Source organism: Balaenoptera musculus, chromosome 15, assembly GCF_009873245.2.
Source record: "Balaenoptera musculus isolate JJ_BM4_2016_0621 chromosome 15, mBalMus1.pri.v3, whole genome shotgun sequence".
NCBI lineage: Eukaryota > Metazoa > Chordata > Mammalia > Artiodactyla > Balaenopteridae > Balaenoptera > Balaenoptera musculus.
The window spans coordinates 37,584,649-37,656,115 of NC_045799.1; the positions used below are offsets into that span (position 1 = coordinate 37,584,649).

A 71,467-nucleotide genomic window follows, 5' to 3' on the forward strand; every position below is an offset into this window, starting at 1 on the left:
CCGGCTCTGGCACCTCACGAAGGCCAGGCACCCGGCACCCCCAAGGGCGCACGGGAGGCCGGCCATGCGCGCACTCCCTAGGAGCAAGGTGGTGAGGAGCAGAAGGACCCTCACCCCAGAAGCTTGTAACCGCCACCTCCTGCGGAGACCAGCCCAGAGGCACAAGGTGCACAAAAAGCCACAAGGGTGTGGTCTGCAGTGAAGGCAGGACATCCACATTCATCCAACCAGCCAGGGGAAAAAAAAAAAGAGAAAGCCTCCAGGCTCCCTCCTTATCCCCCAGCACCAATTCCAAGCTATTTAAAACCCTTTTACTGCGGTGGGCGTTCCCGCAAGTGCTCAAAACAATTCAGTCCACACTGCAGGCCATTAATCCAGTGGTGTTTATTCAAGCAGTATTCACACTTGCTGTCGAATAACAAGGGCATCTAGGCCCCCAAGACGGGGCTCACAGCTCCAGCTTCACAGCAGCCCCTCGGGGTTTCAAGAATGTTATGGCTGAAAAGGCTTTCCGTTCTTGATGGGGGCCCCTGTCAAGCACAGCCTACTTCTCACACCCCAGTCACCAGGACAGACCCAGGGCGGTGGCAAAGGCACAAGGCAGAGCCAGGCAGAACTACGTAAGCTCAGAAGAGGCCACACTGGTCCGTGTTTTCGTACAAAAAAATTTAATAAATATGACTTTTCAAAATTTATTGCCAGGAACAACACATCAAAGATGTATGTTTATGTTCATATAACACTAACAGGACAATACAAAGGATCTTCACGGTCTTAACGGTGAACCAACGAAATCAGTTTTTAGTAAGTCTTTTTGATCTTAAATTTCGTCATAGCATTTTGATTTCCTCACTTAAGGCAGGCAGTGGACTCTGGCAAATCTAAACAGTGACCTTTCTGGACATTTTACGGTTCAAGTATTCAACTAGCTTATGAGAATACTCCCTAAATGCAGTAGATAACAACAAAAAATCAAATCTACAAGTGGTTCAGTCTTACATTACGAATGGTGAAAAGAAATCAGAATTTACAAGATAAGATTGGTGTGCTTCCAACTTCACACAATTAATTTGATATCTTTAATGATCTTCAACCACTCACGTTTTGGCTACGTTTAGTCATAGCTCAGCTTGTTCCCTTAAACTGCTCGGTAGCAGATCACCTGCCTGTCTCTTTCAAGTCTAAAGCAAAAAAAAAAAAAACCAAAAAAACAAAAAACTTGTTCTAGACTAACTCTCAAACTGCCTCAGTCGGGGTTTTAAACATCTGACGTCGTACGAAAAAAAAAAAAAAAAAAAAAAAAACTCCACCAGTATTCCAGGCACAGAAGGCCATCCTATTGTCTTAAAATAAACTATTTTCAAACACCTTAATTTTGGCTTATAGGCAACACGTAATAAGAAAATAAGGTCAAAAAAATAAAGCCATACGCTTACAACGCTATCAAAAACCTTCAATTCTAAACACGTACATATAAATAAAAAGGAATGATGTCTTAAGGCTCTTGATTATTAAGTTAATAAATCAAATATACACAGTGATTAATAAAAAAGAATTATTTACAGAACTATACAAAATTCTACTTTTGACACATTTTTCCTCTTTAAATTCTTCATTTTACCAGCAACTGCTGACATCAAAGTCCCCCTCCCCCAACAACAACAACAAAATACAATAAAAAAAAATAAATAATAAACTCATTTGTGATAGTTGCTGTGGTTCTGAGCTGCAAAGGCACTTTTCAAATACAGAACTACTTGGACGTCATCATAAAACCAATATACAAAAACAACTCAAGAGTCAATAAATATAAATAAAAACTATGATCCTAAGACTGCATCACCATCGGGACATCTGGCAGAAGTGGAGGCTGGAGGCCTCGGGGGGCCGGGTGTTCTCCTGGGAGCCTGATCCGACAGGTGCGGGGCCCCAGGGCCCCGGGGCCTGGTGTTTGCATAGCTGTGCGATGCAGTGCTGCCCAGCCAACCACAGAAACTACCATTGCCAGTGTAAGCCAGCTTGTCAGAACTTAAATTAACACAGGGATTCTACGTCAAGGACAGCCTGGGGCCGGAACACGACAGGACAGCTGGAGAAGCTTCAGGAACCCCGGGCGCCCTCAGACTCCGCCCGCCGTCTGCTATACGATGTACTCCATGCGGTTCAGGCTCTGCGCGCTCTCCAGGTCTCTGTTGTCCTGTTTGTTTGTCCAGTTCGGGTGCTTGGCCGGCGTGCCGTGGGGGGACTTCTCCTCTCTGTCGACCAGCGTGTACGTGGCCTGCCTGGCGAAGCGGGCTTTCTGCTGGTGCTTGTCCATGTCGTCCTCTTCCACCTCCGAGTTGTGTGTCCTTATTTTGGACATTTTGGAGTTCTTGTTCTCGTAGTCCTTGATGGGGACCGTGTTGGCCCCGTGCTTCTCAATGGGGTTCTTGATCTGGTTCAGCTGCTCCCGCACGTTGTTGGTGGTGCTCTCCTCAGAGGCCGAGCGCGCGTGGCTGGCGGGCTTCCGCCGCTTGCGCACGCACCAGTAGAAGGCGGTCACCAGGCAGCAGACCCAGGCCACGGTCAGGACCGAGCTCAGCAGGGGCACCAGGAAATCTGCAAGGCAGGGGCACCCCCGTGAGCCCCGCGCCCACGGCTCCCCTGTCCTTGGTCCCTGAGAAGGGCGTGTGGGGACGAGTCCCTTTCCCAACCACACATCATCACCTCCCAGCATCCTCAGAGATCCAGCATCCCTGGAGAGACCAGGCCGAGCAGCAGCCCGTAGAGGCTCCCGCCTCGGTGCGGAACAGCATCTGGGCCGGTCACGGGGAGTCTGGCTACTTAGGCAGCTCATTAGAGGAGCCGGTTTTCAGAACCATCAGAAAGAGGGTCCCGGCACGGACGGCTCAAATGCCCCCAGTGGTCCTGCGCCCGGCAAGTCGCTTCACTAGAACGGTGATGCTCGGGGCATCCACGGGGGACCCTGGACATCCTGCAGGGCCATCGAGCCATCTATCAAACCCGTGTCTCAGTGCTTAGGACGGGCTGTCCCCCGATACTGGAGCACAGGACAGGCTCCGCACAGACACGCGCTCAAGGCACAGCCATGCTCTTCCCGGGGCCCAGAGACAATGCGTGCCTGGAAGGGCGCCCGCCTGCCGGAGCACAGCTTGCAGGCAGGGGAACAAGTCAGGGCCGCCTCTGCCCTTTGCCATGTGACCTTGGTCACGTCAGCCGGCCTCTGTTTTCTCAGTTAAACATGGGGGATCCTTGAGTAGGGAACCGTCAAGTAACTCCCCACCCTGGCGGTTTTACTGGACGCCGGTTGTATTGGTCTTATTGATGAGATGGACGGACGGTCCTCACAGAAAGGGACCACCGCCCCCGCCACCTACCTGTTCTGTTCTTCAGAGGACGCCTCTGAACTCTCACTTCTGCAACGGCGGCGATCAGTGAGCTGTTCCCTTCTCGTTTACTAACAAGATCTATAATTTTGTCGGTGATTTCCTTGATTGGGTTTCCATCATCCCGGATGTCTTCAGCAGACTGGAAAAGGAAGACTCATCAGACCAGAGGGTCAGGGACACTCTACAGTCACCTTTATTCAAAATTATTTGACCACACGTGTATGTCAAGCTCGCCTTCAATGTATCTGCTCACCTGGACACTGGCTAAGTGAAGTTTCTGAGCTACTTCGCAATCAAACAACTAAGCGTGCATGGGTCTCATACTCACAATGGCCACGTGTATTTCATTGTTTGCAGAAGGGGAAGGCTCGCAAGCTATGTAGATTGAATATTCAGCAGAAACATTCTTCAAAATATTCAAATTCCGCAATTCGCTGCAAATGTGCTCTGTGGTGAGACCCTAGAACGAGATTTTTAAATCCACACACATGTAAAAGAGCAGAAGGAAAAAAGGCTGCTGTTTGCTTGAAAGTGAAGCTATATTCAGAAGCTGAGCTCTGGTATAAGACAAGAATCTAGGCTAAGGGGGAGGAGATCCGAGCTCGACTTGCCCCTGCTTTAGGGCAGGCAGACACACCCCACCTCTCCAAAGCCAGCAAGGTGTTCCGTACCGGCGACATCATCTCCTTGTTGAAGGTGAACGTGATGTTGGCACAGTTGTCCTGGTAGTAGGGGTCGGAGGCACACTTGGTCTTCACGGGCTGGAGGCTGGAGGACCGGCACTCACCCACACCAGTGCAGGGGCGCACGAAGCACTGGGCATCCAGGATGGGGATGCAGCTCTGCCCGCTGGGGCACTCGCTGTGCCCTTTGTGCAGCGAGCAAGGGCGGGGACCACACCACACCTGCAGAGACAGACAGAGAAGAGCTCAGGAGACGCTCGTTGGCAGTTCCAGAACCAGAACGCCGGCGGCAGGGGCCACGCCTACCTTCGAGCAGGCGATCCTCCCGTCCAGGCACTGGCAGGTGTTGCAGTCATCGTCCCACTTGGCCCCATCAGGTATCACGCTCCCCACGGTGATGCAAGATCTCCCTGAAACTGAGGTGGAGACTCGTGAGTGGGAGGAGTTGCCTTTTCTGGAGACGGTTCTCCCGATTCTTCACTCCCTGCCCGTCGGGAAGTGATGACACCTGTTGCCCCTTGCCCTGTGACAACACAGTTGCTCCCACGATGGGCAAGCGTCCCTCCTTCCCCAGTGGCCTTTGCACCTGCCACGTGACCGGCTTTGGTCAGTGCAGTGCGTTAGGATGCGATGTGAGCAGAGTCTCTCCCGGGTGAGCGTGGCCCCTTGAGAGTCTGCCGTTTGCCAGGAAAAGGACATGCCCTGGATACAGTGCTGGTCCAAGGAGGATGGGGTGGCACACAGACCTGGGCACCCAAGCCGAGGCATCCATCGCTCTGCTTCTGCCCTTTGTGCCCACGAGCAACACCAATACTTGTTGTACGCACGGAGATCGGGGATGGTTGTCACACAGCATAGCTGTGGCAACAGCTGGCTAAAACCAACAGCTACCCTGTTTTCATGGGACCCCCCCCACCTCAGGTTTCCCCGTCCCCGTGGTCCCAAGTGGATGTCCCCTCCGTGTTCTCTCCCTGAGCATACTGTCCCCTCACGAACAGTCAAAACAGTGACTGCGGTGCCTGCTCAGCCCGCAGGACACACGGGCAGCTGGGCCCGGCCCACGTACCTTCCTGGCATTTAGCACCACTGTGCCCTGGGGGGCAGACACACCGGTACCCATTGATCTCATCCACACAGGTTGCCCCGAAGGCACAAGGTGAAGACTGGCATTCGTTGATGTCTAGGAAAAATGGAGTTCGAGCTTAGGCCCCAGTGGGAGGCAGCAATGTTTTTCTAAGTTTTTACTGAAAAAACGTACACAGATAAGCTTTCTAAGTATAAGCTTAATGCATTTTCATCACATGACCAGCACCCAAATAAACAGATCATCAGTACTCCCAAAGTCTCCAGTCACTGCCCCACAAGGACCACCGCTAGCCTGATTTCTAACAGCTGAGAATCATATGGGGAAGCAGCAATTTTTAACTGAGGTTCCTTTTTCTTTGATAGTACAATTTAGAACAAGGGCCGGCAAAGATCTTGAAAAGGGTCAGCTAGTAAGTAGTTTCCGCTTTGCAGGCCATGTAGTCTCTGTCACGACTGCCCAACTCTGTTGCAGCATGAAAGCAGCCCTAGACGGTACATCAACAAGGGTGTGGCTATGTGTCAATCAAACTTTATTTTGGCCCCCAGGCCATAATTTGCTGACTCCCGATTCAGAAACATGAAACAGATACACAGTTCCCCCATCTAGTAGTTCTTGAAGTCCCAGACTTGGGGACCTCAAGGACCAGTAAAACTTTAAATGCTTTAGGGACAAGAACACAAAGAAGTACAACTAATCTATCACCTTTTTTGGCAAAAGAAAGGGCATATAAAAAAAGTAGGGAAAAGGCTCAAAATAAAGAATAAACTGTGAACTTCCTGAAAAACTGCATTGCCTGCCTCCATTTTGTTTAGTCATTTCACCGGGGGGCCTGATCAAGCCCTGGAAACCGCAGCCCCAGTCCCTTCTGTGGCCTTAGCTCTGTCCCCCACCGGCACGGCTGTGGCAACGTCCGCTTGCCCATAATTTCATGTTAGTCACGGGGACAGGCACACTCTTTCCTTAGGACCTCAGAGTAGATTAATCACCAAATTCTGTGTCTGACGCTCTCTCCCCTAGAGCAAGGAGGGCTGTGTCCCCCAGAGAGGGGCCGGCAGGTACCTGGGAGGGAGAGTCCAGCCAGGGCCATCTTAATCCCAGCTGGAGGCAGGAGGTTACTTGTCAAGGCTACTTAGAACCATGGCCATAATTATTTTAAAGATGAAAACTCTCAGGCTGAGGGTTTGGAGTGGGGAGACCCAGTCGGAGGTGGTCCTTACTTATCCTGCAGTCGGGCCCAGCGAAGCCAGGGGCGCACTCACAGCGGTACCAGTTCTCTCCATCCACGCACGTGCCACTGTTGTAGCTATGAAAGCAAAGACCCCTCGGTCACCACCAGTCCACCACTCCCCCTGCCAGTTCAAAGGTAGCCGTGCCAGTTACGATCGGCGGCTCTCACCCCTGCTCACACGCACCACTGCCTGGGAGCTTTAAAAACACTGATGCCTGGGTCCCACCCCCAGAGTGCCTAATATCACAGGTCTCGGTTGCAGCCCAGGCACTGGAACTTATAAATGCTCCCCGGGTGATTCTCGCGTGCAGCCAAGGTTGAGAATCACTGCTCTAAATGAGGACACAACCTGACTAATTCAAGTGTGGTCCACGGACCAGCAAGATCGGCGTTGCCTGGGAGCTTGTCGGAGAGGAGGAATGTGCCGCAGCCCCCAGACCTCCCGCATCTGAACCTGCACTTCAAACAAGATCCCCAGGAGATGCCCACACGTGTCACAGCCAACAAGTGCCGGCTTAAAAGGTGGCCATGCTTACCAGGGATGAGGACTGCAGTCATTGGTATCTGCAAAGTAAAAAAAAAGACAACTTAACAGTGAGGCCTTCTTAGCCCTAAGTAAAAACACCAGTGATTTCCCACGATACCCAGATGATAAAGCTGTCGTTAACACCGGCAGAAGGAGCTTAAGACCTCTGCTCAATTGGAACCAGGCCCACACCACACTTGGTCCCATTCGCCGTGGGACGCATGTACACAGGAAGAGGCCCTGGGTGGGGTGGGCAGGGGGTGTGAGAATGGATGAAGAGAGGCTGCTGGTCAGACCGGAGCTGGGAACCACGACGCCATCTGTCTCCACTTATCTCCTCGGCGACTTTCTCATGCCCAGGTCAGGGCTGCATCCCATCAAGTCATTAGAACAGACCCAGGTGATGCAGAAGCAGACATCAAACAGCTCTGCTTCTGGTTTCCATTGCCAGTCCCTGGGGGCGTCAGGATGGACTCCTGCAGCCCTCAGAGAGTTCAAGGTGGCAAGCGGGGGGGAAACACTCACTCTGCGTACAGATGGGCCCCTCCCAGCCTTCTTTGCAGACACACGTGAAGGACTCGCCGTTGACCACACAGGTGCCCCCATTGTGGCAGGGGTTAGGCAGGCAGCTACTGTTTCGGGCTACGAGATAAGAGCAGACAGGACCACCCTCCCTGAGGATCCAGCAACAGTCTGGAGGGGCAGAAACCAGGTCCCAGGAAACAGGCATAGGCTCACAGGCCCACGGCCCCTGCGAAGCCCAGGGAGGGCAGAAAGGTACCTATGTTACAGGTCGTTCCTTCCCAGCCTCCGGGACACATGCACTTGAAAGCGTCCCCCTCGTCATAGCAGGTGCCACCATTGTTGCACGTAGCCTCGTCACACTGGCTGTCACCTGGAGGAGAAGATCCCGGCGTGAGCCCCTGGCCGGCCCTGCTCACGGAAGACAGGGCAGGATCCCGGCCGGCCACCACTTACGTGAGTGGCAGGTCTTGCCTTTCCACCCGTTTTTACAGTCGCAGTAAAAGTCGTTGACCAGGTCACGACACGAGCCCCCGTTGTGGCAGGGGTTCTGGCTGCAGTCGTTAATATCTGCAATCAGAGGAGACGCCCGGCTGAAGACGCTCCCAGGCCCATCCACGCCCCGCGACGCCTGAGAACTGCATCTCTCCACCCTTATCCCCTGCTTTCCACGCCCAGTTCAAAACCAGCAGAGCCACCTGGGGACTTAAACACGGTCACCCTTTCCCAGGAATAAAGGAGCCCCCGACAGGCCACGGAAGTTAAAGTCAAGATGGGCAGAAACGACAACCCAAACAGAAAGATGATCGCTTTTCCTGCAAGCGGGGATATCTATCATCCTAATTACAGGGTCTAATTCTATAAGCTCCTCCGCAGAAGTTCCTTCCTGCTGGCTGGCGTCAGCATCAACACATGCAAATAGGCCCAAAAAAAAAAAAAAAAACAGGCCATGCCGTCCCAGGGCAGGAATTGTCGGGGTCTTACTCCCAGATATTCCCACGAAGAAGAATGGCTTCCCATGTGGATTCTGTCCTGCCCACACCCCCCAGAGCTGTCTGTCCCCAAAGGACCCCTGACTCACTGGTCTCACAGTAGGCGCCCTCCCAGCCACCACTGCAGATACACTTGTAGGAGTTGACACCATCGATGCAAGTGCCACCATTTTTACAGGGGTTGCTCTCACAGTCGTTAATATCTGTGAAAGGAAAAACAAACAGAAACACAGGTAAGTGAAGGAAAAGTAATGCCACCGCCAAGCACTGTTCTATGGGTTTCCCTGCCCCTCCTGAGAAAATACACCGGGCACCTCAACATTTAACTCCGTCAGGACTGTGTCTGAATCCGGCAGGCAGTTTTATCAAGCAGGGGTCTCCAGAGAGCACCCCGTCCCTTTTATTTAATGTCCTCGCACTAAGCTACTTGGTGAGAGTGGGGAGGAAACTCCTAGGGAAAGAGGACCACCCCATCTAGTAAGGTTCCAGAACATTCTAAAATAAACGTGCTGAAGACTTGAGAGGCGTCAGTGATCTCCTAAGTTAAACATGACCTCAGTCTTAGATTGTAGATGGTAAACCTGGACTGGTCTCTCCTGAAATGATTCCAGATGCCCCCCAGCTGGGCCAGGGCAGGGTTGGGGGGACCTCGGCCCATTCCCCGAGGATGCGGGGTCTTACTTTCATGGCAGTACGTTCCAGTGAAGCCTTTGTTACAGTCACAGGTGAATTTGCCTCCCGACTGACTCTTGCACTTCCCGTGGGGACCGCAGACATTGGAGGAAATATAGCGCACCCCTTCAGGCGTGTCATTGGAGGCCATGGCCACCGTGCAGCTGTCAATCACTGCGAGACAGACTTGGGGTCAGATCCCCGCCAGGGACCCGAAGACCCGGTGTTCCTGAGCCCAGGACCCGTGCCACGCCTGCTCTCCTGGAGCCAGGCACCCGTCGGCTAATGAGGGTAAGAAGCCAGCACCTCGGGGGCCAAGACTGGCAACGTGCCGTGTCACGCTGGGACAGGCAAAGCCGAGACCCCAGGCAGAGAGATTTTTTTTTTTTTTAGGCGTTTTCTCCCCATGGAGCCAAGGAGCCCACGTGTCTGCGGGCCCTGTTCATCCTCCGTCTACTGATACATCTACCGAATTTGCTGGAAGCTGGCTAAGGAGGAGGAACAGCCTTTCCCTCGACGTAAGGGCACTTACGGCTGCAGGACAAACTTACAGAACCTGGAAGCCTGAGCCACCTCACACAGCAGCCACAGGCGGCCGTTTAAATTTAAGTGAATGAAAAGTAAGTAAATCAGGGCTTCTAGTTGCCCTGGTCACACACTAAACGCTCCGGGCCACACGTGTCCCGAGGCTGCTGTACCTGACGGTGCAGATATCACCGAGGCAGAAAGTTGTACTGGCAGAGGTGCCCTGAGGAATCCATCTCGGCCTTGCACATGAGCGTCCCCCAGAACGGGGATGCTAAATGAATTCCCTTCTCTGCCCTGGGCTACTTGCAGGTATGGTCCCCCCGACTGGTGGGCCTGAATAGGTTGTTTCCACGTGTTCTGGCTTCCCTCCGAGTGTCACGGGGCAGTGACGAACGGGCAGAGGAGAGCAGCCTTGAAGACAAGCCAGAACCCTGGCGGGGAGGGAGGTACCTTCACAGGGGGTGGTGCGGCAGTGGTCTTTAAGGTGGGAGCAGTTCTTGCCTTCATAGTCCTCGGGACACTTGCAGAAATAGTCGCTGGCACGGTTGTAGCACTGGGCACCGTTCTGGCAGGGGTTGGGCTCGCAATAATCGATGTCCAGCTGCGAGGACCAGGGGCAGGGGAGGGGGGACACAAAGTGAAACAAAGGCGTGATTATGACTCCTCTGGGGCAGCGGCCACTGGAATTTGACCCTTCCGTCTGCTTCTGTTAGGAGAACACCCAGCATGATTTACACTTGTGTCCTAGCGACTGTCCAGGTACGCATTTGAGACAACAGGGCAGAAGGAGAGAGAGTGCTGGGCCTGGGATGAAACGGACAAAGAGAAATCGACAGGCTACCGGACACCGGGAAGAAAATCACTCATCACCCTCCTTCCACGGCGTGTGTCTAGCAGAGATCCCTAGTCAATAGGAGGGTCCAGACAGTGTCGGGGAATGGGAAGGGAGGGGGAGGAGACTGCCTGTGAAAACTTGGCCATCGGACGCTCTAGCCCGGCTCACCTGACAGAGGTTTCCAGAGAAACCAGTGGGACACAGACACTGGAATCTGTTGATTTCGTTCTGACAGTGACCCCCGTTGAGACAGGGGTTGCTGGCACACTCATCGATGTCTGTCTCACAGTGATCGCCTGCATAGCCAGGTGGACAGATACAGCGATAACCATTAACCAAATCCTGGAGGGAGGAGAAGGGGGGGAGAAACACATGCTTTTTTTCTAGGTGCTCCACAAACACAGGGCTTCAGTGGTTCAGCGTGACTGCTGCGGTTCAGCTGATTCACTGCAAGAGATGCCAAACCTCTCCAAATGTGAGAGAGGAATTTCTATGTGCATGCCTTCAAGATGACTCCCGGGAGGCTGGGGTAACAAGAGCCTGAGTGAAACTTCCAGAGACGCACTTTTCACCTGCATTTTTAAATCTCCCAGGGACAGAGCTTTCCCAGGGTCACATAAATCTTAAGGCTTGTTGTCTATCACTAAGGTTTTGATATAAGCGAAGATTTACATACCCGACAGGAGGCGTCATTCTGACATTGGCCGAGGCAGTCATTAATATCTAAAAAATAAACAAGTCACTGTATTGGAGGGGCAATTTACATTGAAATTGGGATTAACTGAAAAGCCTTCTCTGCTCAGGACAGATAAAAACCTCCAATCAGATTTCTTGTGTGCTTCCCGTGAAATAAGGTTATTGGTGGGAACACTCCCTAGTTCTTCCAGACTGAGGTACTGAAACTTCACATCATTGTTTTAGCCACCCTTATCAGAGTACGGCCGTTTTACCAGCTAATGAGCCTGATAACGTGTATGTTTTCATTTCTGTGCCCATCACTCCCTCTCCAAAAACATTCCCTCTCTAAGGATTTCCTTCCACTACTCAAGTCTTAGACCTGGAGCCTGAGTACGGCTGGCAAACGCCTTCAACACCCCAGTTTCATGACAATCAAAATTGAAACAGTCTCACTCACTTATGTCACAATTCTGACCCATCCAGCCCGGGAGGCAATCACAGTAGTAGCTGGCAATCAGATTCTTACAGGATTTGGCATTTACACAAGGTTTGGCCTCGCATTCATTTGCATCTGAAAAACAGAGAGGATGAACAGTGAGAAATGGGGTCCTACCCCACCTCCCCCCTCAAAAAAACACACCATACCAATAGTTTGTCTGAAACGAGACATTTTAATAAGCTAGCTAAATAAGAGATACTGCTTTGAACATCTGAACCCTTTCCCCTAGCCATGCTCCAATAAGGAATGCCGATTGATAACGTTCCAGCTGCTGTTAACAACTAGCCCCCGACAGGACAGCAGAAAGCCACTAGGCACTTCTGTGCAAAACCCAGCGCAGCCTAGTTGCTGGGATTTAATAGCGGCAAAAAAGAATGCAGACAGCTCATTCCTCATGAGATCATCCCCGTTTGGAACCCAGCTGAACACTCCTCGGACAGACGATTGACATGGTTCAAGGAATCCCACGACTTTCCCACAGGGCCTCAAAGAGCCAGGCCATTTGCATGCGAGTTATTTCTCCCAGGCCCGCTGGCTGGACCCTAGATAATAAATGACTTCTTGGTACGATGGCACGCAAACTCGCACCGCTGGCCACGTGCACATCTCCCTTAATCGCTCGGATCAAGCCAGCCCCGGTGCAGGAATTCTCTTACCTAACTGGCACGTTTTGCCTGTCCACTGGGGCGGGCACACGCACTTAAATCCGTTAACCAAGTCCTGGCAGGTGCCCCCGTGGGAACAGTTATTTGGAGAACAGTCATCAATGTCTGTTCGACAAAAAGAGGAGAGGGTTGGCAATTTAATCTCAATCCATTTGACAATTAGATAATTTAATACCACCCCTCACATGAGGGGCCTTCACTTAAGAGCCAGACACCTGCTGCAAGTGACTGCTACGATGACGATAAGGCCTGATTTTAGCTTTAAATCCCCCACTGGCCCAGTTCATTTAATCCGCAACCTGAGCGGGCGGGAGAGCCAGCTGGATCCCTGGAGCATCAGCCCTTGGCAACTCAGGACATCTCTCTCTGTCTACCCTTTATTTTTAAAGAACAGTTTCATCACGGAGCAGAGGTAACTAAGGAGAGGTAAGGAAAAATAACTTCTTCGCTGGTGAAAAAAAAAAAAATCATATTCTTATTTACTCACAGACTTTTCCCAAAATCACATGCCTGGGGTACCCAACCTCCCCCTTCTGCACTAGACTCCAGAGGCCTCTTAGCGATTCATCTCCTGCCCGTGTAGGAGGTGCCAGGCTCTCCTCCTGAATCTGCTCACCGAGCCTTCACACCCCTAGGAGATGGGAATTGCTACTCTCCCGTTTAAACAGGGCACAGGTTGGCAGTGACCACAGTCCCACAAGTGGTGACGGGTGACGGGGCCATGGTGCCAGCCCAGGTGATCCAACCCTGGAACCCAGCTCCTTAACCGTGTCGCATGCTGTTCTCAGGGGGTTGATGACCGTGGACCTCGGGCCTGGCTGCACCTCTGAAATCCAGGAGCTTGTGTGTGTTTTGTTTTTTGTTTTTGCTGCACTGCATGGCACGTGGGATCCTAGTTCCCTGACCAGGGATCGAACCTGCGTCCCCTGCACTGGAAGCTCGGAGTCCTAACTGTTGCACCACCAGGGAAGTCCCCAGGAGCCTGTGGAAGGTACAAACTCCCCCATTCCAAAGGGAAACCATAGGACCCAGAGACCTGTACTGGGAAGCACTGGGGTAGTCCCGGTGTGCGGCCAAGTCCCGCAGCCACTGTCACTCTGTAGCCCTGGTCCCTCTTTCAAAATTTGTCCCCACCATGAAATTCAGTAGTGACGACCTCCCCCGCAGGCATCCTCTGTACAACTTCGAGGAGAATAACCATGATTCAGTTCAGAGGAGGCACAAGTCCAGGGAAAAGGACGCAGCTACCCCACAAGCGAGTTTCTTCCAGTCGGAGATGCATGTGCTTAGTGGGGTGCCTTAGGATGGGGGTGCCAGGAGACTTCCAAGGGCAGAGGCCGGAAGCTCAGGCCAGACTCCCCACCAGACCCCCTCCCACCGAAACAGACCCATCACTGAGACCGACGTGGGACCCACAACCCTGTATCTTGACACAATACCCCCCTCCCCCCGCCAAGAAAGGACACAGGCCAAAACGCAGACTTACTTGTGGAGCACGTGGGGCCGGTCCAGCCCGGAGAACACTCACACTCAAACCCCAGGGAGGTCTCCTTGCAGCTGCCTCTGTTGTGGCAGGGATCAGAGAGGCAGGCGTGTTCCGCTGCGGACACCAGCACGGCAGTCAGCAAGGGGTGCCCACCGAGAGGCTACCTAACACTCTCCTGGGCAACCAAATCCTACTCCTGGGCCACTAGCTCGAGCTCGTTTCAAGAAATCAAAGCAGGTGTGGGACGTAACCCCGCTGTGCCTGGGGCGGAAAGGAAGTCATCTTTCTTGCTAAGCTCTCCCGCCCCATTTCTCGGAGCTTCTGACCTGGGAGCTGGGTCACTGCCCTGCACACGCCGCCCCCGATGCAATCAGCAGCTCCCAAACCACCTGAGCAACTGGCCAGAGGTTTCAAAGACCCACGGAACTGCTGGGAGGACAGGTCTTAACGTTCAGGATATTTTCACCTTTTTACGAGTCCCTAAGTGTATTTAAGCTGAGTATACAGAAAAATTAGACAAAGGGATCTCACTGCGCCTGGACCACTTACCAATTTCACAGTTGGGTCCTGAGTACCCCTCGGGGCATGAACACTGATATTTGTCAGGCCCCGTGTTGCTACAAGTTCCCCCATTGAGACACGGCTGGTGGGTCCCGCAGTAGTTGAGATCTGCAAAAAGACCCCAAAGAAGTCACTCAAAGACCAGAAAGACTGTGTTCCTAGACCCATTCCTCTTAAAAAACTAAAACCGAGGGAAACAGACCCAGATTCACAGGGTTAAAGGCAAATTCAAACAGATTTAGAATAAAAGCCCCTGCAAATAAAAATAAATGAAAGTACAAACCAAATCACCGACACCCCACCCCCGACCTCCAGGTCCGCCCAGGCCCTCCCCAGACATACCTTTGTCGCAGAGCTGACCACCCCAGTTAGTCTCACAGAGGCACTGCCAGGGCTCGTTACAGGTGCCGTGGACGCACCCTGGGTGTGGGATGCACTTGTCACAGTACAGGCCCTGCCAGCCATACTGGCACCTGGGGACACATAGCAAACCCTGCTTTACCCTTTAGAACTTGCAGGAGATCGGAGCCAGAAAAACACAAGGATGCAAAGCCCAGGCTTGCTGTTTCTGGCGACAGGATGGTAGACTGTCAAGGTCTGTCCAGGGGTTCCCTCTAAGCAAACATTTTCCCAGTTGGACTGAGGTCCCCTCCCAGGCGACTCCCAACAAAAGGGGGGCTGTCTGGGGAGAGGCCAGCGCGGGGCTGCCCTCCACAAAGCCCCTCTCTCTTCTCAGGCTCCCCCATGAGCCCAGGGCGGGGGCTTGGAATAAATCAACCCCTGGGGGGAAGGAAAGGGCTCTCCCTGCAGTGACAACAATAGCCATGCGAAAGCATCTGCAGACGCAGCCCTTTGGGCAAGTTTTACACAGCAGCTTGGCTGGGCTGTGTCTCAGCAGCAAGTCACGACCCCAGCACACAAAAATGCACCAAGACACCAAGTGCGGCAGGAAACTGCCTCCCAAGGAGGCTCCCTGAAATCAAACAAGGAGGGAGAGGGGCACCCTTCCTTGGAGAGATGGGGTAGGATCTCTGGACCCATTTCTGCAGGGAGGACGAGGAAAGCAACAGCACTTGGAACCATTTCCGTACATGATTTATGACCCCCCCCTCGTGGCTACTTAGGCTAATTTATTTTATAGTTATTTCTCACTTTGCACACACACACACAAAGTCAACTTGGTTTATCTCGTATTGGGGAAGGGAGTCGAGTTTCCTTTATAAGCGCCTCATTAATCGGACTCTTTGGAGGCCAAATGGTGCCTTTGATCCCCAAACAAAAACACAAACATACACCTTCACCTGGGGCAGGGGCTCAGCTACTCTCCCCTCAAGTTTCAAGCCCTCTGAAACTCTAACTGCCTTCTCAGAAATCAAGCTCTAGCAAACAGGAGCTGGTCTCGGGGCTGGGTGGGGGGGGCGGGCAGCCCACAGTGGAGTGAAGGTGGGGTGAGCCAGAAACAGCGACCAGCAAATATTTCCATGACAGGGACCCGGGAAAGCCATGGTCAGAATCGCCTCCCCCGCAAAGAAGGAAAGGCTTTCTGCGTCCAGAGAGCTGGAGGTGGGCTAAAAATCCTTGTCATGGGAAAATTACAGGGATCCAGCTAATCGCTAATCATCCACGGCCGAGAGTCAACTCAGCCCCTGAGAATTCTGACTCACCACTTCCTAACTTCTAAAAGCAAGCCATCCACGCCCCAATACAAAGAGCCACCAGGCTGTGTGGTTTAAAAATCAGACAGAGGATTCTGGTTTATCTGAAACGAAACTCTGGTCTAAATGACAAGGGACTATTAAAGGAGTAAAATAAGAACAAAGTAAATCCTCTGATAGAAATTTTTTAAAAAGTGGACACTCAAAAGTTAGTGGGAGGTCACGGGGATGCCTTTGGTAAAAGACTGATATTCTTAGTTTGAAAGGTAGATATTAAGAAGGAACTGATTGGGAAATAGCATTATTCTTACTGTCTTTCCCTCATTCCCTTCCAGATGAAGGATCACTACACCTCTTCAATTTGCTTAATAAAAGGAATAAGAGACAGCTGAGGACCCGCCTCAGCTCTTAATTAGTGAGAGCTGGATACCCAAGCACAAGAAAGGAACCACAAGAGGCCCTGGATGACTTCAAAAGAAAACAAATAAAAATACTGACCCTAAAAGAGGCAGCCAACAAGGTTATCCCAGTTTAATAATACATGATTAAGGTTCTCATGAGAAATTGAAGTGACTTTCCTCATAGGATGATTCATAATTGAGTCTGATATTATTGGCAGGCTCGCAATAAAGCAAGACTGTGCACCCAGAAAAAGGGATTCCAGGTCGACCTGGGAGCAAGAGAAGCAGTAAAGCTTTCTCATGTGGGGGAAAAAACGAGACAAAACACACCTCTGTAATACATGATCCAAAGGACAACTGACAGGTAACGTGCCATCAGCTGTTCCTGGAGCAGGACGCAACCAGAACTTCCTTGGCGAGAAGGTTCTGTTTTGATTTTTCTTTCAAGGGAAGGAGAAGGAGATGGCCTGGGAGACCATGCAAATGATGTGTGGGAAAGTCACACCTTAAGTAAATAAGGGCCTGCGAGTCCAGGCAGGGAGTGGGAGGGAGACTTCGAAAGAGAAAGGCCTAAATTCTGGAAACAAAGCCTGCTGTTCTGGCTGGGAGGGCCCTCCCCAGGCAGCAGTGTGTTTATTCTGATGACAGGGGCAGAAATCGCGGTCGCCCTCGGCTGATATTCATCTGAGCTGAGCACGAAGCGGGCGCAGCAGAGTCCCTGAGAGCACGGCTGATCTGACTCTCCGGAACAACCTTCACAAAGAAGAGCCTGCCCCCAAGCTCGACAGTAACGCTGTTAAACACCACAGTCGGCTGCCACCAGCGATGGGGGTTCGCAGGCGAAGCCCTTCAGTCTTCCAGAAAGTAAACTTATCTTTCTGAAGTGCAGGAAGAGACAATTTCAGGCCAGCCTGGTTTTGTTTTACTTCCAGCTGCCCTGATTCCCACTTCAGCTTCAAGCCCCAGAGCTCAGAGCTCCCCGCTGCATGGAAGGGGAGCTGCGGTGGCGGGTGCACAAAGGTACAGAGGACCATGGCAGTCTTCAGGACTTTCGGAGCGGCAAAATCCTGTGGCTGTGCTCAGCCTGTCGAAATGCAGATTTCTGGGCCCAACCTAGGGACTGGGGTTCCGTGGGTGGGGGGTGGCACCCAGCAACCTGCATTTCCACACATCCCTGGTTAACTCGGGGAATGACACTCTGAGTACTGAGGTTTGGGGGCAGTGAAGCCCAAAGTGCGGTCCCCCCAGCAACAGCAGCACCGCTGGGGGCCTGTTAGAAATGCAGAGACTTGAGCCCACCCCAAGCTATGGAATCAGGATCTGCGTCATCACAAGAGCCCAAGGTAACGTCAGTTTGAGATGCACTGGTTTAGGCTAAGGATTCGTAAGCTTCCCCGGGCTCAAACTGGGGTAGCTTTGGGGGAAAACATGACAGGCCCAAAGGAACCATTGAGTGTCACATTAAATCTGCTAATCCTTCAGATTTGGGAGGAGAGTAAAGTGGGCGATCATGTCAAAATGCCACAGACACCAAGAGTATTTCCTGAAACAAGCCTTTCCCAGATTGGCATGATGTACATTTCAAGAAGTTCCAAAAACTGTAATCGGGAAGCTGTGGGGGAGGTCTCCATTTGGCTTCTTGCATTGTCCGGGACCATAAAAGAACAGACTTCAAAGGCCAGCAGCAAAAGTCTACATTCATCAGGCTCAACTGACAAGATTCCAGCGCAGCCATTAACCTCTCAGCACCGGCCAGGCTCCCGCCTGCAAAGGGGCCAGGAGATTGTCCTAATCCCATTCTAAAGAATGCTCCACTTTCCCCTATTGATGGGAAAAGTGGGGGAGGGCTGGGAGACAGAAAACCAGGCGGGGGCTGGGGGGTGGAGGAGGAGAGAGACCGCAGCAAAAACCAAACCCACAGCCCTCCATCTAGTCCATTAGCACTTTAAGGGGAAGATTATAAAAACGAGTTATCAATTTACAGAACCGTTAATACATGAAGTCACTGACTGTGCCCAGAAGAGTTTTTTTTTTTTCCCCCAAGAGAGAAGCGTGTGCATTTCACCGGACAGCTGGTATAATTTAATAAGCTTCGGATGTGCCTACTTGAAAAAAAAAATTTTTTTTTTGGTAACGCTTTCTTGTCCTCCAAAGAAAAAGAGGCGTATTCACAATAAAGTCAGTCCTCCTCTTGTATTAAAGGGATCATTATTAGTAGGAAAAAAAAGAGTTTAGTTGTTTACCTGCAGTCACCTGGGAGTTTGCAAGACCCATGCTTGGGGCTGCAGCCCTGCCGGCAGATAGCTGTAAAAAAACAAAAAACAAAAAACACAGAAGGATGTGTCAGCACACTGCCAGTTTCTTGCACTGCCACCATCATGAGAATGGCCTCGTCCATTAAGCCGACAAAATCCACTATTTTAAGAGATCTCATATCAAGCCCACTGAGGTGCCCCAAGAACAAACCCAGCTTTAAACTTCAAGGCCATGCTAGCAGATCCTCAAACATGATAGCATGTGGGGACAAAATGCAGGCAAGCAGGTGGGGGAAGGGGAGCTTTACGGAGTCTCTGAACAATAGCTACGCTGCTCCCGGTCAATTCCCACCCTCTCCAAAAGCAAAAAGGAGGTCTAATCCTTCCTCAACTCTGTCATCTTCCCCACTCGGTACCCCAGCCTCCTCAGAACCCTCTGACCAAATGCCTGGTGTCTCAAAAATCCCATGGGACTCACAAAGCCAACCAGGCCAGCTTCACTTGGCAGACTAATCCAGGGACCAGATCTGGTGGTACTTTTTTTTTTTTTTTTGCAAAGTATCCACACAACACCATTCTGCTTCCTTTATTGAAAAAAGTTTTTGAACAGACATTAAAAAATAGTAGGCAGATACTTTTTAAGTAATTGTTACTGATTTTTAGGACACCAACTATTTAAAATATGTTTTCTCAATCCTTTCATTTGGATCCCAGAAAGGCCATCCTTTTCACTCTTGTCTCTAATTATTTAAGAAAGCAATATTGCCCAGGAGACCTGCAAATTCCTCTCTTTGCCCTACCCTTCAGTCACAGTTCAAAAATTCGTTTTTCAACTTGAGTTTATCTTAAAGGAATTTACCAAATTATGTGAACTAAGCAGAGTGCGTTAACGTTCGTGAGGGTCTCTTACATGGTTAACTAGAATTATCCACCAATTTGCTATGAATTAGAAGCTTTGTAAAGGTAAAGACCACAGATAATTCTGTGAACATCTGTGCATATGTGATAACTCCCTGTATTCTAATAGACGGGGCTGGGACAGTAGACAGGAGGTCTGGAAGTTTATCCCACTGTGGAGGCGTTCAGTTCACCACTCGCCCCCTCCCCTCAATACCACGGCCCCCAGAGATGCCCAGTGAAAGCTGCCGTAAGGCCACCCTGAGCCCAAGGGCTGTCATTTTTCACAAGCTGTTCAGACATTGGCTGGGCTAACCCAGTCCCACTTGGCATCTGTTTTGCATCAGATGCCTTAAAAAGCAGAGCCTGAGAAGGGGGTTCGGGTACAGAGAAAGAGGTAGAGGGCAGCAGATGGGCAGGGGAAGAAGCTGAGCAAGAACGTGGTCTCAGCAGGAGCTTGGCCTCAGCCTGATTCCAGGGGAAACTCTGGAGTGTGAACTGTAGCCCAGAGTTAACACAAAGGGGGCTGTGGCCTTCTTACGCCCATGTCAGCCATTCACAGACTGTGAGCTGGAGGGACGGGGCGTGGAGTGGCACCTGTTTGGCCAAGGACAACGCTCCAGAGAAGGAGATGTTAGCAGCCAATGCTCAGAGCATCTGGGGGAGGGGGTACCAACAGCATCTTCGTGCTTCAGGCCTAGAAAACAGCCCAAATCTCACCATACCCAAGAAAGCCACCTGATGGCAGGGGGGTGAGAACATGACACCCAAAGTGACAGCCATCAGGAGCTGGTTAACCCACCAGGCACGCCCACACACACCTTTGTTACATTCAGGGCCCATCCAGCCTTCCATGCAAGTTTTGTTGCCATTCTGGTCGCAGGCATAGTGGCCAAAGAAGTCGTCTCTGGGTCGGCAGAACTTATTGCAGCCGAAGCCATAGTAATAGTCATCACAGGTCACGCGGATCTGATACTCAAAGTGGGCAACCCCCGTGTTCTGCTTCAGCGTCTGCCACTGCCGGCTGGGGTTGATCATGCCTGAGTGAGAAGCCTTTTCAATAATGCTGTCGGGTTCTAGAGGCCAAAAAAAAAAGGATTAATCACACCAACATTTACATCAGACATCAGAGCTTTCTCCCCCGACCATTTTGACAACTTTTAATAACAACAAATGCACACGGCACAAATTCAAACAACACAAAAGGGCAAAAAATGAGCCATTCATCTCCCTCCCCATCATACATTTATCCTTTTTACTGGGCATGTAGTATTTCTTCATCTGGAAATAAAGTGAAATAATTTACCTAGTTCCCAACATGTGCACTGAGGTTGTTTTGGCCTTTGGCTATTAAGCAAAGCCACAGGGAACATCCTTGAATATATTTGCCTGTATGTGGTTCTAGAAGAAAGAAATATCCCAGAAATGGAAGTGCTGGATCGAAGAAGACACACACGACCAACACGCTTCCACCCAGAAAACCCAAACCACCAGGAACAGAAGCCCCATCTGTCTGCCCTCCCGCCAGCAAAGGAAACTGTTTCCCAACAGCAGTGCCAACACTGCGTTATCAGACTTTCTGATTTAATGGGTATTTAATTAAGTGATAGTGAGGCACCCTTTTGACAAAACCATGTGTATCGGCTCCTGTGAACTTCAATCTGTTTCTCTCCTTTGCCAACTTTTCTATTGCGCTGTTTGGTCATACTGGTTTGCAAAAGCTCTTTACATGTGATAGAAAGTGGCCCCTTATGGAAGGCTATTCTTGAAGAAATTTCATTATTCCAGGTAAAGGTTAGCAATCTTTCTTTTCTGGTTTTAGAGTTTTGTGTCTTGCTTTAGAAAGGCTGTGTCTATTTCTAAACTCTTCACTGGAAGCCAGAGAGTAATTTTTTTTTTAATTATAAACTTTGCCACCTCTTAAGCTGGCATTTAAATAACAATACCACGAACTTGATGCATTTCACCTTTCACCTTTGCCCAGAAGGCAGATGGGAAAAGCATTCATCCCAGTTTACAGACAGGTAGACTGAGGGTTTTTTGGAGCCAAGTCAGGCTCCTTAAAGACTGCCTACTGAGGAAAAGAGACACGCCTGGGGCCCAAACAGCTCCAGGAGGAAGAAGTGGTCCCTGCCCTGGGGTCACCTATCACTTAGTATGAGAAGAGACAGGTACAAAAATAGCTCCAAACTCCAGGTGCCAGGAGTTCAGGGGAGGGGCATGAAAAGGAAACGAGGCCCCAAGTCAGCACCCACCCTGGTCCTGTGTTTGTTTTCTTAAACCTGCCAGCACCAACCCTTGACGCCTTGTCAAATTCAAGGCCACCTTGGAGAGACCGTTAGGACCTGCTTGCAGTGTCTTTGTGATTCTTATCCACCCACACCCCTGTTTTTCTAGGCCTAGGGCCTGTGCTCATCTGCAAGGCTAGGCAAACCCCACAGGTGACCAGGAGACGGGCACTCCTGGGCAGATTCAGCCACACTCCACTTCCAACAGCGCCCCAGCCCTCACCCTCTGGGCTCTTTACCTGTGGGCAAGACGGGCCTTGAACAAGCCCGCATACCTGCAGACCTACACTCGGGCACGCAGGAAGCACTTTCGGAGGACGCTTTCCTAACCTGAGTTTTGCAAATAAACACAGGCCAAAGAATGACAAAAATGTCCCTGCATTCACTGTGTGCTTGCTCTGCTGGTTCAATGAAAAAGTGTCGTGAGCTATTACCATGTGATGATGAGATCTTAATAAAGGGATTACTTAAACACACTAGCCATGGCTCCTTCTCAGGCAGGCCGCAACAACAAACAATTCAGACAAGAGTCCGGGGTAATCCTAAAGGCACAGGCTGACATGTCAGTCAGTAGTTTGGTATGCTTTCTATTTCCGGGAAATGTTGTGAAGACATCATTTCAGAATCCTCAATGGGGCTAACAGGTCTGTATAACTAACTTCACACCTGCGTGACAGATTTTTCCTAAGGGCCCAGAGGGAGTTGAACGTGTCTGTGACACGCTTTCTGGCATCTGGGTTACAGAGATGCTTCTTCTAAGCTGCTGTCTCCTGAATCACACTTCCTATCAGCTCAGGGCATTACCAGTGTTTCTGGGGTAGTTCAGTTGATAGCCCAGCTTTAAGATTGGAAGGGGATATTACCAGGCCTTCCTACAACCTCGAACTGCATGAAGATGGAGCACGAAGAAACCACAACAGCCTTGCAGGCCAAGGAGGAGGGGATCAGAGGCGAGTCTGAGCAGAATCCTGGAACCACGCCAACCACAAACCTTAACCAAGAAGGCTTAACCAAGAAGGCTACAGTATAAGGAAAACCTGGTCCTAAGTATGCCAACCTGTGTTTACATATCTATTGATCAGAACGAGAAACTGAAATCATTTGCTCTGGGGGAGAGAGTAAAATCTGCACCCTTATATAGTGCAGTCCTGAAATGCAATAGCAATGACCTTGGAGGGCTGGCCTCAGAAAATACTTTCTAACACATGTACATCACCTGGGTTTCACTTGGGCCAGGCTCTGCTCCCAAGGGTTCATTGCAGAGCTGACGTGAGAAGGAATTCTCTGTTCCCAAGCTCAGGGCTCTGCCTCTAATCTGAAGCCTTGTTTGGTCCCCAAGGAGCAGCCAACCCCAGTTGGGTTGCTACACATCCTCAGCGTCTGCCCTCATGGAGGACAGTGCCTTGGGAGGGACAGAGGGTGAAGGGAGTAAAAGCAAAACATTCCAGGCAGCGCGAACAGCACGTGCAAAGGCCCTGAGGCAGGAGAGAATGTGATGCATTTGAGGACAGAAAGTTGACTGGTGGGGTTTGAGAGAATATAGATATGACAGATGACAATGTGGCATGTGAGATGGAGCTGGCAGGGAGACAAGACTGGGCCATGCAAGGGGCTTTGGGGCCACACAAAGATCTGTCCCAAGGGCAACAGGGAGTTACCAAATGGCTCTCAGTAAAGGTAACACTCAAACTTTATGCTCTGAAAAGATCAAGATGGCAGGAGAATGGAGGAAGCGCTGGAGGTGGACCAGAGTAGATAGGGGTGCATTAATTCAGCCTCTACTGTAAGAATTCAGGCGTAAGCAGATGGTGACATGGACCAGGGTAACAGCAGGGGAGGTGGAGGGAGGCATCAGGATTGGGTGTGGAGCACTGGACATAAGATTTTCAGAACTTGGAGGTGGATTAGATACGGATGCTAAGAGAGGGTGGTACACAGGGGGTGCTGTCCAGATTTCTGGCTTACGGTACTGGGTGTTCAAATGCTGGTGCCAGTCATCCATAAAGGGCCCTAGGCAGGCTCTGATTTTGGGGAGGGAAGATGACACATTTGGTTCTGAATACGCTGGAATCCGAGATACCTTGGAAGGCAAAAGGGAGGCTGGACAAGCATGTGGATAAGCCACTCCCAGCAAACCCCCATTCCTCCTCACCAGGGTCACAGAAGTGAGGTTCAGTGCCCTGCAGTGGGCATTCCGTGACTTTGAGGCAACCCCTCTCTTCAAGAGTAGAGGTCTGAAAGCCCTTTATTATATCTCTACCCCAACTCTTCCTGTGTCCTTCCAGTGATTTTACCTCCCAGCAAGAGAGGAGAGGCTCCAGAACCCCAAAATGGGGCAGACAACCGTGGGCAGCTCTGGAGGGGCACCAGCTTCCGGAGGAACAGCTACCTGACCCGTGGGCTGGTGGAAGGCCCAGGAAGGGCCCTGCAAACACTAGGGACCCCTTACACACCTGCCCCTAACAGGACACCTGTTAGGACAGGTGTCCTAACCCAGCTCTTACCAGGAGCCAGGGTCAACCTCAAGGATGCTCACGCCACCAGCCAGACTGTGTTAACATCTGCACCAGGACATCTGAAGAGCCTGTCTCCCCCTCCCCATCCCCCATCTTCCCAATGTAGTTACCACTGTAAGCAGGTCAGTGACATAACGCTCACCCAGCCCCCAACGCGTGTGGCAGGGGAGGGAACAGAGAACAAACAGGTGCCCATGACCCTGACTGGCATCAGCCACAGCCCAGGCCGGTCACTGCCTCCCCTCCCTCCACCAACAGCAGGACGGGGGTATCACTCGGGGAGGAAGGTCCACGGATCTGGACTTCAGATGCCAAAGCACAAGGAGCGACCCAAACGGCCTGGAGCTTCTGGCAACAGGGGCTCAGCAGTGATCGTGTGGCTCAAGGTGGGCCAGCGAGACAGTTGGGCCGCGGCTGCCGCTTGGATTCCAGGCCCTCGCTGTGCCCCCTCTGGTTATTCACCAGTCCCAGAGTCAGGAAGAAAAAAGCAAGGCGAGAAGAGGGGGAAATGTTCTTAGCAGCAAACACACCAAGGGGCAGAGAGGATGAGACACGCAGAGGGATGGGATCGGGGGGCGCACAGAGACACCAGGCCGGTCAACCCCTCCTCTTGCGCAGACTCGGATTTCAGCGTGAATCAAGTTTTCCCATGACAACCACCCAGATCCTGCTGGCAAAAAGGGAACTGGCTGGCAGTCTCAGCGAGGGAGGGGAAACGTACCTTGAAGTTACAATCCAAGAGCAAAGACTCCGTTCTAAGCCAGACAGATGCTGCCGTTTCTACCGGCATCCTCCAGGGCTTCCCCCCGACCCCAGCACCCGCCCACCCCCAGCGGCCCTGAAAAGCAGCCTGCGCTGAGAACAGAGTCACCTTTCAGAAGGGGACAAGGCCAGTGTGATGGTAGTGAGGCACTGGAACGCCAGTCACGCACAGTGTGGGAAACCCTGACCGGCTGGGGGCTCACCTGCCCAACGAGTGAAATTCAAGGTCGGTCTTTAGAGCCCAAAGCCACCTCTTCGGGCTTTATCTTTCCGATGAGAGATTAAATGCTCACTTAAAGTTTAAATGGACTTTTAAAAAGTCACTACTTTGATCCTTTCGGGAGTCTACAAGGTTTTAGAGTTGTAAAACCATTAAGATCTCTATCCCAAAGATAATCTAGGGGCTGTATTCAGGGACTGAGTTAACTGGCGATCTGTCCTGGCCACTTAATATTCCAAGCAAAAATTCTAGGGGAAGTGATGGAAAAAGACTCCACGTTGAGGTCTGGGTAGCGGGGGGTGGGGGGGTGGGGGGGGCGGGGGCAGTGGCAGAAGAGCTCTGAAGCAGCCTGGGGACAGCTCTATCCAGCTCTGACAAGCACCGGCTGCCAAGCTCTGTGCTTCCAGACTCACGCGCTCAGCCCATGGCTGTGATACTTACGGACAGTGTCATTGCTGGAATCCCACGCCTCCACAAGCAAAGTGTAGGACCTCTGTAACACAGATAAACAACAGCTCAGTATTCAGAAACGGGGGTCAGCTCGCAAAGGTCAGGCCTTCTCGGCCTCCCTGCACGCCCTGCCAAACAAAACCATGCGGCCAAAATGGAAACTGTATTTGCTGTCGAAGTGAGGTCTTGGGCGTTTAGGTCCAGACCGACTCCCCACTCCTCCCCCTAGCACCCACCCCAGGGTGGCAAAAGACACCGGGCCCACCGTGGTCCTCATGCAGGCAGCCTGAAGTCCCGACCAAGAAATGCCACCTCTCTATACTTGTGCACACTTTGCGTATGCTTTTCCCAAACTTTCCAGACTCTAACCCTGGTGCTTGAGAAAACCACACAAAGAATTGATGCTAAGCTAACCTAACCAGGTGTTGGTACCTGGGAGTGGAGGCGCTCACCCAGTGAGGAGGGCTGGGGATTGCTGTTACACTCTGGGCCCTGGTGGGGAGGTCCCCAGGGAGGCCCCTTTTCCTTTGCAGAACCCCTTTGAAAGCCCTGTCTGTGTGAGACCATCTCAGCTCCCACAAGTATCAGGTGACTCTAGGAAGCAGGAGGGGTGGGTAGGTGCAAATAGACTCTGAAGACAAAGGCGGTAACCTAACTTGGGGGTGCGGGGGGGGGCAGACTCTAGGGACCACAGTATAAAAGGAAGAAAGAGCTGCACCCCATGGGTTGTATTTATTGATAAACTTATCTGTCAATAAGATCTAACATTCCAGGAATAATCAGGGTCCACTAACTAAACAAATTCCCTGGACACTGGCGGGATGCCAGCCATTCTACTGAAGGTACCTTTTATCTTCCAGGCTTATCTCAGAATTCCACCTCCTCCCCGCCCCCCCCCCCCCAAATCCAAGCCATTAGCAAATTCCCACTTTTACTCAAATCTTCATTTGTAATTCAGAATGAGGTCAGTCTCACAAAACACCAGGGTTTCAAGAAAACTTCTGCTATCTTGGTGCTGGGGAAATGTATCCGAAGGGGTGGAGGGTACGGAGGAAAGGCACATGAACCCTTTTATGTATTCCCGCCTTGTCAATGGCAGGTACCAGTACGTCGGAAATAGTAGCGTATATTGATCAAATAATACCGTGCCACCTACAAGGTGAAGGCAAAACGAGAGGGGGGAAAAAAAAAAAAAAAAAAGGAACTTCATTCATAACTCAAAGTAAGCTTACTGCTCACACAGCGACCCAGCAGGTCTCTAAACATAAAAATATCTTGTGATAGACCCCGCCTTGGAATTCAGCCGAAATATGTTTCATACTCAAAGCAGAGTAGGATTCCATTTCGCTCACTGATAACTGTGGGAAAATGCTCAGAAAAGCAAGCAAAACCGGGCAAGCCGGGGCACATACCCAGCCCTCTCCCACAAGTGGCCAGAGGTCCAAATTCATTGCTGTCGTCACTGGTGTTTTATTAGTGAAAGTTACACCTTATTTACTGCCTCTGTGTTTCTTAGGACTTCCTACAAATTACCGGACTCTTCCCTGAGAGCACCAAGAAGTTAGGTTTCTCTACTGATTTGACATGAGAGCCAAGTCCAAATGAGGCCAGATGTGGGGCTGATTCTGGATAATGAAGCCCTTCATTTGCTGGTCACGTCAAGACCCACGTTCTCCACTTCCACATATTGTTGTAATTAATCCTCTGATTAAATGCACTGGTACCCGGGAGTTTGTTCAGACTTGTACAAGCACTAAACACATAATGCCCACAACCCCACGGAAAGGGAAGGCATCCCGGGACCGAGCTGGCGTGACAGCAGTAACTCTGCTTAAAGCTCAAGGGAGAGGACATCCTTGGTTCTTGCACAAGATCCTAGAAGGCCACGCTCTCTCCCGGACTCATCCTCCCAGAACTGGGAGACCTCAGAAATCGCTGACCAACATGCCCCACCTTGAGGGGAAAGAGGAGTACAGAGCCCTTGACACCAGCTGGCATCATGATTTTCCCATGAACGGCCTTCTAGGAGGCGAAGGTGGGGCAGGGGCTGGGGGCTGCAGCACTGGCAACGAGGCGTTGGTAGAAAAATCAAGTAGCAGCAGCCCTGGACCGTCTCTCTCCCTTGTTTCAGAGAAGGGACTGTGGTTCTAGGACTCGCCTCCTGGGGCAGGAGGATTCCTCCCACCCAGCCTTCAGAGAAAAGGATTCTCTCCAAGGCTCCTATTAGGAGGCGCTCTTAAGCTCCCACTCCATCCCCACACTATAGATCAACAATCGAGATAATTTGGCAATGATTATTAGTTGCTAGGGAACTTTAATTTTTCCCAGGCCCACGCTTGACCTCTGTACATCCCAGAATGTACATCCAGACTCCGGGATCCAGACCATGCGCACCTTATGCCATCAAGGCCGGCTACCAGGCCCCAAACTGGCATTCCGCTACAATCACATCACACCCAAGCGGCCATGCAAACCTAACCCTAGAGAGGCCAAGTCCCAGGGCCCTTCTCACGGCTTGGGAAGGGGTGCAGGCGAGATGACGGGCAGGTGTTTCAACTTATTAACAAGTTCATACAAAAAAAAAAAACCAACCCGCAAAAAACATAAAAGACAGCAAACACCTGGATTTTTCTTGGTTTCAAACTATGAGAACAGGATTCTTATAAAAAGCTACCTGGCATTCATCTATTTTTCCTTAAATTTTTCCAGAAAAATGGCCTGGGGGTAAAGCAGGAGGGATGGGCGGCCAGCAGATCTTCAGTCTGGGTTCACAGTGTGAATCGCTTCTGTCCTTCCCAGCTCCAGGGAAACCTGGCAACACGGCAGCTGGTTCTCACTCTCGTGCAGCAGGAAGGAGCAATGGTCAGCTTTCAGGAGGACCTCTGGGGAGGACACCCATGGAATTCTACCTCCAGGAGGGTCCTGGCATCGAAGGGCCCCCGGCGCCTCCTCCCGCCCTTGGCACTGGGGCTGCGGGAGGCCTGTTTTCCCGCGCCCATCCAGCCCCATGGTGGTTACCTTGGCACCAGGCGGAGTGGTAAGCACTTAATTGCCATATTAAGAAGGGGGGATGTGAGAAACAAAGGTAATTGTGCTGGCAGCTGAGAGCTTCCTCTTCCTGGCAACAGTGGCAGCCAAACCAAGCCCTGAGAAGCTGCTGCTTCCCCTCCTGCCAAACAGCCCACCATGCAAACGGCACACGTGCGGCATCCAAAAGCCTGGGCTGCAGGGCAGGCGGCAGGGAGCGCGCCCTGGGAGCGCCCACAGGGCCATTGTACAGAGTCATCGGCCCCAGGTCGGTCTGGGGCCCTGTGCTCTGCTGACTCAACTGTCGCTTCCTGAGGCTGGCCCTGTATCTGCATTATTTGTGGAGAGGCTGCATTATTCCCTGTAATCCTCATTTCAGTCAATTCGGCCACACTATTGTCCTGCCTGCGTCTGGGTGGCCGGAGTATAAAACATTCCAAGCACAAACATATTCAATAAAGGCTCCAGAGCTGTCATGAGTGGGTACATGCACGCTTGCCCCGACGATTCAAGTGTGGCAGGGTTTGGGCAAGGTGAGGCACGGAGGGAGGACAACCACCCCATGGCATCCCAGCTGAGACCTCAGTCACAGAAAGCAATTTAGTCTGCAGGGCTTGACATTTCAATAGAGTCTGATCTGGTTACAAAGGGTGATTTTCTCATGAAAGCCCACCTCAAAGACTCACCAAGCGGGGCCCCGAAGCTCATATCCAGATTTGAGACTCTCAATGAGAGGCCCCCCACCCCCTTTCCCATCATTACCCCTACCTGTTTGAAAAGCATCCCACTGATAATTAAATGCACCAGTTACAAAAGGGTGGCGAGGTTAATAGATAGAATACCGAGAAACCAGCCAAGCACAACCGTCCGGTTCACACAGAGCAAGCCTGAACAAGATGCCTTTCTACTCGTTTACCAGAAGCGCATAAAGACTGGGCTGAGCTGGTAGAGGGCCTTGAATGTTTGACTATTTATGTGCCACTTTTAACCACCGCGAGCCACGCTGTTGTGTCCTCCCAGCACATGCAATGCACCAGAGACAAATGTCACTGGTGCCATAGAAACAAGGGCCACAGGGCAGGGTAGTGCACGCGGTGATCAGAAACCAGCAAGAAGTCACAACACAGCCCCTCACCCCCGCCCCATGCCAAGCTAGAGGCAGGACATTTCTGAACCCAGAACCCTACCCCTCCGCCTCTACCATTCTAGAAAACACAAGAATCATCACTTCCCATGCATACTAAAACAAGCATCTTCCTAAAGTTGAAAACTAGGTTAGGTTTGTTTAGGGCTTTTTATTTTTTATTTATTTATTTTTTTTTAATGCATTTAAAAGCTGGAGCAGCTTGGAACCTCACCATGGGGGTTGAAGGGGCAGAGGGAACATGTCTCTGAACATTTACCAAGGGGGAGTTCTCAGGAATATTTGCCTTTATGGATGACCATGCTGATTGTATGCACATCCAGAGATTACGCATTCTTACACTGTAACTAATCTTGAAAGCCTGGCATTGGAACCAGGTTCTGGCCCTCCTACAATGGGCCAGTGGCTGCCATGAATCCGGCCAAGGCCTCTGTTTGCATTCCTGTTTTCAGATCAGGACGTGAAGACTCCCTGTTGCCTTGGCTTCGTTTTTTCATGAATAACATTTTTCCTCTATGCTAAACTTTCCACATACCTTCCATCCAAAAGGTCCCTTACAACTATCTGCTGTAAAGATTTTAGGCAGCATTCAGATTGCTGGCTTTCTGGGAGGCTACGTGCTTTGTAAGTGGCTGCTGTCTCTCCTCCTTACCCATCCAACTCCCCCAAAGAGCCTCCATGCCAGAAGCTTCACCATTCTTGAAAAATGTTTGAAGTCCCTGTAGCATTATGGGTGTGGAGCTGGTGGGTTGTAAACTCCTATAAGTACTGGAGGTTTGAATAAGTTGCTAAGAAACAAGACAACAAGGAGGAAGAGCACACAGAGGTTACACCTGGAAGAGGAAAGAACTATTAGAAACCAAGTACCTTGAATAGGGATTCCATGTGGGGAGCAGCCATTCTGCAGACACTTAGTACAAAGCAAGCATCGCTCCACTTTCTCTCCAGCCTGGTTTTGCAATGCAGACATATCGTTTCATCACTTTAGTTCGAGGTAGGTATCTTAGGGCAAAGGGTGTTTTCCCCATACACAGAAAGTCCCTTGCTCTGAGCACGTACACACGTGTGCTATTTGTATGCACGCATGCTGACCACGTGGGTGGCACATTCTGACTGCAGAAAGGAGCCAGTTCAAATGAGAATCCCATCCCTCCACGTGGCTACCCATCTGCGGAGGCCTAGGGACCCGAAAGCACAGAGGAAGGCATAAAGGCAAGGGTATGTCAGTTATGGTCTGCGACTAACCTTATAGCATCCAATTTACCTAAACCCCTGGCCGTTGGTCATTCAGGCCTCAAGTGTGAACGGGGCCAAAGCTGGCATCCCTCTGGTATGCAAGAATCACACTTCATTGCGTTTTCCTAAAAGATGGAAGTTGATCTCAGCAAGCCTTTTATCAATGTCAATGGCATTTAAATATGAGGCCGAGAGACAGGTACCTGAACTGCTTCCCCCCAAATTTCTCCAGATTCACTTCACTCCAGGGCCAGCAAAGCATCAGTACAGCTAACTGGGGTTCTGGAGTTCCTAAAAAGCTTTTGGGGCTGGGTAGTGGTAATTACACTAACGTATTTTTAATTAGCAGGCACTCCTGGGATTTAGTACTAATTTTGGGAAGTGCAACTTAACCATTTCAGTGATTTCTAAATGGTTATTCCCCAATCATTTCCTGTTGAGCCTAATTACCTCCGATAATGTATGGTCTTATCACTGGGTCCCCTGATTGGAGGATCATAAATCAGGCTAGTTGCTTCAAGTCAAGCCCCTCCGAGCAGTACCGCTATGCTTATTAGAAGCCACGAAAGAAAACCATCACCAGGCTGCGGCAGTGGACCCCAAGTGGGACACAATCAGATACTGTCTGGAGGGCAGGCCCACAGCACAGAGCTTCTCACAAGGACACTGGCCTGTGGATTACACTTCATATCTGACCAAATCGTTTTCTCCTCTTCCTCTTCAGAACACAAGCAGTTGTTTGATTGGGGTCATAATTCCAGACAAAACACATAATTACACCACCTTCTAAAGTGACCTTCTTTTGTGCACCCTGAACCACCTCTCTGCCACTGTCAGCAAACTTGGGAGGAACCACGTGGACGCTAATTGTGGCTGCCTAAGGGTTAGAAGCTTAGGGGCCGGGAAGTCCAAGGTGGTTTGTTTTTTGTTTTTTTTAAACCCTGTATCCTCCTTGTTCCATCTTGAATTCTATACCAAGTTCAGCTATTACCTATTTAAGACATCAGCTTTAAATACACACTCATTAATATTTAATTGCCAAACTGAATGAAGCTGTGCGATCTACTTCAGTACTAATCCAGCTACCTAAGTGCTTTCACTTCAGTTAACACTCACACTGGAATCATTCTTGAAAGTTACAGACAGTGGTGTTTCTCCAACCGTGCTGGGGAAAATAACACGGCACACCCCACCTCCACTCTCTCTTGGGAAGTCAAGCTTACGCTGCACAGCAGGCCTTTTTGGGGCGGTGGGGTGGGGACTTGTTTATGAGGGACGCAGGCATTTGGCCCAGCTTCAAAAGAACCACACTCTCAGTGTGAGCTCCAGCCGTCTCCCCCATTCTAGAAAAGCCGAGAGTCTATTTCATGGTTGGTGACCCGTGGGGCCTGAAACCACAGACGAGCACCAGCAAATCAATCGTCTCCCTGCCCTCACACACCACTGCCGCTCTTCCCCATCTCGGGCTCTCTGCCAAGTGTCAAAAGGAGGCAGACACACCTTCTGGGTCACTTTCCCCAGCCAGCCAGGAGAGCAAGGCTCCCTGTGTTCATCCCAGCCGTTTCTCTGACCCTCCTCTCCAAGATGAACCTCAGCCAGCCCTGCAGCTTTTCCACATCAGTAATAAGATTCCTTTTATGGTCTTGTGAAAAGCGAGGGGCTCCGGACTGATCCTCCAGGCGGGTGGAACCACCTGCAGGCCCCTTCCCCCTACCTCCAGACACTCGGACAAGGGCAAGGGCAGTCAGTCGTCACAGTCAACTTGGGCCCAGCCAGATTAAAAAGTGGCCAACCTCTTTAAAGTTCTCCCTAAAGGGGATTAACAAACAAGATAAACACTCTTTGTAAAAATGAGATCCCACAACAGACTCAGTCCTCCATTCTCAGAGAATTCCACAAACCACAGGTTTTTATAAGCCCCTTTTACTGGTATGTTTCTGATAAATGTCTCATCTCACCCAGGCAGAGGGCACTTTATAACGCCAGCCCCAGTCAACACGGGCCTTGAGAGCCACCCCAAGCTTCTCACACACTCCAAGGCCGACTCTCTCCCCACCCTTCCCACACTTGCGATTCCAACCCTAGCCCGCGATAGGAGGCAGCAGAGTGCGCCCCATCAGAGCACGTGGCGAAGAGTATTCCCCAGGGCACCGACCTCCCCCCTCTCACCACCCACCCGCCCAGCACAGGCCGGGCCAAGCCCCAGTCCTGGTACTGAGTCACGCCTCCTGGACGGCAGGAGCGGGGCAGAGGGCACCAACATTCTCCCCTTTCCTCCCCTTCTGCAATCACACTCATCTTCCTTCCACCCATTTCGAGACGTTGCCAGGGCCTCGCTGCAGGGTCTGCCAGCGGGGCCCGGGCCTCGAGCGGCTCCGGAGTCGTGGGTCTGTGCACTTGCACCCGCATGGGCTGCCTCGCTCGGGCCGCCCCTTCCAGGCCTCGGCACGCCCCCCGACGCTCGCGGGGCCCGCGCGCCCACCGGACGAGGGCGCACCCCCGCCCTTCCCGGGGAAGTTTGCAAACACAGCTGTTCCAGAGCCCGGGAACCGCTGGAAGTGAGGCCACAAGGGCTACGCCGCGCGGGGGCGAGGGCAGGAAGGGGCCGGCAGGGGGCGGATGGCTCTCGCGCCCACAGCTCTGGGGAAAGCCCGGCCGCCCCCCGGCGGCGGCCGCCCCCGGGCCTTACACTCAGCCCAGAGCGCGCCCCCGCACGCACCGAAATCTCCCGGGGAGCAGCGGGAAGTGGGCTCCCCACACCCTCCAGGAAGGACACACCCGCCCTCCCGGCTGCTCACGGGAAACGCGAGGGTGCCAATTTGGACGGCGTTCGGAGGCCAGAACTGTGCCGAGCCGCCTTCCCCGGCGCATCAGGTTTAATAGATTGAGCAAAGATCATCTATAATGACCTCCTGGCTCGGGCGGTTACTCTCGGGCCTTCACGTTGCAAGTTTCAACCGGCCTTCCTAGAAGCCTTGCCCCACCACCCGCTCTGGGGTCCCACTTTCGAGCGCTTAGCAAAAAGCACTGGGGCTGGGGCCTGCCGAGATCTAGCCACAGAGCCTCGGCTCCCTAACCCCACCACCACAGAGACATCCCGGGTTAGCGCCGAGCTTCCAGCCAAGGTCCTTTAAATCCCTCTCCTCTCGCAAGAGAAAGCAGAGCTCGGCCCACGGGTGCAAACCACGGCCCGGCCGCCCCCCGGCCGGCACTCACCGGCCAGGCAAAACTGAAAGGCAGCACGATGCGGTTGCGTTCGTTGCCGCGACTGGCCTTGAGGTTGAAGGTGTTGCCCCCGATGACAGGCGTGGACCCCGAGCCGAAGCTGCAGGGCCCCCCGGCCGTGACGCGCGACTGGTACTCCTTGAGGCACACTTTGAAGTACGTGTCACACTCGTCGCGGGAGCACTTGCGGTCCCCCGGGTTCCGGGCGCCGCCGCAGCAGTTCCCGTTTTGCAGCTCCCCGTTCACGTTCTGCATGGAAAGGATCTCCAACTCGAACTGGCCGGAGGCCCCGCACACCTGCCGGCGAGAGAGGGAGGGAGGGAGGTCAGCGCAGGGGAAAGTTGTTTTCTTCGAGGGTGGAAGTGGCGACTCTCTCCCCGCCCGCCCCGACGAGCCCTTGGCGCCAAGTGAAAATAATTTTACAAAACTAGGTGCAAGGACTCAACGTGATTCCCGGGCTTGAGAGGCTAGAGTGTGGGAGCAAACCGATACGACTGCCCCCCCCCCCGGGAGCAAGAGCGGAGCGAACGCGCGCTCTGCCCAGCCTGGAGGGTACATTTAGGAGCCGGGGGGCTCCCCCAGCCCAGGTGCAGCTTCTCGGGCGCAGGGGCCGGGGCGGGAGCCGGCGCCCCAGGGCTACCGAGCCCGCTCCAGACGCTCAACCGCAGGCGTCCGGGGCGCCGCGAGGGAAAGAAGAGGACGGGTCGGGAGAGTGGCCCGGCGGGCTCTTACCTTGGCTCGCAGGGCGCAGAGCAGGGCGAGCAGGAGGCTCAGGGGGCGCCCGGGCCGGCCGCGCGTCCGTGGGGACCGCATCGCTGCACCGCGCGCCGCGGGCACTCGGGACGCCGCCGCCGCCGCCGCTGCTGCTCGCGCTGGTGCTGCCGCTGGTGCTGCCGCCGGTGCTGCCGTCGCCGCTGCCCCTGCGGCCGCCGCGTCCCGGCTCTAATATACTCCGCCGATTGGAGCATGCACGACTGGAAAACAACACCACTTTTCAAAAGCCCTTTCAAGAGCGGCCCGTTCCAGAAGGCAAAGAGCCCGGCCTCCTTTTATTATTCTGATCGCTTCTTTGAGGCGCTCCCCCTCCTCTTCCACCTCCCGGCTTTCTTTCCTTCTCTCGAGCTCCCCTTCTTTTATTATTATGATTATGCGCAGCCTTTTATTCCCTTTCAGATCAGCTGCTTAGAGAGGAGGGAGGGAGGGGAGGAAAAAAAAAAAACAACCCGAACCCAGCTCGCGGGCCGGTCGCAGGTAACACAATGACGCGTGCCCGCCCGGCTCTCGGAGAGGGACTCAGAGAGCCCGTCTGGGAGCCGCGGCCGGGGCGAGCCACCTCTACCCAGCGCGCCTGGCAGGCGCATGCGCGCTTATTAATATTCATGAGGGGCGTGTCCACCCTCGACACGCCCCTTCCCTCCGTTGGATGGGGTGGGGGAGTACAGGGAGGAACTTGGAAGGGGCAGGGGGCTCAGGGACGCGCAGGGACGCGTAGACGTCTGGGGGGCCCAGCGCAGACCCCCGCCCTCGGACGCTTTGGGCCAGGCGGGAAGGGGGTAGGGGGTAGGGCGCGGGGAGGAACGGGAGGTCTCCGTTGCTCTGGGACGCGCTAAGCCAGTTAGACGCCCGGAGCCCCCCGCGCGAACCGCCCCCTCGGGCACCTCGGGCCGGGCGCCTCTGGCCGCCCGTCGGGGCCCCAGGTGTAGGCCCCGCGGCGCTGCCTGAGCAGTCGGAGCTGGGCAGCTTCCGCCTTCCGAGCCGCCTGCGTCAGCTGCGGCTTTCACCCCGGGAGGAGGGCCTGCCCGCCGGGAGCCGGGCCGGCTTCCCGCGAGCGAGCGAGAGAGTCGCCCAGAGCGCGCGGCTGGCGGCGGCGGCGAGGCTGGCGCGCTGGCCGCCGTCTGCTCGCCCCGCGGAGGCGACCTGGGCAGGCGCTGCTGGGAACTTTGAAAAACTTTCCCGGAGCCAGGCTGGCCGCAGATTCGAGGGGAAGCCTCGGCCGCGCCCTACCCTCTCCCAAACCCGAGTCTGCGGAGCCTCGGAGGGCTCCCAGCTTCCTTTCCAAACCGCGCCGGGGCAGAGGAGGGGAAGCCGGGGGCAGAGGGTGGCTGGCACGAGGGGCGGGGAGGGAGGGTCCTGCGCAGGCTTTGCGAGAGGCAGGCAGAGATGCAGATGGGCTGGGGCTCGCACCCTCCCCGTCCCGCTGCCCAGGCCGCAGTGCCGGGATTGCACCTGTAGGCGGCCTCCGAGCAGATCTGGGTGGCCGGAGACTAGCCTGGAAGACTGTCTCACCGCCGTCGCCCGGCAGCAGAACTTGGCTTCTCTGGGGTGGCAGTGGAAACCGATGCTATTTTCTACCTTGAGGCGAGCCTCGCAATTAACAGCGACACTGTAGGTCACAACCAAGGTCGAAGGAAACCTGCGGGCTGGCAGACGCCTCTGCCAACCCCTCTGCGGGAGGACCTGCTGCTGTGTTGGAGAAGATCTCTTTAGGGAAAAGACTGATTTCCCCTGAAAGGTGGACAAAGTTTTGACCCCTATATTGGGTACGTCCTGAGGAAAAGGGGTCGGATCGTGGCTCAAACCCTCCGAAACTGGGGGGCATGATGGGCTGCAAGGGTGAAAGGAAAATATTTTCCAACATGCTGAGTTATGAGAAAATAAAACTGGCTAATTTGTGGTTATTTATTTACTGCGTTTAATGGGTGGATCAACATGGACAATATTTTCAGTACTAGATCTCATCACGTTCGGGAATAAAAGAAAGCAGCTAACTGACCTCTTGACATTGGTTCAAAGTCACCAAGGATGGTTTAGGAATTCTGGCATTTTAACAGCCTAAGAAAGGCACCTTCTCTCTTTGTTGTTATTTATTTATTTATTGACCTTTCCACGTGGCTTGCAGGATCTTAGTTCCCCGACCAGGGATTGAACCCCAGCGACCGCAGTGAAAGCACCGAGGCCTAACCGCTGGGCTGCCAGGGAATTCCCAGAAAGGCACCTTCTTAATGGTGATGTGTCCCATCTTGATGATCATTGATGAGAGAATTAGTCCGTATTTTGGAAAGGACGTATCCAAGAGCAGAGCCATAAGCAGTAGCAACCTGGGTGTTTTAATGTACCCCAGTCCCCACTCTTCCCAATTATACTAAATGCAAGACATCCAGTTGTCATATGTAATCCCATCTAGACTTTTCTCACCAACGTTTCCATACAAACCAATCTCCCCTACCTCCTATCTGCCCCTTCTCACCTCTACCCCCAAATTTTCCCTAATTAGGGTGCTAAGGAATGGTTTAAAAGCAAAATGCTGGTACTGGAAAAAAAAATTCACAAAGGGCTGGTAAGGTCTTCAAATGTGCACTCCTTGGAGTTCCCCATATTTGAACCTGTTTTGATTCTGTGCCCCTGTGGCCTGTTCCCCACACACCCCTCAGGAAGGAGCCAGGCGGTTAGCTGAAGAGTTTAGATCCAGCCACCTGACTCAGCTTGAGAGGGCTACCTGAGATGGCAGATGCCTCCAGGTAGGGATCTGGTGCGCATGTAAGCCGAGGTCAACCCCAGGCCACAGGTGAGTTTAGCCCCCTTGAATAATAAGAGAACATAGATTTGTGAGGGATGGAAACTATCTGATTAACCCTAACCGAAATGTCAAATCACTAATAAACACGAAATTCTCATGCCAAAGAGCATGGTGCCCCTCACCCTTCCTGAGCTTGGGAACCTACTTTTGGAGAAGACAGTTGTGGGCTAGAGGGGATTCTTTGGAAAATTTTCAGTTGAGACTCTTGCAACTAGTTGGTACTCCCCCAAAAAGCCAGTCACGTTTCCCACAACAGACATCAAGTGGACACTCTACCCTCTACTTCCTCCCAGCCAGTTCTCAGCCTCCCTCCCTGGAGAATGGGGAACTACTGCAGAAAAAACTCACATATGCAGACTCCGCCTTGGCCACTTTGCATCCTGCCTTTGGGTGTAGCCTATAGTAAGTGACCATTCCAGAAAAATGTTCCTGTGAAAACTGCTACTTTAGCCATCACACTTACACCTGCAAGAAGGGCAGAGGCTGGTGGCCAGTTCCTGTCTAGCCTGTCTCACGTGTTCAAATCGTAAGCGTCTTTGGGTATCTTTCTTCTTTAATTTTAGAAAGATGATGTCTCATTTTTCTTTTTCTACAAAACTTGCCCTACCTTTGCTGAATCATCAACACACAGCAGTTCTGAACGCCCCCCCCCAACCAAGGCATAATAAAAGACATTCAACTATACTAACTGTATTTAAATACATTTAGTTGACTTAAATCTCTAGTTAATAAAATCTGTGATAAAAATCAGCAAATCAATATTTACTGAGAACTATGTGACATGCAACAACATGGATGATCTCAAAAATATCATGCTGAGTGAAAGAAGCCAGACACAAAAGACTACATCCTTTCTGAATCCATTTCCATGAAGTTGTAGAACAGGCAAAACTAATCTATGGTCAAAAAAATATCGAAAGACTGATTGCTTGGGGAGATGGGAGGGTGGAGAAGAGCTGGGATGGGCTTCAGGCCTCTTCTTGGGGGTGGGATAAGGTTCTGTCTCTTGATAAGGCTTTGGGCTACACAGGTGTCTGCACTTGTCAGAATTCATTAAACAGCACACTTAAGATTGGTGCATTTCATTGCATGTTCAAAAGAGAAAAAAATGTAATACTCGAGTTAGTAGTTACATGAGTGCTGAAGTATTTAGAGGGAAGAGAAATGATATTTTCAACTTGGAAATGCATAAAAAATTAGAGGGACTGATGGATGGATAAAGGATGGCTGGATCAATAGGTATATGCAGAAGCAAAATAGTAAAGTGTTAGTGATAGGATCTAGGTGGTGGGCATACTGGTGTTCATGTAAAATTCTTTCAAACTTCTCTATGTTTAAAATTTTTCACTATAAAATGTTGAGGAAAATAGTTATTGATGTGCCAGGTATTGTGTAGGGTGCCAATAATATAGTGGATAACACAAAGTAATGGGCTTAATAAAGTAGAGGGCATGCTTGTAAGGGATGATGACAGTTTAGATTGTAGTAGTGAACCCAAGGAAGGTAGTTCCATTCCCCCACACCTTTTCTCCGTAATTCCTTTCTTCTTTCCAATAAGTAAGAGAGAAAGGTCCAAATATAGAGAAAGGACATGTAAAATATCCTTCAATATCTTCCTTTTTCTTTGAGGATGAAGTTAGTGCAAGTTCACGAGCCTCCTTCCACAGAAAAGCAGATGTGATAGCTTTCTGTCCCTTTCCAGCAGGACCAAAGGACACTTTTTTTTTCTTATTTATTTATTTGTTATACAGCAGGTTCTTATTAGTTACCTATTTTATACATATTAGTGTATGTATATCCAAAGGACACTTCTGTGTCCTACAAGCTCTCTACCATATTACTGTGTGAGAAAATGTAAACTCTGTCTAGCCAACTCCCCAGAGAAGCTCAGCATCTGAATATACAGCCACCTCCGTGGATCATTCTTATTCTTCCACATCACAAGAAGTCATGAAAAAGAAAAAAAAAAGAACCACCTATGGGCAACAAATTAGACATCAAAAACTCAGGATAAAGTTATAGCTCCCACAGCTACCATAACCAGGTCACAGGTTTATACATCCAAGTATGAATTGAGTAGCTCCAACCATTTTTTTTCAAAGCTTCATTTTACATACAAAAGAGATCTGAATTAATTTTCTTTGGAAACTAGAACTATGAATTTCTTGCATCTTCAACAGTAATTTTGTATGAGCTTCGTTTTAAACATTGTTCTGGTTTTGCCTTGAGCTCAGGTATTTATAATTTTGCCTGTCTTGCCCCAACCCTATTTCACAGTTATTATCTGGAAATCTATCAGGACAAATAGAGTTACATGTCCACGTCCCCTTTAACAAGCCAATCACAGAAAGTCACAAAAAACCCAAGATGCAAAATCCAGGAACTGTGGGACTAATTTCCTCATTTCACTCCTTGAATTAAAACCAAAGATTTTTAAAATGACCTTTCATAGTTTTATATAGTTTTATAGTTTCATAATTTACTGGGGAGAAAAGAGTACTTATAAAATGTCCTCTTTTCTTACAGTGGAGAGTCTTCTCTGCAAATAAAAATCTTGGGTGTAAATTCCTGTTAAATTGGCATTCTCAAACAACTGTAAATGATTCATCCACCCTCCTTTTTGTGGTGATGACGTAGTGAGTTTTCTGTTCTATGAATGACACCTGAATGACTTGACCCACAGATATTCTGAGATCATATTTTTGAAACCAAATTGGCCCATTTGTATAGTTGACTGATCTAAATGAAACTAACAATTTTCTATAATTTGAAAGTGTGACTGAACTCTTACAAACCTTTTCATCTCCTAAAAGGCTCTGGAAATTACACTTCCAGAAGGAGGTAGCATTTGGAAAGTACCACAATACAATTCATTCTTGAGCAACATTTCATCTTGTTTGCACTCAGCTTTCCAAACCTGTGCAAACCCAAATCTGCCTCCAGATATCAAAAAAAGAAAAAAAAAAAATTCAAAGTAGTTGTTGAAACTCAAGAAAAGGAGAGCTAAATATATCCAGTTATCTGAGAAAATTTCAAAACATACATAAGTGTGAGAGTCAAAGACAGGTGATTACACCTGCCAACAGCACGAAAGCCACAGGGCTTCTAATCCCAGTATTTCATGTTCGGGTTAACGGTTCTCAATAAATTACAAGATTGTGTCTGTGTTTGACATTTTTGTTCTCAAGCCAGTGATTTCTTTACAGATGGCTTTCTCGAAATTAGAAGTTACTAAGGACATAAAATGTGGATAATTGCAATGCTTAAGCTTTTTTTTTTATTTGGAAGGTAAATAGTTGTTGTTTTTCATATTGTTTTTATGCCAAGAGCAGTCAACAATGGCTAAAGAAACATTAGCTTGAGCACAGAAATACTGGCACAAGGACTACCTATAAATTTCTAAATCCTTAGATACTGATCATAACATAGGTTACTGATACACAGATTTTCATAAGCATCATTCAGAAACGATTTCAGAACCTATCAAAGATGATTTTTTCTTTTGGAAATAAAACTAGGACATAGAAAACTTCAAATGATTGTAAAGGTGAAAGTTTAGTTTCCAAAAGATGCATCCAGTGAAGTGGTAATTTTTTTCAAAGGCAGGTAAAAGCTAGGGAAGCCAATAACATTATTTTAGGATAATTTGGCAGTAATTCATGTGCAGAGGAGGTGGGGATTTTAATAGACCACACCTGTGACATGCCTAATTGTATAATCAGCCTACTAAGAAGGGTAGGGCCACAGTATGAGGCTGAATTACTAGAAACGCAGGGGGTTAGCGATCATGGAGAAATCATAGCCCCAGCATATTCTGCACTAGCATTAACACGACTGAAGGGTTCTGACCAGCTCTGGGCACCATCTTTTAAAAACTGCAGTAAAATACACATAACCTAAAATTTGCCATCTTAAACATTTTTAAGTGTACAGTTCAAAGGTGTTAATTACCTTCACATTGTTGTGAAACCAATCTTTAGAACATTTTCATCTTCTCAAACTGAAACTCTGTACCCATTAAAAAATTCCCCATTTCTCCCCTCCCCCAGCCCCTGTCAATCACCACTCTACTTTCTGTCCACAAATTTGACTACTCTAGGTACTTCATGTAAGTGGAATCATACAGCATTTGTCTTTTAGTGACTGTCTTATTTCATTTAGCATAATGTCCTCAAGGTTCATCCATGTTGTAGCATGTGTCAGAATTTCCTTCCTTGTAAGGCTGAATAATGGCCCATTGTATGTGTATGCTACATTTTGTTTACCGCTTCATCCACTGATGGACACTTGGGTCATTTTGGCTCTTGTGAATGATGCTGCTATGAACATGGGTCTACAAATATCTCTTCAAGACCCTGCTTTCAAATCTGTTGGGTATATGCTGGGAACCATTTTAAGTGGTATATTGACCAATTGGGTCATACCCAAAAGGTGGTGAAAGGTCAAAATATGCAGATCTTTAAGCAGAGCAATTGAAGGACTTGGGGGGTGTGTCTAGTTGGAGAAGAGGGAATAGGAGGCATAGCAGCTGTCTGCAATATTGGAAAGGCTGACTTGAGTCAGAGGGAGCAGACTTGGGTTGCTGCAAATGGCAGAGTCAGCTTAGTGGGTGGAGGTTACAAGGAAGTTGATTTTGACTCAGCAGAAAGACAGACTTTGTTTCCATAAAAGCTATTCCGCAATGTAACAAGCTGCCTTGGAAGTAGTGAGTCCCTACTATTGAAGGTAATTAAACAGAGGCTGCTGGGACCACTTGTCAGCAGCAGGAGAGAGGGGGATTCCCCATCCTGGATGGGACATTGAACTAGGTGGTTTCCTAGGAACCTCGTTTCTAGGAGGCAACGACAAAATAAACAGGTAGGGTGGGAATTCAGGTCTCTACCTGAGAATCTAGGAGCTGGTTTTAGACAAATATGATGTTGATACTACTGACTGGGGATCAGCAGAGACTGGTGAGCAAGAGTGAGAACAGCGTGGACCCATCTGCTTTCCTGAACTGACTTTTTAGGCTCAATCACACCCATATTTACATAATGGCTGCAGCAAATAAGTCAACTGTGTCACAGAGTTGGTCACCTTAGCTCTGGCTCGTGACTATACTCTCTCCCTTGCTACTCTGAAAGCCGTCTGAGACCAGCAGCATTGGCTTCACCTGGGAGCTTGAGAGAAAGTCGAACTCTCAGGCCCCTGCCCCAGACCTTCCGAATCAGCATCTGCAATTTCACAAGATCCCCAGGTAATTCGTCTGCACATTAAGGTCTAACCCACACTGAAACCGAAACAGTCTACACATTTGTTAAGCAGAAGTTATCAGATGTTCATTCCACTGAATGGTGGCAATACTGTGTCATTGGGTGGAAGTGTTGGTTAGTCAAATCTACATTTTGGTGGTCCCATCATGAGCTCAGAGTCATAATGGGAATTTCTCTCACTTATTTATCCAAGTATATATACAACAGCCTAGTCTTAAAAGAAGATTTCAGGTGACTTTCAGGTAAAATATATAATAGTATCAGGACCTGATAATAAATATCAGGACCAAGGAAAATGGAGCTGAAGGTAGGAGACCAAGATCAGGAAGGAAAAATAATAAATGAAGACAGGTGGGTCAAGCACAACTACCTGAGTTGAGCTGAGAATTGGATGATGAGCTTGCCAACAGCCAAAGTGATCAAGAAAACAGAGTCAGCTACAAGATTAACTTTAATCTCAGAGTGCCAACAAGCTGGTCCCTCAGATGGAGCAAAGCTTTTCCTGGCATTTTGTGATGAAAGATATCCCCATAGGTGGAAGTGTATGATTACGAATATCTAGGGGGGCTTGGGTCTTGCATTTATGGAGCTCTGAAAAATTGGACTGTTTCTCAGAATGAAGCACCTGAAAATTGAGGGCCTGATACCAAAGCACTGCTCAGAGAAAGTGGTATGGGGGTGGGGCTGGGGAGGAAGATGACATGGTCCCAAGCGTACGTCTTTCTGAGAGTTTTGCTTAATCCAAAGATGATCCCCAACTATCTAGTGCGGTGGCTTTTTGGTTTGTTTTGTTTTTTAATAGCTGCTCAGCAACCATTATTGAATCACCAAATAAACTCTCATGTGTGGGAGATGATTACAGATTAAATTCCTAGCAATTTAATTGTTCTTGTTCAGAAAAATGTTCACAAAACGCCCTGCCCAAAGATTGACCCAATGTAGGCTCTAACAACACAGCTTGCTGAGATCTCTGATCTTCCAGTTTACATGGCTGTAATTACCCAGGTCAGTAGCACGGTGGATTTCATTTTTTTTTTCATTGGAGTTCTCCTCTCATGTAAATGTGCTGTGCTGATTTTGATGAACTCAGTAAACTTTTTCTGGGAAGTAAAACCAATGGGATATAAGCACCATTTTTTGTGAAGGAGGCTGCTTATAAAAAGCCTTTTTAAAAAAATAAGTAGTGAAATAAGCCATTCAGATTTCTTAAAAATGTAAATTTTATGAGAAGACATGATAATATGACTAATCTTCTATCAAAAGATACTAGACTTCATGTTTTTTAAATATCTTGATTTCCTCCCCCTGTCTCCACCCTGGACCTCCACTCCGCAGATAATAGTAATAAGGTTATAAGCTTAGACCCAGGGAGTTTAAATTTACTTCTCTAACGCATGTGTGTGGAATCTAGAAAAATGGTACAGATGAACCTACTTGCAGGGCAGGAATAGAGACTCAGACATAAAGAACGGACGTGTGGACATGGGGAGGGGAGGGGATGGTGGGATGAATTGGGAGATTGGGATTGACATATATACACTACAATGTATAAAATAGATAGCTAGTGGGAACCTGGTGTACAGTGCAGGGAGCTCAGCCTGGTGCTCTGTGACGACCTAGATGGGTAGGATGGGGGTGGGTGGGTGGGAGGGAGATCCAAGAGGGAGGGGATATATGTATACATATAGCTGATTCACTTTGTTGTACAGCAGAAACTAACACAACATTGTAAAGCAACTATACACCAATAAAAAGAAAAAAAATTTACTTCTCAAGCTGTTTTCATCTAGCCTCTCCTGCTCTCAAAATTGCATTTATACTTCACCTGGCACAAATCCAACATTATATATTATGTCCAGTTCTGTTTTTCTTTTTTTAAATCCTCTTCGTATTAGCCCACAATTAAAGCAGTACCCTTTAGTAGCGACATGAGAATAAACTGGACATCAAAATCACACGAGTAACACCTAGAGTAAGGTGGTCATACAAACAATCCAGTATATTCTTATGCAAACATTTGATATATATTCATTAAAATAAAGACTCTATGTAGACCTTTTTAGCAAAGGTGTTGCAATTAGAAAATTACTCAATTACCTCTAGGATATTTTTTTAAATTACAAATTAACCTATGACTGGTGAATGGCAAAAAATCGCCCCAACCCTTTACCACCACCCCCTGTCCCAGCCCCATATCTCTACTCCTTTGGGATGTGAGTTTGCAGCCCTTTCCACCTTGTGGATCTGTATTGGCCTCATGACTTGCAGCCCATTTCCCCACCTTGTGGATCTGTATTGGCCTCATGATTTGCTGTGGCAACGAATCAATGCAGAAGTGACGGTGCGCCAGCTCGGAACCCAGGCCCAGAGAACTTGCTTCATCTTGCTTCAAGACTCTGCCATGGTCATGGGACAAGCTGGCCTAACCAGCAGGAGGATGAGACACTATGGGTGGGAGAACTGAGTGGTCCCAACCAAGATCTTCCTTGACCAGTCTCATTGGACCCGCCAGTTGACTCCAGACACACCAGGAAGCCCAACCGACCTCAGCCTAATTGACCCAGATCAGCAGAACCTCCCAGCCGACTCACAGACTTGTGAGAAGTAACAACTGCTTCCTTTTTAAGTCAACTTGTTTGGAGCTGGTTTGTTATACAGCACTATTGTGGCGGTAGATGATAATCTGGCCTCCATGGGTGAAATTTTTGAAAAATTTTTATTCAGTTTATTTAAACTAAAAAAACCCCCAAAACAGTTCACCCATTTCTTACCTCCACCACACTCCTCCTCTTGCAATCACCAGTCTGTTCTCTGTATCTAAGAGCTTTTTAAGATTCCACATATAAGAGAGATCATATGGTATTTGTCTGATTTATTTCACTTAGCATAATACCCTTGATGTCCACCCATGTTACCACAAATGGCAAGATTTATTCTTTTTTTATGGCTGAATAATATTCCATTATATATATACACACACACACACACACACACACACACACACACATATACACATATCACTGTTTATTTAGCCATTCATCCATCCATGGACACTTAGGCTGTTTTCATATCTTAGCTGTTGTAAATAATGCTGCAGTGATCCTGGAGGATGCAAACATCTTTTTGAATTAGTGTTTTTGTTTTCTTTGGACAAATACCCAGAAGTGGAGTTGCTGGATCATACAGCAGTTCTAATTTTAGTTTTTTGAGGAACCTCCACACCGTTTTCCATAGTGGCTGCACCAATTCACATTCTCACCAACCGTGCACAAGTGTCCCCTTTTCTCCGTATCCTTGTTGACACTTGTTATTTCTTTCTGATGTCTCTTTGATTAATAGCCACTCTAATAGGTGTGAGGTGATATCTCATTGCGGTTTTGATTTGCATTTCCCTGATGATTAATGAGCACGTTTTCATGTACCTGTTTGCCTTCTGTATGTCTTCTTTGGAAAAATGTCTATTCAGAGCTTCAGACCATTTTTTTTTTTTTAAAGAAATTCACGTTCTTTTATTTATTTATTTATTTATTTATGACTGTGCTGAGTCTTCGCTTCTGTGCGAGGGCTTTCTCTAGTTGCGGCAAGTGGGGACCACTCTTCACCGCGGTGCGCGGGCCTCTCACCATCGCGGCCTCTCTTGTTGCGGAGCACAGGCTCCAGACGCGCAGGCTCAGCAATTGTGGCTCACGGGCCCAGCTGCTCCGCGGCATGTGGGATCTTCCCAGACCAGGGCCCGAACCCGTGTCCCCTGCACTGGCAGGCAGATTCTCAACCACTGCGCCACCAGGGAAGCCCCAGACCATTTTTTAATTGGATTTTTTTTTTTTTTTTTTTTTTTGCGATTGAGTTGTCTTGAGTTCTTTTGGGTATTAGCCCCTTACCAAATATATGATTTGCAATTATTGTCTCCCATTCAGTAGGTTATCCTTTCATTTTATTGATGGTTTCCCTTGCTGTGCAGAAGCTTTTTAGTTTGATGTAGTCTCACTTGTTTAGTTTTGCTTTTGTTGCCATGGATGAAATTTTAAAGAAAACAGAACCACAAAAATTGCTTGCAAGCATGCAATGAGTGGTAATTGCCACTAGTAAACTTTTGTGAGCTAAGCATAGCCTGAGGTAACCAACCTTAACTCAGCAGCCTCCACTTCAGAAAGCAAGCTGAAATGTGAGCTCAAGTGGCATTTATTGTACAAATAACCTTAAATCTGCTCAAGTTATCTTAAAAAATAAGTTATTTGCAGGCTCCCCTAAAAAAGTCATGACAGAGACTCTTGTAACATCCTTTGCTTAACCTAGTCATTGAATTGACCTATGTCCTTCATCCCTTCTTTAATAAATACTGACAGTAACCCACAGCATGGAGAATTCTGGCAGCTAATAGACTAAGTTCTGTTCCAAAGAGGGGTAGGATGTTATATTTTCCAATAGTCAGTTTGGATGAGTTCCCAAAACTGTATATGCCAGTTGTTATTGTAATTACATCATTTAATTCACTATTACATAAACCGATGAAATATGAGTGCTGAAAGAAAGATGTCGCTTCTAGTCAAACTAAATTGAATATAGCTTGACGAGAATAAATGTGAATAGCTAAAAATAAATTCTTGGTGAGTGAATATGAGCAAGACAACTTTAAAAGGGAGTGGGAATCCTTGAGCATCTTGTTAAAAGGCAGATCCTTCCTTATTCATCGGTCTGGGGCAGGCCTGAGAGTCTGCACTACTCATGAGAGCCCAGGTAACGCAGATGCTGCTGGCCCCAGAATGCACTTGGAGGAGCAATGCTCTCAACGCCATTGGCATCAGCACAAAGCCTGAGATGTCCCTTGGCAGGAAGCAGAGGTCCTGAATGGTCCTTTAATTGTGTCATCCACACAATACAATTTGCCTTTCATTTTGTCAATGAAGAATTTGAAGAGGGAACAAAAGGGGGGAGCTGTATTAAAAGAATGAGTCCAAGGAGGGATGCCGAGGCCGCACATTCTTCATGAGAGAAAGGAGGGAGAGCTGAGGGGAAGGAATTGGGACCATCAGAGTAAGAAAACCCACCGCTGTATGCTAAAGTGATCGCCTCCCGGAAGCAACCAGGGATACAGTCACCTGGTCACCGACTGCGGGAACATGTGATGGGAATCTAGAACAATCACTGGTGACCACCGACAGGAAGAGGGAGGGTGGGATTATAGTGAAAACTGCTACAAGGGCAGAGAGTTTTAAAACCTCTCTCTTTTTTTTATAATTACCTTCCCTAGTCTATATTTTTTACTTTTTGTTATGTATAAAAAACAACTAAAAACATGCACGGTTTGTAAGGAAATGACAAATTTCAGAAAATTCAGAATCTGAATACACTGTATACCTAGCTTCTAGATAAAGACACAGAAAATCGCCAGACACTCAGAGGCCCCCTGGTCCCATTCTAGTGACTCCCCTCAAGGTTTACTATTGTTCTGGTATCTAACAAAAAGATCACTTCACCTGCTATTGTATTTCTTTTTCAATTTTTTAATTTAATTTAATTTTTTTATACAGCAGGTTCTTATTAGTCATCAATTTTATACACATCAGTGTATACATGTCAATCCCAATCGCCCAATTCAGCACACCACCACCCCCACCCCCCGCCGCTTTTCCCCCTTGGTGTCCATACGTTTGTTCTCTACATCTGTGTCTCAACTTCTGCTCTGCAAACCGTTTCATTTGTACCATTTTTCTAGGTTCCGCATACATGTGTTAGTATACGATATTTGTTTTTCTCCTTCTGACTTACTTCACTCTGTATGACAGTCTCTAGAACCTCTCTTCACATCTTTCATGACGGAGTTGTAACGTTCACTCTTTTTCCTGCACACAGTCGTGTAATCACCATTACAATCAAGATGCGGATATTCCCTTAGCTCCCACATCCCCTCGTGCTGCCCCTTTGTATTCAGCCCCTTCCCCCAAGCCCTATAGCTTTCCCTTTTCTAGAATGTTACATAGATGGAGCCACACAGCAGGCAACGTTTTGAGTTTGGCTTCGTTCACTTAACATAATGCACTTGGGATTCATCCATGTTAATCCGTGTGTCAACGGTTGGTTCCTTTTTTATTGCTGAGTGATGCTCCATTGCAGGGATGTACTGCAATGTGTTTATCCATCCCCTGCTGAGATATCTTTGAGTTGTTTTGGTTCCTGGCGCTTCCAAAGAGAGCTGCTATAAATATTTGAGGGCAAGTTTTGGTGTCAACCTGTTTTCATTTGTCTTAGGTAAATACCTAAGAGTGGGATTGCTGGGTTCCATGGTAAGTGTATGTTTGTAAGAAACTGCAAACTATTTTCCACAGTGGTGGCACCGTTTCTGCACTGCCCACAGCAATAGCTGAGTGATCTTTCTGAGCTGCATGCCAGGCACTGCCCCCAGTCCGTTGACACACACGGTACAGACAGCCTTCACCTCGGGATCTCAGGGAGGGAACTGCCAGGAGCACGAGACACCCGGGAGAAGGCTGAGGTCAGAGGCTCTGGGAAAGTCAGGGAGGCTGGGCTTACCTTCCCCAGCACCCCCCAGCTTCTAGACCCGCATGTTGAAGCTCTGTGCCGTCTCTCTGAGGGAGGCTTTGAGCCCACCTCTCTCCCCAGCAAGTGTGCAGCCCCTCAAACACCACTCTCCTGGGTCAGGCTTTGTTGCCAGACAATGTGACTGTGAAAAGAAGCCCTTCTCCTCCCCCCAAAAGGAGGCTAAGAAAGGCCCTCAGATCAATCCTAGCAGATACATGGAGTCACAAATCTCCAGCAAATCCTTTATTCTCCCCTTGGAGCAGCTGCCGCAGCAGCCCCGCCCTGCAGCTCTGGCCCCAGTAGAAACCTGAATGCTATTCATATCATTTAATCCCGTTGAAAATCCTCTTCGCTCTTTCACTGAGGTGCGGTCGGCCGAGGTAAACCTGGGCTTAATTCATATGTTGGAAGGGAGATGAAAGGTGTCACATGATTTGACATCCTATCCAGGAGGCTGACTCTCCCCTAATCTAGAAGCCTCCAGTCATAACCCCTGTTTGGGAGTTAAATAAGGTCTTCAAGGAAAAGTACCATCTGGACTTTCTTTTACTGTGCATTCACTTCAGAAAAGAGCAACATTGCAGAGGCAAAGTAAAGATGGTTTGCGGGGATTTGAGTAGTCTTTCACCTACAGCTCATTCACGTTAAGGATCTACCAATTTTTTTACACTTTATACTAACCATGGTGAAAAAAAACCTCTTAAGACCATTTTACCCATGGCCAATCACATCCATGTATCTTGGGTCTCTCTCCTGCACCAAGAAGAGTGAGATCTTAGAGTCAAGTTCTTTAATTTTAAGAAATTTGGTCCTAAGATACTGATACATCCAGAATGATCAACAAACCTACTCTTTTCATTCTAGAACACCCATTCATACTTATCAGTAGTAACAGGCTCCCAGATCTTCTCTGGTCTTTCCAGGCTGGGGGAAAACTCCTCATAAGAGCTCCATAGTTCATACAGTTACAGAGAAAGGAAAATAACATAGGAAATTGTATTCGTATTTCAAAGAATAAATTCCTTCTGGTTTGTTTTGGGACCCAAGTAGGATCTGGAGAATAAGTGATCCCAGGTGGCTAATTTAGGGTGACTTCCCTATGAGGAAAATTATTATAAGACCCCCGTGAAAAAACTCAGTCCCCTGGCAGGTGACATTTATTAAGCTTCCACTGTATGTAGGATGGTCCAGGAGGCATAGTGGAGAAACACAGGTGTAAGGGCCATCCTGGAGAGTTTTGTCATCATAAGGTACTTGAGAAATATTAGGACAGTAGCAGGAAGATGAAGCCTGTAGTCAGTGCTCCCGATCTTTGTTACACATTAGAATCACCTGGGGAATTTTGAAAAGTATCGATGCCTGGGTCCCATCCCCAGAGACCTTGGTGTAATTGGTGTAGGTTGCAGCCTGGGCACTGAGACTGTTTAAATCTTCCAATGTGTAGCCAAGGTTGAAACGTGGTTCTGGACAAACTATCTACTAAGCAGGCAAATGAACGAATGACATAACCAGAGCCTTCTCTACCACGGAGGGACCATCAGATGTGTGTCCCATGGTAAGATGGGTCAGGAAAACTAGGTGAGAGGAAGCTTTAGGACGCATAACAACTGGGATCTGCAGTGGTGGTGAGAGAGAAACTGAGAAAATGCCACATTGACACTTGTCAAATGGGGAATGGGACTGAATAGTGGAGGACTCCAAAAGCGTGGGAGTGCCCATAGAAGAATGTGTTTCTGGTGGATCGTGTTTTGCAAGTTCAACTTACTTTCACATGTATTTTCTCTTATGCCTCTAGAGGCAATAAAGCATAAAGAATCAAAGATAGACTTGGGGTAGAATCCCAGCTGTGCTATTGATTAGCTCTGTCATCTTGGGCAAGTGAAGCCTCAGTTTCCCCATCGGTAGAGTGGAAATAATAATAGTAGCTTTCTCAGTAGGGTGGTTGGGAAAATGAAAGAATGTATGTAAAATGCTTAGCTTAATGCTTGGCACAGGGTAAGCTCCCCATGTGTTTTAGCTGCAGTTACAATTATCATCACACACGGGGTGTGGGGACCAAAGGTCAACGTCAATCAAGAGGTAGAGGGGAATGAGAAATAGTGAAGTTTTTCTGATTGAGTAGAGTAGGCACTAAAAACATTAAAAGTTCCAGAAACTAGGGCTAGTGGAGCTCTTTAAGAAAGACATCGTGATGGGTATGTTTGAGCTCCGAGAAACTTCTTCTCTCTGAGTAAGTCTGTTTGCTTGGCACTTTCAGAGGAAGTGACGTAGAATGTAACCAGGCCGGGAGGCAGGAGGTGATGTAATAATTGCTGCATGAAGAACTTCTTGGGTTGGTTTGAGTTGAAACTGAAGGGTCTGGAGTAGCAGTAACACGGACCTTTGGATGGAGCTCGATTCTCCATGAGAGCACAGCAGAGTGGGTGGGGGGTCAGCCATGGTCAGTGACAGTGGGCACGTCCTGGGCTTGAGTGGACGCACCTGGGGAAGGACAGTGAGCTGAGTGTGTGTGTGTGTGCGTGTGTGTGTGTGTGTGTGTGAAGTCAAGACAGGCTCAGCTTGAGGCCGGTGAAGAGCCCACTCTCACGTGAGAGGGTTGTTTAGGTTCCTGGCCTTGAACCTGCACTTCCTTTGTATTACCACCGGAAAAATGAGAAGGCTGGCAGGCAGGGTCCAGTGTTTCACTAAAGATCAAAATTAATGCATCCCTGTTGGGCGGATGGCCTCATCCTAAGGACCCGCTGGCGATTCCAAAGGGGGCCTGGGGGCCCACTCTCTTCTCCCTGCCCCCCTGCCACACCCTTGCATTTATAAAGTCCTGCAGGGCTGATCTCTCCGACAGCTGCCAAAATGCTCCCGAAGATCTCACAGTTAAATGTACAGAAGAATCGCTTTGAAAATTTGTCAGACAGATTCGTTCCCCTCTCCCACTGCAATGCGGATTCAACACAGCTGGGGTGGAGCCTGAGAATCAGCTTTTTAACAAGCTTCCAGATGCTGTCGCTGCTGGTCTGAGGTCCACATTCTGCGCAACCTGCCCCAGCCCCTCTCAGGATTTCTGAGTGTGTGCCTTTGCTTACCTCCAAGGAGAAGGGTTGAACTTTAGTAAATTCTCTAGGGACTGTGGGTTGGAATTCTGGCCTCACATTGGGGCTTCTCAGTGGAAGTTTTTAATAGGACTCAGATGTTGGTCCTTCTGGAGGAGATTTTGTGGAAACCACAGTGTGTGATGTCAAGGTTCTTCCACGGAGAGCCACCATTTCTTATTGGGTCCCATCTTAGCATGTGAGATATGAAGGCATAAGATGAGGATGAGAATTTCTATAAAATTTTGTAAATTTAGAGTCTGTATGCCAATGACACGTATATATTTTTCGCGTCTGGGGGATGGTTGAGAGGAAGACAGGCTTCTGCTCTTAACAAAATTTTGACTATCTTGTCCACTCTGCTGAGCTTCCTCTGTAGCTTGTATCTCAAAACCAAAACTTTCCACAGGAGATCCTCTTGTTTCTCCTGCATCTGCCAGGATGAAATCCTCAGTTCAGTTTGACCCCATCCCACTCTCTTTCTGGACCTCACAAACAACACTTATAATGTGAATAGAATGTCTTTTTTAAGGAGCAAAGTCTAATCTCAATGTTCTGTTTAAAAAAAAGCTCTCTGGGTTAACAAATAGTCCTAGTTTCTTCAATCATGTAGACTTCTCAGGTTTGGTACCCAAAGGGGGGTGTAAGTTTCTGCTGCTTCTCGGAGACTCAAAAGTTCCTCTACAGATGGCCAAGCTGAGAAATCAGAACAGCCCAGAGTTTGGTATAAACAAGTTCATCTTAATTCCTATTTGGGGTTTGTCACTGCTTGAATAGCTGAGAAATCTCAGTGTGGAGTCATTTTACTTAACCAGTCTTATTTTGTAGACTTACCACCTGTCCCAAGGTGGCCTAAATGGAGTGAGGCCCAGTGTCCCCGCAAAAAGAGGTGGTTCTTAGGCAACAACTGGAGTTTATTTTGATCTCTGTCTTTTGAAGCCAGAAACTGTTCATGTGTAACTTTAAAGAAAACTGTGATTTTTTTTTTTTTTCCTAGAGCAAAGCTGCAATTTGAAGGCAGGATTCTATTAAAAACAGACAAATAATTCCCATTCCTTCCTTGTCCTGCCTATTGTTTTCCTAAGTTTGTTTGGATTCCCAGATTGAATCCTGCTGGCTAACCCTCCAAAGAGAGGGTCCCGGCCACTGCCATCCTGTGAGGTGACTGTCTCATAAGCTCCTTGGGGAACACATCCTGTTTCCCCATCAAAGAAGCATTTGGAGGATGTGGGAGAATGTCTCCTGTATTCCCTGTTCAGACAGCCTTTATTTCCTCCCTGTGTTTTGTCTATAGACTGCTTCAGTCTTCCGAAGAACTGTCCCTGGGAAGAAATATTGGTCGAGAGCCAATATCATTTATAAGTCATAAGTAGTTAACTATGGGTTTGGTTGCCCTGCCCCCCAAAAGTAATCCCCCTCCACCATCCCCCCAGACAGACACATCAAAGACAATTATCTGATGCTCACATGGTACCTTTAGATGCATTCGCTGTTGATGCCCTATGTGTGTCACATCCTTCCACGCTGTGGAAGTCATCCCTAATCATGTGACTGTGGCTCCTTTTTCCCAAGGAGACCTAATGTACCCAAGATTCTTCACGTAGCCAGTGTTCATTAATCAGAGCCCGGATGTTAGTTGCAACCTAGTAGCCCAATGCTGAGTCAGGTGTTGACTTTTCTCTTGAAAGGAAAATATTCTGGAGACAGTGATATAGTGATATCGTCACCTTCGTATGACTTTGACTTTCTTTTTCCATAGGTCCACACGACCATGCTGACCTAGACAGGGAGAGCGATGCCATCCAGTTCTAGATTTCCTTGCTCTGTGGAGGTTGCAGGTTCTTCCCAGTGCTTGCTGAGAAAATTCCTAGTTGAGAAATAACGAGAGGAAACTCTTCTTTTTTCTTCCCCCTCAGTCTCAACCTGAAAGTTCCACTGCTGATTAAATACATCTGGTAAAGAATCACTTCTCTTAAGCTTTAAACCGAAACCTCTAAACCCAGAATATTCTTTCCCAGAATATTCCAAAGACAACCGGGCAAGTTGTATGATTTCCAAATTGCCTTTTCCTTAGGGAAAATGAGTGATGTTCGAGCCGGGCAGACACGGAGCTCTGCGCATCCTGATAAAGATAGGGACTTTAGGCTAGCAAAAAAAAAAAATCCAAATAAACAGATTTTCAAACAAACCAGCTTTCCTTTTGGTAGCTGAAAAGGAAACCCCACATTCAGGAGGAATGCAGATCAAAGCAGAGTCTACAAATGATGCAGAAAGACATAAAATAACAAACAAGCCTGGTGGGAAGAGAGAACTTTTTGTAAAAGAATAGGCCTCTTCATATTACACTGAAATTGAATGCAAGATTGCAGGCAAAGATACATGAGTTGGGAATACAAAGCTATAGTTTCTTTCCCCTTTTTTGGAGCCAAGGGTATACCTTTAATAGGTCAGACTGGAAGCCACTAAAAGCAACGGACAAAAGATAGGCCCCTTGTTGGAAACCTTGCTTAGCCCACCTTTTGGCGGTTGCCTTGGCCTCTCTCTTTCTCAGTATAAAGTGGACAGACTAATGAATCCGTTCTAGCTGTAAAGGTGGAACCCAAATCACAGTGGTCTCTGAGCGTTCCATGTCAAAAGCTGGGCCTTTTCACTCTGGCAAACCTGGTTCTCTTTAAGAGTGTTCCCAGGTGAGGTGCAGATTTAAAATTGTTGACCCGATGACATCTTCATTCAGAGGCTGTCCTCTTCTCTGGTGTTAAAGTTTTTTTGGGTCAAAGTCTCAGTTGAATCATAGTTAGCAAGGTGCAAAACCAGTCTTAGGACATTTTATCTTTGGGAATTAAGCTCATTTAAAATCCTATCTGTGTTCTGATAGTGAGGTGCTGAGTGGCTACCGGAGATCTGGACTGCTATTGGTTGCTATTACTCACTATTTAAAAGTCAAAGTAACTGTTAGTGTTAAGTGTCTTCTGCTTTCTGAGAACCATTGGAATGAATGCTTGGTGGTGTTGGATCCTCTTTAAAGACCTCAAGGTGTTAAGTGCACATTTAGTTGAGCTTCTAACTCATTTACTACCTCTGTTTGGAAAGGGGAGTTGACAATGACTGTTAAGGTAATTTGTAGTAACTTGCCCCTTTAGCAGCATTAGCCTCACCTGGGAGCATTTCCTGGGGTCTATTCCTCAGAGCAGAATTTCAGGTCCCTGCATATTTATCTTCAAATGTATTGGCCGGTGCCAAGTTGCTCTCCAGAGTGGTTGCCTCAATTTCCACTCCTGCCACTGTGTAATAATAATTATGTGTCCTATTGTTTCGTATTCTTCCTATATCATACTTATTATTTATTTATTTTTACCGAATTTTGATGGCTGGGAAATGGTACTTTGTTTCAATTTGCACTTTCCTGACTACCTGTGAAAAAGATTACCTTTCTAGATGATGACTGGACATTTGAATTTCCTCTTCAGGAAATCGCATCTTTTGACCATTTTTTTCTCCCTTATGAATTGTTTGTCTTTCTCTTGCATATTTGTAGGAGTGAATTATCTATTCCGGATAGTGATCCTTTACCATGACAAGCACTGCAAATATCCTCTTCCAATCTGTGGCTTGACTTTTTTATTTTTTAATGGTGTCTTGTAATATACAGAAATGTTAACTTTTAATGTAGTTGAATGTATTAATCTCTATTTTTGTGATTTGTGTGGAGGGGTTTGGTATGTTGTTAGGAAAATCTTCCTTACCCTCAAATCGTAAACAGATTCTCCGATATTGTCAACATTAGGCCTTTAGACCACCTGGAATAGACTTTTGTGTACAGTGTAGAGCAGGGATATACTTTTGTGTGTAATGAGCTGTCCTACCTGCAACATAAATACATAGTCAGTTGTTTCCTCAATAATCTATAGTGCCTCATCTGTTACATGCCACATTTTCATGTATGAATGGGACAGTTTCAAGAGTCTCTATTCTGTTCTATTGACCTTTGTTTATCCTTGTGCATTACTACACTGCATTCATCGCTATCACTACACATACAAATATTAGATATTTGGGAAATGAGTTTCTCCATTCATCCTCATTCTTCTCCTTAAAGAATGACTTGGCTGTGTTGGGCCTTTGCTCTTCTATGTAGATTTTATAATCTATTAAGGTTCATGAAAAACCATATGGACATTTTTATTGGAATTACATTAAAATTGTATTTTAATTTGCTGATTAACATTTTTATGATTTTGTCTTCCTATCCATGAACATGGCATATTCCTTTGTCTATTAACGTTATTTATTAACACCCTTCAATAAAGAATTTGTCTATATTGTATTTGTCTATAAAATACTTGCATATCTTTTGTGAGATTCTTAGGTACCTTATATTTTCATTGCTGTCAATTTCTGTTGTTTGCCACCAAGAATTCTGACATGTGCATTCACATATATGCTCCCAGTTGAAGATGCCTTAGGTGCTCAGGGAACTGTATAAAACATGGTTCTTGCCTTTGGATCTCATATTTTCACTGAGGAACCAAGACGGATGAAGTGCCAATCATCATCAGAGCTAGTTGATGCTGAGTAGTACAGAAGACGGAAGAAGCGATAGGTGGAGTGTTTGGTTGGAGAAGGTCTCATAAAAGAGGTGGGGCTGGAAGGTTGAGTTAGCGTTTTGATAAAGAGATAAAATGTATAAATTGGAAGAAAGTCTATGAATATAAACTTAAGCCTAGAACATAAACACAGGCTTGGGTGACAGAGGTTTGGGGATAGTGAGAGAGAAGATTGTGGCCAGACTCTGGATGGACTTGACTGCCAGGATAATGCCTTGAACTTTATCTTCTTCTCCATAGGGAGCCTTCCAAAATTGGATGCTATGTCAAACCATAATAGTTTGATTATTCCCTCTCCACAAAGAGGCAGGAGAAGTAGGCTTTCCTTGTAAAAAATCTTTTAAATTCATTTTGATTCAGAGCTGGGTGTGAATTAAGGCAAAGCAGTTGTTCTACATGTAATCAAATTCTTTAAAGACAAGTTTTAGAGTAGGCATCGATCTCAAATGTTAAGAAAACCTGCAGTTCTAAGAATTGCCAAGGAAGTGTGGCCCAAGGCCCAGTATACAATGTATCTTCTTTTTACCATCATTTTCTTTCTGTAAAAAGTGTATTATTGCCAGGATTTCCCAATGCACCTTCTCGGGGTTTCCTGAGACATGGTAGAAGCATGGGCTAGAGCTGACTGAGAAATATGAAGGGATCTCCAGGGGTCTGTGACCCTCAGGAGGAAGTTCTCATTATTCTTCACTGCCCGACAAGTGATTTATTTTCTTCTCCCTCAAAATTTCTTTTCAATTTCATTGAAAGTTATGCATTTTTCTCCACTAAGCATCATGCATTCTGTTTCCTGAAAGAGCCAGAGCATGGGAGAAAGAGAGACATATCTCAGCTCCCATGGGAGTGCTGCCTTGACAGTGATGGGGGAGCTGACAGGGCCTGCGCAATAGGGGTTGGAGCTGTGGCTTCCAGCTGCCAGGAGGCCTCAAGGATGGGCCATCTTCTCTTTTTAAAGCTCAGGAAACCGCTCTCTGAAATAGCCACGAAGCATGCTTGCCAGGCCCGTCCCAGCTCCATGGAAATCCAAGGAGTTATCACTTCTTGGGAATGTTGATGTTCCAGGAAGATAGAAGCAGGCAACCCTGCTGCACTTTTCATTCTCAAAAGCATCAGAAGGCTCTGAGTCTCCAGCATCCTTCAGTTCCTTCCCCTCACCCAGGATCCTTGCTCGTTCAGCTGCCCCCTTTCATTCTTCCTTCTCTAGCCTTCATCCTCTGCAGTTGGGGAAAGCATCCCTGGCCATTTTGCCATGAAAGGCCAACAAAAATGCACCCTACACCCCACCAACACACACACACACACACACACACACACACACACACACGTCAGTGAGTCACGACCAACTGCTCAATGTACAGTGGGTGTCACATTTCTAGGCAATGGGCAGCCTGTCCCAAGTGAGAACTTTTCCTGAGACCACATAAGACTCCTTGGAAACAATAGCTCCAAATAACCTTGACAGTTATCAGGCTATTGTCTCTCAGCTCTAAGCTCCCCTGCATACTCTGTGATGCTGGGACTCAGACCCTGTTAATCCCGGTTCAGCTTTGCCAGTTGCTGCCAATAGGGGGTGCTAGGTTGAGACTGCAAGGCTGGAGGAGGGAGAAGGGGTTTCCTGGTTTGGTGAGCATCACCTGAGCATCCTTTGTTCTCTGTGGCAGCAGGAGTTAATTGCAGTTTGCTGTTTATTTCCCACTAACAGAACCAGCTTCATCGCACCCCCTCAGACACTTGGCACCAGCTGCCAGAGCCCCTTCTCAGAAGCCTGGGTCTTGCCCACTGGAGTGGCTGAGCCCTGATCCTTCTCAGTGACCCATTCTCAGTTCCACAGGAAACCTCTTCTCCTCCATCTACGTTTTAATAATTCCGATCTCTTGCCTTTGTTCCCCCAGTCCTGGGAGGGCGGGCTGCTTCCTCCAGTTGCTGTCTCCTTGAGGCCTTGGCCTTCCCTTTTTGCCTCTTCAGTTACTAGTTAGAACTTTTTGCTTGGTTAACAATTCTTTCTATTATATTCTCTTTTCAGTCTGGTGTGATTTCTGACGGGATCTTATTAGACCAGTGGTTCTCAAACTCTAACGTGTATCAGAATCACCTCAGGCGCTCATGAAAACACAGATTTCTGGGACCATCCCTAGAGTTTCCAATCCAATAGTTCTGGACGGGTCCAGGGATTTGCATTTCTAGCATGTTCTCAGGTGATGCTGACCCTACTGGTCTGGGGGTCACACTTTGAGAACCACTGCCCTGGACAGCGCAGCCTGTCTCCAGAGGGATATTTGTCCCCAGACCACCACGAAACTCCTTGGAAATGGTAGCGCCATGTAAACTCCATTGGTTAATGAGTTAATGATGTTTTAAAAATAAAGTAGGATGAGGTCTGGGATGCTACCACTTGCCAATGTAATAAGAAAGGATGGGCATGTCGCCAGCTTTCCTGCAGTGTGATGGAACTGGGGGTTTCCCTCCAGAAAAGTGTGTGAGACGTGCTTCTGGAATTTTAAGAACCCATGGGTCTTGGATCAGGAGTGATTCAAGGAGGAACGACATCTAAGTGGTTCCAGACAATAGTATATTTGAACGAATCTTTGCATTTGGGATGTTTTTTGAGGGGGAGGGGCTTCAGATTTTCCCCTATGTATTTTGTCATGCCAACAAATAGAAATAAAAACTCAGAAGCCTACACCTGGCGAAGCTGAATGGCTTTGTCTTTGGTTGTTCTTCACACTCTTTGCTTACAGTGTACATGGTGGTCTTTTTTCCCCCCCATCCTGCATGTTCTGGGAGGATCCCAAATCCTCCTCAGTAGAATAGAAACAATGTAATAATGAGAGACTGCTCTTCCGCAGGTCCTCAGTGGCATGCTTGGCTTGGGTGGTAGTGAGGTGAGGAGACCAGGCAAGGAAATCAGAGCATGGGGGTCATCAGAAATCAAGAGGTCATGGATCCAATGAGGGACAAGATAGGAATGCCGAAGCTTATTGAAACGAGTTACTTAGGCTGCACAACAAATTCCCCATAAACGAATGGCTAAAACCAGCAACAGCAACAATATTCATTCACTCATTCATTCATTCATAACAATATTTATTTTGCTTACGGATCTGTAATTTGGGCAGGGTTTGGTAGGAACAACTCACGACTCTGCTGGGTTCAAGGTCCTATGGAGAAGCTTGAAGGCTGGGCTGGAAATCCTCTGAAGATGTCTCGCGGTGGACACTGGTCACGGGGCCTTTGGTGGGACTGTCAGAGGGAACATCAACAGCTGACCTTTCCATGGGGCCCAGGTTTTCTCACAACCTGGTAGCTGGGTTCCCAAGTGTTAGTAGGGAGAGAGCGAGAGAGAGACAGAGAGAGAAGTGAGCATCAGGCAGAAACTGTCCCTTTTTAATGGGCTAGCAGCCTTGGACATTTCATCACACCATTGCTGCCATATTCTACTGGTTGGTCAGAGATGTCAAAAGCTCCAACCTTGATTCAAGAGAAGGGAACTCAGACCCCACTTCTCAAATTGAGAAGTGTCAAGGTTCTGAAGAGTATAAGGGACCAGAAATATCGCTGAGGTCATTTTTGGAAAAAATAGTCTGCTATCTCATTTATTTTAATCTGCAGCTCTGGCCCTCTTTACACAGACAATTCCACTCTCCATGGTATCTGGGGATTGGACCAGAGGGGAACAAGTGACATGGGAACTGGGCCAATCAGATTCTGTCCTGGCTGAGAATTTAAGTAACTCAGAGAATGAGACATTTGTATTTCTGGATCTACTTCTGGAGCCAGCGTGGCCTGTGGACTTGGGTGCTGGGGTAGGAAAGGAGGAAAAAGGGAAAGAGGAGATGGACTTTGTTCCCAATGGTTCTCCAGCTTCTTCAAAATGCGCCACCGAATTTTGTCATCTTGAGTTATCTGAGGAACTCTTGTGTCATAAAAACAATCCCCTCTTTACTTACACTAGTTTGTGTGGATTTCTGTATTCTGCGTGGAAAGCGAAGGTAGAACTCCAGCAGAGGGATTCCTCTCCACCAAACAGACTGGTTTGTACTAGGATGTACCTGGATCTGTTTTCCATGATTCCTGCCCTTTGATTTTATGCTCCTTATCAAGGGTGGCCCCATCCACCACACCCATAATTCCTCAACTGATATTATAGTCTCAAGCAAATATCTCACGGAAATAGGCCAGGGTTATTAAATGAGCAGTTATTTCTGAACCAGCTAGATTTTCAAGTTTTAGTTATACAAAAGGTCACATGGAGAGATGTTTAATGAACACATTGTACAAATAGTCAGGTAGAATACTCTGTCATGGTTTCTGTTGGGGTTGTTCCTAATGTTCTTGGACCCCTTCCACTGGGTGAGGGTGCTCATGCCTCAACCTCTCTGTGCTTTGATGCTTTGAAGAAACTACTGACTTTCTTCAGAGGATCGCCCTTGGGCTAATGTCACTGCTCTGCTCATACTACAAGCAGGGATCCAGAAGTACCTGGAAGTTTATGTCTACTGGTGCAGCCTGGAGCCAATGGCTGACAGCGTGGGCATGTGAAAGCCTAGCTCCCTTGCCTCCAGGTGGGACAAAGCCTATGCTATCATTTATGCCACAGAGTGGCCTGCAGAATCAGACTGTGGCTGGGACTTTCTGAAATCGCCACCTCCCATGGCTCCTTTCCCCTGTCCTGGTTCCCCCGTCCCTTTACTGTTTCTCCAGGAAATGGTTCCTGAATAAAGGAAGAGCTTAATCAACTTGGGCACATGAGTCCTTGCCTCAGGCTCTGCTTCTGGAGAATGCAGCCTAAGACATGAACATTCTTGAGAATGGAATATGATATCATGGTAAGAAAAAAGTCTTTCAAATGATCAAATTTGGATTCTAATCCTTGCCTATAGAATTGATTTAATATATAGCTATGGACCCAGTTCACTTTTCTAATTGTGTCTCTCTATCTAAAAATTGGAGGTAATAATTACTACCTTGTGACTACAATCTTATAACACATATAGATTTCATGTCTGTAAATCTGTAATTATACCCTAACAGGACTTGAAAGATATAGATCAACACTGTCCAATGGGCCTTTCTGTGATGATGGAACTGTTTTCTGCATGATCCAATATATCAATAATAGTCTCTAGGCATATATGGCTATTGAGCACTTTAAATATGGCTAGTCTGACCAAGGAACTGAATGCTTCATTTTAGTTAGTTTAAATTTAAATATAAATAGTCATATGTGGTTAATGGCTGCATACTGGGCAGTATGAGACAGACCAGATGATAGTATTGTAAAGTTAATTTCCTGATTTAAAAAAAAATTTTTTTTTTAAATTTTATGTTTTGTCTGCGTTGGGTCTTCGTTGCTGTGCACGGGCTTTCTCTAGTTGCAGCACGCAGGGTCTACTCTTCGTTGCAGTGCGCGGGCTACTCTTCGTTGCGGTGCGCGGGCTTCTCATTGTGGTGGCTTCTCTTGCTGTGGAGCATGGGCTCTAGGTAAGCGGGCTTCAGTAGTTGTGGCTCACGGGCTTAGTTGCTCCGCAGCATGTGGGATCTTCCTGGACCAGGGATCAAACCGGTGTTCCCTGCATTGGCAGGTGGATTCTTAACCACTGTGCCACCAAGGAAGTCCTAATTTCCTGATTTTTAGTAATCATATGGTTGGTTATATAAGCCTTGATTTTGGAAATACACACCAAAATATTAAAGGGTAAAGAAGCATCATGTCTGTTGTAACTTATTCTGAAATAATTTAGAGAAAATATATACTATCACAGTGTTTTTATACATATATATGTATATATATGTGTATATATATATATATATGTATGTATATATATACTTCTATCATATTCTCTATGGTAGAAGTAGAAGCATGCCATATATATATATACATATATCCTGATCCTTGAATAATACAATGAGGGGGTTAGGGGCACCCACCCTTGGAGCAATAAAAAATCCACATAGAATTTAGTCAGCCCTCTGTATCTTTGGTTCCTCTGTATCCACGTTTCCAAATCTGTGGATTCAACTAACTGTGGATCATGTAGGACTGTGGTATTTACTATTAAAAAAATTCTGCATGTAAGTGGAACCACACAGTTCAATCCCATGTTGTTCAAGTGTCAAATATATATATATGTAAATATATGTGTATATATGTATACAAGTGTATATATGTACATACATATATATATATATATATACATGTATATATATGTATATATTTATATATCAGTTATGTTAACTCAACATTTAGGGAATTTGAGTGAAAGGTATACAAACTTTTTGTAGTAAGGAAAGGGATAAAAAAGGTAAATTCTTAATTGTTATAGTAATGAACCAGAAGATCATATTTGAAATTGATTACTTAAGAGGTAGCCATATACATGTATTATTTAGAAATATGGAGGTAAATACTGGAAGAAAACTATTCAGTTACTTGAAATATTAAAAATGTCCATCAGTTATTTCCATCCCATTCTGCATGCCCCTTGCTGTATAATTTTGAAGGTCTGCTCATCATTTTTGCAACTGAGGTTAGCTTGTGACTTGCTTTGGCCAGTGGACTAGCTGCAAATATGACACAAGCAGAGAATTGAAAAGTACTTGTGCTTTGGTACTTGCCTTTCCTGATGCTCTCAGGCTCCTGGGAACTGCAACCATCACCATGGGAACAAGCCTTGGCTGGCCTGCTAGAGGATGAGAGACCATATGGAGAGAGGCCCTGCCATGTCAATCATCCTGGCTCTCCCAGCCAAGGTCCCAGATATGAGCATGAGGTCATCTAACTCATCTAGCCACCAGCTGACTGGGCTCACACACATGAGTGAGCTCAGCCAAGACCAGCAGAAGAACTGTGCTACTGAGCCCAGCCCAAATTTGCTACCCCACAGTATCATGGGCTAAAGAAGTGATGGTTGTTTTAAGCCACCATGTTTTGTGTGCTTTGTTTCCCAGGAAAAGCTTACTGACACAAAAGTGCTCCTCTAGGGAGAAGGGTAAGATTGCAATGAGCAAATACAACATGGCTTTTAGGAACATGGGTTTTTGAGCTAGACCCTACCTTCCATTTCCTAGCTGTGCGATCTTGAAAAATTTCATTAACCTCTTGCTTTTCACATCTTAAAAATAGAAATAATAATACAGCCTCGTGTATTTATTCTGAAATTAAAGTTTAAAAAATGTATGCAAATGACTCAGATAGTACTTGGCACATAATAAACGTTCCATAAATTGCTAGAGATATGTGTGGGTGGAGAAAAGCAAAATAATTCTGGGTTGCAATCAGAGGTTAAGGATAATGTTGTCAAGTACACTGCATTAAGAAGCAAAAAGGGGAGTTTGATTCTTCTCTCTATTATCTTCTGGCTGTGTAATTTTAGGCAAGTCTTTTTTGTTTTCTAAACCTTGGTTACCTTGGAAAAAATTTTTTACTGATGGACCAGACTACCTCAGTGCATTTCTTCAGATTCCAAGGACTGTGATTATATTTATTTTAACTCTGTTTTTCATAACTGTCCATTACTTTTCCAAAAAGAAGGTCATGGAGATCAGAGCCAGAACTTCCTAGGGTATAAGATGGAGATTTAAGTTAAGGGCCAGGCAAATCCAGACACAATCATAGCTGCACAAATTAATGTTGTTAGGAAAAGCTAATTACTAAGGAGGTCCAGGAAGGAAGTATGTCTTTTGAAGTTCATGGTGGGTAGATTTCTATAAGAAATGGTACCTTTCAGAGAGATTAGTCATGGCTGGATCAACATAAGGTGAGGCATTAAATCATGTCAAAAACTTCCTATGAAGTTCAAAGGCAGGTGTGTTGAGGTCATGTTAGCTGCTATAACAGAAGAACTCAAAATACATAATAAGTCAAACATGATAAAAGTAGTTTCATTTCTTGCAGGTGGATCTCCTGACCCAACATCTTTCTGTTTTCAACACGTGGCTTGATTGCATCAAGTGGAGGAGAAAAGAGCATGGATGATCACATGTGAGAGATTTTATGGCACTCACCATAAGGTGACCCCTTGCAATCAATTGACCAGAATATAGTCACATGACCACATTTCCACACATATGACCACACCTAACCAGAAGGGAGGATGGGAGATAGTTGTGTGTTCAGAAAGAAGAGGAATTGTGTTCTGTGAACTGCTATCCAGTTTCTGCCATGGCAGGTACATACCTGAATACAAGGGCCTGGGTGCACAAGAGTGAGGAGTGATGGGGAGTGGAGAAGGGAAACATTGCTTCCATGCCTAAATAGTGCCAGGTGGGAATGCAGACCAGGGGTGGTCAAGCCATCCAGTTTCTAAGGAGCAGTGAGACTTCTCAACTGATACATAAAATCTCTCGATTTTCAAATGTTGGTGATGAATTTATAAAACAGCAATAACAAAATTGTAGAGTGTAAAGAAAATTCATTTGCAGGCCCAATGTTGCCTGCATATTTCAGGCTGTCAAGGCGTAGTATCTATGTTGTGCTAGATGGGAAAGGCCTAGAAAATTAGATAAGCGCCTGGGAGGCAGATAACTTACAGGTGACAACCAGGCCTGGGAATTCCCTGGGCAAAAGGGTAAAAGGGAGAAATCAGCCTGGGCTCTTGTTAGGGCTTCATCCAGGGGCCTAGCAGATGCTGCAAGGTGGTGGGGAAAGGCCCTTTAATCATAGATTTCCAGACCCCTTTCAAAGAAGAAACAGTCTTGTCTTCCATTGCCATGCAGAAACCGGCAAGAAGGCAGCCATCTGTAAGCCAGGAAGAGAGCTCTTGCTAGGAACCAAACTGGCTGTCACCTTGGTCTTTGTCTTTCCAGCCTCCAGAACTGCTCAAAGGATCATACATTGCAGAGACCACTGAGTGACATGAGCTGCCCGTACACTCATTGTTAAGATCACAAACCCACCATTCCAAGCTGCTGAACAGCCTTTCAACTTGTAGCTAAACTTCTATGCATGACCCTGAGGACAAATTCTTATATCTTTTTTAATATAAAATAAATAATAGTTTATATAAGGGGAAAAAAAAGCAGGGGCTGGTGGCAAAGCTGAGGACGATGGCTAAGAAAGAAGGGAAAAGTAAAATGACTGGGGGTAGGGAGACATATGTCTACCTGTCTTCAACCATGTCCTGCCTGTCTGTGTCACCCAGAGAAGATGGGAGAGGAGCCAGGGTGTGGTCTCAGGAAAGGGGTGATTTCACCATTAGTCACAGAGGCAGTAGGTATTTACTGCTCCAAGACAGAGGCCCTGTCTGTGTAGACACAAATTTCCTGTAACCCTGTGAGTAGCTGTCAGGTTTGGGGTTTATACAAAGCTATGGCTATGTCCTAGTCATACCTTTGGTGATTTAGAAAGACTGCAAACACTGAAACTAAAAGCTTATTGTTTTCTTATGTTCTAGGTAAATTGGTGATGACCTCAAAGGTAAGCCATGATTGCATATTTACATTGTATATCAGTGTGGCAAATTCTGTCTGTCTGGTGTTTTAACCTCCATCCTAACTGGTCAGTGACATGCTTGGGAATGCCATTCTGTGCTGGGAACTGAGAGAAATGCGTTCACTATACACCACTCCACGCTGCTTGAGGGTTTTATGATCCAGGGAAGGAGGAAAGAAATACATGGTGTTGAAAGAAGGAAAACAGTGTTCAATACACACAGGGCATGGTAAGTGAGAAATGAATGTTGGAAATGGAGGAGCCTGAGGCATAGATGCGGGGGGAGGGATGGACTGGCATGGGGCAAGGAGTAGGACCCACTGTCCTGTCCTACACAGCAGTCATGCCTAAAGATATGGCAAATATTATTGCTCTTGATTTTCTTATATATAGATTGATTGTGACTTCAGTCCCTTTTAGAAAATAAAAAGAAACGAAGACATTTTAAGTGGGCATTTGGGAATTTTTTTTGAATTTGAAGCTTCTTTTATCACAGTAACTTCAGTTTTGCCAGATATGATGGTCACAGGTATGGTACACTGTTGTAGGCTGCACTGATGAACCATGGCTTTCCACTGAAGGAGTGACCTCCCGGATTGGAAACTTAGAAATGCCCTTTCCTCTGAAAAATTCTCCGCCAAGAAATCAGCAAAGCTCCCAGAACTCTCTGCTTAGAAGGTTTGAATAAAAATCCTTCCATGGTTCTGCTCACTACTTATGTCAAAATGAAAAATATGTTCTTTACCCATGCTTAGAAGTATTTCAATCTTTTTCATGGTTATAGCACTTGAGGCTATGTCCTCCATTTGGCAGTATGATAAGTGAAGAAGGGAAAATCATGCCAACTTTGGACAACATATGACTGTGTATTTTCAGCTATGATCCAAAGTCACAATTTGGCCTGTGAGGTCGGTTCTATCCCTTTGCCAAGTTGGGCAAGGAATCTTGGCTGAAAGATCCTTTTTAAAGACCTGGAGTATTGGACTAGATGTCAAGACATTTGTATTTGGGCTTCTTTGGTGCCACTGTTTGAAAAAGCAAAGGCATCCTGGCTTTGCTGTTTCTTTCCATTTTAATGTAGCAGGAATGATCCCCAAGCCCTCTTACAGAATGTTGTACGGCTAAATCAGAACTTCATTTAGAAATATTTAGAATCCTCTCTCTAGGTTGGCGTGTCTAGAGTAATTAGTGTTTAATAATGCCATTTCTACTATTATTATTGCTGCTGTGTTATTACATTTTTGGTCATGGTTATCGTACCAATGTCTCTGTTTATTATAAAATGAGATGACGACTGGTATTCTTTCCAGACAGCCCCAAACTGTCCCAGAGAAGTTAAAAGTGAAAATAATTTATGCCATACTGCTGAGGAAATGAAATACCCAGTGGTCAAGAAATAAATATGTCAAAGCTTCTAGGAAAATATGAACTGGGAATGTTGCTTCAGACTCACTGAGTGTGGATACTATTTGCTGCCTTTTGCTGTAGAACCAGCTTTAGCTCTCAATATTCTGATTTATATTAACCTTCTTTAGACCTACCTAAACTTATAAATCAACATTTTGGTTTATATTAACCCTGTTTAGACCTATCTGAAGTTATATGTAAAAATATGATTTTGACATTGCAATTATGTTGTAATGGACGATAGTGCTTTCCCAAGTCACAAATTTGGAGACAAATATGACATCATTTTAGCACCAACATCTTCTACCCTGACTACTTGAACACTTCTATACAGTCAGTCTCTTTGGATGCAAAAAATATTAAAAGTAAAAAAAAAATCTAGGAGATAGGAACAAGTTGGGCTTCAGAGTGTATCAGCCAAGAAGTCACGAACAGTAGATTGCAGGTGGCAAACAAGTATGAAGTCCGTGGTCAGAATGAGAAGTAGCCTACACCACCCTCGGCCGGGAACTGGGGACCAGTGCAGTAATGTGATTATGATAATGACTCAACAACTCTTTGTGTGCTGCCTGTGTTCCCTGTAATTCACTTTTTGGAATCGCACAGTCTCTGTCTCTGGGCTCATCAGCTGGCCCAGCTTTTGTGTCCCTAGTCTGTCATTTCTCCCAGGGCCTGGGAGCCTCTAAGTGCATTGCTAAATGAATTCATTGTGGGAACAAAGATAGGGTGGTCGAATAGAGATGGCTATCTTTTGTTGTCAGACATTCAATCCCATATAGCAATCCAATTACTTAAGCTGTTTCTATCAGTCTTATTAGGGCTGGCCATGGAGTCCGGCTCGGATGCTGATCGCTGTGTCTCGGAAGAATGTGGTGGAACAGATTAGCGCTTTAATGAGAGACTTTCTGAAGGGCAGATCTTTTCCATTGTATATATATCGAGATCTAGGAATCATTTTTAGGCAAAAGCCCGGAGTCACTGTTACAAAGACTGATCAAAGGATGGCTGGAAATCTGTACAACTGCTTGAAGAAATTTTATGGGTTATAAAATATTGGCACGGGTTCTGTCTGTTATGGGCTATCTGCTAAAAATCTCTGGTAGGCTGGGAAAAGGAAATTGCTTATTGGCATTTATTCTGTGGGATGGATATCTTTGGAGTTTGCATTTGAACTCTTTCCTCATTGTGTTACAGGTCAAATTCTGTGCTCAGCGCTAACATTCCAGGAATGTGGACTGCACAAAATCAACACAAGCCTTGCTCCATATTTTGCTACCCAGAAGAACAGATTGTGCGAGGGTGGCTCAGACAACGGTGAACAGACGATTGCTAAGAACAGATAGCAAGGGTGGAGTAAGATTGCAGTGGTTAATGTGTAAGGTTGAAACGTGACGTTAAAATGAGAGTTGGGAATTAAGTTTGAGAAATAGCTTAGGGAACTCTCTCTATGGCTATTGAGAAAAGATGGTAATTTGGGTTTTATTCTGTTTTTTTTGGCAATTGGTTTTCATGTTGAAAGAAACAATATCCAGACTCTACAGGTCATGCCTATTGCTCTGGGAATATTTCTGAAATATCAGATGCAAAGAGCTTTTATTTTAAAGGAAGGACAGCTACTCTTATTTGGAAGATTTTAAGTAAACAGAAAACCTTTTTTTTCATACAAATTTCTTATTATTTCCAACAGACATAAAAGTACTCATTACTCAGCTTCAATAGTTAATCATAGCTAATCTTTCACCTATACCTTCTAAATTTTCTGGAAACATCTCTGACTTCATATAATTTCACCCATCACTACTACACTTAAAAAAATAAGAACTCTTTAGCAAAGCATCAACTGCAACAGAATTATCATGCCTTAAAAATATTAAAAATAATTTCTTAACAGCCACAAATTTTCACTTAAATTTCTCATAAGCAGAAGATATTTGGCCTATTTTTTGGAGGTATTTTTTGGCATGGCATATTTTAGATAATTTTAGATAATAAATGCCCTTTTTCCTAGGAGGATGTTGTTCATCCTCTTCTATACAGACTTATTCCAGATTCTATAAAGATGTTAAACATTACAATAAGGATATATTCTATTTGTAGTTTTCAAAACTACAAATTTTATAGTTTTGTAGTTTTCAAAAGACTTTTATGCATGTAGATGTTTTTGTTTTTATGTTAGCCTCTGTAAGACAGCTGGATATATTAGAGATAAAGAAACAAACATAGCTGGTACTTGAATTTAACTCTTTTGACCTCAGCAATATGTTCTTTCTCCTTTACCGTTGATTTTCACTCTCTCTTTCTCAATATAATGATCTCTATCAAAAAGCAAAATTCCATGGGCTTGGACTTAGACTGAATTTCAGATACTGATTACACTGCTCAATTATATATGATCTTAGGTGAATTATTAACCATGTGGAAGCCCCGTTTCCTCATCTGTAAAATGGTGAGTATAATAATGTAACTCCCCGGCTTATAGCAGAATAAAGTGAGCATGAATAAAGGGTGGGAGAAAATGCCTAGTTCCTGTATCTTTCCTTCCCAGCTAATGGCCTGGTTGTGGCCCCACCTTTACAGTGTGACTTTGTATCTACTTCCTCACATCTTGAATTTGAGTTGGACTTGTGACTTGCTTTGGCAAGTAGAATGAAACGGAAATACTCTCGTGCCATTTCCTAGGTCAGGCCTGAAGAGGCCTTATGCGCTTCTGCCTGTTCTCTTGGACACCTGCCATTACCATACAAGTCTCAGCTAGCCTGCTGGGGGTGAGAAATCACCTGGAGAGCCCAGTTGTCTCAGTGGAGACCATCCTAGATCAGTCTGTAGTCAGTCACCTTCAAAACATGTGAAAAAGCTTAGCTAACATCAACAGACTTGCCTATCTACCCAACCAGCAGCTGACTACATGCATCTGTGAGTCCTGCCAAGGCCGGAAGAACAACCCAGCAGACCCAGACATTTGTGAATGGTAATACATGCTTATTATTTTAAGCAACTAAATTTGGGGGTGACTTGTTATACAGCAATAGCTAACTGATACATAGTAATTGGAGAGACAATATTAACATTTATTAAATTTGAGGGGAATTATATATTAGATATTGCTTCCATTCTCTCACCCTTATTCAATCCATCTATTTTGTA

General features: G+C 47.3%; 1 protein-coding gene across 5 annotated transcripts; it reads right to left on the reverse strand.

Annotated features, from left to right (window-relative positions):
* Positions 1-366: 366 nt before the first annotated feature.
* On the reverse strand, positions 367-35,739 carry JAG1 (jagged canonical Notch ligand 1). Of its 5 annotated transcripts, XM_036825069.1 has the most exons (26): positions 35,160-35,739; positions 34,419-34,724; positions 25,787-25,838; positions 20,381-20,635; positions 18,651-18,711; positions 14,694-14,824; positions 14,340-14,459; positions 13,791-13,904; positions 12,296-12,409; positions 11,598-11,711; positions 11,139-11,185; positions 10,631-10,804; positions 10,078-10,228; positions 9,109-9,273; positions 8,517-8,630; positions 7,892-8,005; positions 7,695-7,808; positions 7,439-7,555; positions 6,924-6,951; positions 6,377-6,462; positions 5,139-5,252; positions 4,379-4,488; positions 4,061-4,294; positions 3,718-3,849; positions 3,378-3,528; positions 367-2,598 (listed from the first exon to the last, which is right to left on the reverse strand). In XM_036825069.1, the coding sequence occupies exons 1-26, from the start codon at positions 35,238-35,240 to the stop codon at positions 2,141-2,143; spliced, it is 3,657 nt and encodes a 1,218-aa protein (XP_036680964.1). In that variant the 5' UTR covers positions 35,241-35,739; the 3' UTR covers positions 367-2,140. The 5 variants fall into 5 exon arrangements, with proteins under 5 accessions (XP_036680964.1, XP_036680965.1, XP_036680967.1 ...); XM_036825070.1 differs by lacking the exon at positions 12,296-12,409; XM_036825072.1 differs by lacking the exon at positions 9,109-9,273.
* Between the last annotated feature and the right edge of the window lie 35,728 nt (positions 35,740-71,467).

What these genes read in the sequence shown, in the direction of transcription:
- JAG1 (XM_036825069.1), bottom strand. Translation starts at nt 35,240, where the DNA reads ATGCGGTCCCCACGGACGCGCGGCCGGCCCGGGCGCCCCCTGAGCCTC. An exon ending in TCTCTGGAAACCTCTGTCAG is followed by an intron (nt 10,229 to 10,630) that starts GTGAGCCGGGCT and finishes TGGTCCTCGCAG; the next exon opens with CTGGACATCGATTATTGCGA. An exon ending in GGGGCCCATCTGTACGCAGA is followed by an intron (nt 6,952 to 7,438) that starts GTGAGTGTTTCC and finishes TTTACTTTGCAG; the next exon opens with ATACCAATGACTGCAGTCCT.